Raw genomic sequence first — 72,089 nt, forward strand, 5'->3', positions numbered from 1 at the left:
GAGCTTCTCTATGCACGCATTTCTGGGTGAGGCAAAGGGTCTTGAACGTGATCCGATTTTTTACGGTTAGCCAATGTAAGCTCCTCAGTGAAGGAGAAATGGATTCCCAGGGTTTTTTTCCTGTTATCAGCCTTGCCGCCGTGTTTTGGATCAGTTGTAATCGCGCAAGTTGATATTGTGGTAATCCTATGTAAAGCAAGTTTGCGTAGTCCAGTCGTGAATTAATGATTGTTCCAACTACCACTGCTTTGTCATTCTTTGGGATAAAAGGGATGAGTCTGCGAAGCATGCGCAGCAGATGGTGAGATCGACTGACTACAGATCCTATTTGCGCATCCATTGACATTTGTGCGTCTAAAATAACCCCGAGACTCTTCGCTTTGGTCTTTGGGGAGATAGTCTGCCCAAAGACGGTTGGTGGAGACCAGGAGGTTTTGGTTGCGGGCTTATGATTTGGGTGTAAGATAAGAAGCTCTGTCTTTGATTGGTTCAGCTGGAGGGAGTTGGTGGTCATCCAGTCCTCTATTGATTTGAGGCAGTTTTCAAGTTGTTGTTGGTGATCTTTTTTTCCATTGATCCGGAAATAAAGTTGCGTGTCGTCAGCGTAAGAGTGGAAGCAGAGATCTGAGCATCTGATGATTTGAAGGAGTGGGCGAATGTAAATGTTGAAGAGAACGGGTGACAACGGAGAGCCTTGAGGGACTCCGCAGGTGACTGCCCGAGTTTCGGAGAGGAATTTTCCTAGTTTTACTGTCTGTGACCGATTTCCTAGGAAGGACGCGAACCATTGGAGATCTATGTATTGAACTCCGGCTACTTCTGTAAGGCGGACGAGTAGAGTATTGTGATCTACTGTATCAAATGCTGCACTTAGGTCTAGCAGTATGAGGAGACACGGCTCTCCGTCATCTGCTGCTTCGAGGGCGTCATCCCAAATCTTGAGGAGAGCTGTTTCTGTTCCATGACCCGGGCGGAAGCCTGATTGCAGCGGGTCCAGGAGTTTGTGAGTATCCAGGTGAAGTTGTAGCTGATGTACTACAGCTTTCTCTATGATCTTAGAAATGGTGTTGAGGCTTGTAATCGGCCTACGGTTGTTTGGATCCTGAGGGTCCAGGTTTGGTTTCTTGAGTAGAGGTTTGACGATGCCTTGTTTGAGGATGCTGGGAACAATCCCTTTGTGGAATGATCGGTTTATGAGGTGGGTTATTGTTGGAGCCACGATGTTGGAGCATTCTTTCAGTAGTTTTGTGGGGATGATGTCAATAGGTGAGGTACTGTCACGCAGTTTATTAATGATGTTTTTTGCGGTGTCTACGGTAATTGGGGATAGTGAAAATTTTGGCGGTTGTGGTATGTTGGTGCAGACATCCTCTTTATGTATTTGCTGGCTGAGGTTGGATGTTTTCTTCTGACAAATTGTTTCCCTGATGGTTTTGACTTTATCGATGAAAAAATCCGACAGTTTGTCACAGTAATCCTGGGATTCGCTTTCTGGGGGTTCTAGGCACACCGGATTCATTGATTGATTAACCAGTTTAAACAGTTCCCGTGGTTGGTTTGCGGCCGTTGAGATTGTATATGAGAAGTGGTCCTTTTTGGCTTTGAAGATTGCTTTCCGATAATTCTCTGTCAGACCTTTGTAGTTAAATAGGTTTTCCTCGGTGGGATTTCTTCTCCATGTTCTTTCTGCTCTTCTGCGTTCTTGCTTTAGTACGGAGAGGGAGCTATTAAACCATCCAGCATTTTTCTTCCTGATGAGTGCCCTGCATTTTGGTGCTACCGAGTCTGCTGACTGCAGTAATGCCTTGTTCAGGGAGTTGAGTGTTTCCTCCGTAGAGTGGTTTAAGGTTATTGTAGATATCTTTTTGGACAGAGTGGTTTTGAAGGCTTCGGAGTACAGTTTTTTATACGATCTGGTCCAGTGAGGTGAGAGCTGTGAAGGTGGGGGGGGGGATCTGAAGAGTTTAAGGGGGGTGGTAGTACAGAGGTGAGCACTGGGGGGAGGGGGGATTTTTGCAGGTGAGACCTATTAGAGGGGAAAGGAGAGGTTGTGCAGAGAAGCAGCTTAGAGTACTGGGGTGTTGTGTAGAGGTGACAGCTGTGGATGGGGGGAGGGGCAGGGGTGCAGAGTTATTATTTGGGCATACAAAGGATAGTTGTGGACAAGGGGGTGCTAAGGTAAACTATGGACAGGAGTACAGAGGTGAGCTGTGGACGGAGGAAGAAGAGGTGAGCTGTGGACGGAGGAAGAAGAGGTGAGCTGTGGACGGAGGAAGAAGAGGTGAGCTGTGGACGGAGGAAGAAGAGGTGAGCTGTGGACGGAGGAAGGAGAGGTGCGCTGTGGACGGAGGAAGGAGAGGTGCGTTGTGGACGGAGGAAGGAGAGGTGCGCTGTGGACGGAGGAAGGAGAGGTGCGCTGTGGACGGAGGAAGAAGAGGTGAGCTGTGGACGGAGGAAGGAGAGGTGCGCTGTGGACGGAGGAAGGAGAGGTGCGCTGTGGACGGAGGAAGGAGAGGTGCGCTGTGGACGGAGGAAGGAGAGGTGCGCTGTGGACGGAGGAAGAAGAGGTGCCCTGTGGACGGAGGAAGAAGAGGTGCCCTGTGGACGGAGGAAGGAGAGGTGCGCTGTGGACGGAGGAAGGAGAGGTGCGCTGTGGACGGAGGAAGGAGAGGTGCGCTGTGGACGGAGGAAGGAGAGGTGCACTGTGGACGGAGGAAGGAGAGGTGCGCTGTGGATGGAGGAAGAAGACGTGAGCTTGTGGATAGGGGGTACAGAGGTGAGCTTTGAATGGGAGGTGCAAAATTGTGCAATAGATGGTTACCTTGGGAAGGTATATTTATGTATTGTCACTTGTGCTAAATTGTTTCTGTGCCTTGTGTGATACGCACTCCAGAGCCCTGTGTTATTCACTCATGAGTGCGGTGCTCGGTGCCTCTTGCACCTTGTGCAAAGCGCAGGTCATTTGATGTTTCTTTACTTCTCTCCTAGAGGAACAGCATTGTTCAGGGCAGGAAGTTGGCTGGGAAGGGTGAGTTCCTGCATCTATTCTCTGAGAAAAAAAACCCTGTGTATGTGTGTTAGCTCCTTCCTAGTGTATGGTGCTCTTCCTTCATTAGCAAAGTCTACCCTACACCTCCCGACTCGACGGGTGGGCTTGCCCTGCCTAATTTCCAAGTGTAGTTTTTGGGCAGCAGTGTTGATCACAGTGTATTGGTGGATTGGGAATCTGCGTTGCAATGCTGCGGTCTGTATGGGAGCTGTCTCTCTGGAGTCCTTATTAGACCTTAGTAACCTGGCGTAAAGAGGGGAGAAAGTTTATGATGTCTTCTTGGGTCCTACTAGGGCGACTCTGAAGGTATGGCTGGCTGATAGATGTTGAGAGATGATCAGTGGTCGTCTGCCCATCCCCTGTGGGGTAACGGTAACTGGCCCTTACCTATATGAGAAATATAAAAGCGTAGAACGGGAATACGGTGGGAGGCCTCCCAGGAGGCGGAGCATTTTAGATTTTTTTTCGGGTCGTTGGCCGACTGAAGATGGATTGATGGATTTACATCGAGGGACACTATTTTTTATTTTTTAATAAAGGAATTGACAAAAACTTGTCTCTTGTGTTTATTACTTTTTGCCAATTTTGCTGGTGAATGGGTACTATGTACCACATGGGGGAATTGGGATTTGGGGGCCCCCTTTTTGAGGGGGGCTTCCAGATTCTGATAATCCCCCTGCCCGTAGACCCGTAAGTGCCCCCCCGACCCAAAGCAACCACCCTCTGATGTTAAGGACATTGGCCTGGTATGGTTCGGGGGGGCACTTGCTTGTCGCCCCCTTCCCTGACCTGCCAAACTGCATGCCCAGATAAGGGTCTGGTATAGATTTTTTTTTTGGGGGGGGCCCTATGCCATCTTAAAAAAATTGGGCAGTTTTTCCTTCTTTCTTTTTTTAAATAGCCGGGCCGGCAATTGCAACCGCGAGTCAATTTAAAGTGGAGTTCCATCCAAAAGTGGAACCTCCTCTTATATGTTTCCCCCTCCCCTGAAAAGCGTCCCTTCCTACTTCTGGGAGACAGCGTCACGGCACCGTACCTCAGTGATTCCGCACCCCTCCTCCTTCCTCCGCCGCCGGGCCAGTTGGAAAGCGCAGTGAGCTTCATGCATCCGCAATAGAGAACCAAAAGGCTTCACTGCCAGTTTCCCTTACCTTGAATGGTGGTGGTAGCACCTGAAAACCGATCTGAAAATCGGCTTTGGGTGCCTGCATCGCGGGAACCCTGGACAGGTAAGCGTCTTAATATTAAAAGTATTTACAGCTGTTCACTTTTCATTCTTTTGGGGGGTGGGGGGGGGACTCCTCTTTAAATGTGATTTGACTCATTTTTTTTCTTTACAAATGTAGTTTTTGCTGCAGCATGTTCTGTACATCCTACAGATGCAGCACTTTACAGGCAGACTAAGGGGACCCCGCAGGCACTATATTTAAAGGAATTTTTCATTTTTATTGTTTCACTTAAAGTGGGGTTCCCACTCTAATTGAAATAATAAAAATGAAAAATTCCTTTGAATATGAGTCAAATCGCATTTAAATTGACTCGCGGTTGCAAATTAAAATTCAATTTCTAAAGATAAAAAAATGCATGAAATGACATTTAAATTACTGGCAATACAATGCCATTGCTGGTAATAGAAAACTGTTAAAGAAAACATTTTTAACATTTATCTATTGCCGGCATTGTTTTCTTTTACATTCATCTGTCAGTGGGGAAGCCAGCTGACAGATGACTCATGGTTGTTAAGGATGTGGGCGGCCAACTTCCCGACCCGCTGCTTAACAACCAGTTATTTCTTCGCACAGAATTTGAATCGGACGATCGTTTTTCGACCGATCCAAATTCTAATTGTTCTGAAAAGTTAGAAAATCAATAAAGAAAATTTATTTTAACAAAAACGAAACAATTTTTTTGTGAAATCTAAACTAAACGAGTTCCGCAACAAAACGAGATTAGTAACATAGCGAATCTACCCGAAACGAAACCTATTTTTCCGTTCTGCCCATGTCTAATAGGCCTCTCCAGATCTTTTTAATCAGCTGTCTGCCTTATTACAGGACACTGCTCAGTACTAATTCTCTCACGCTTGAGCACCAGGTGGGATCTTTGGAAGCGTGATATTCCCTCTTTAGACAAGGAAGACTGGGAGGACTGTCTTGACCAATGCCCCAGACTGGTGATTTCCTCTAGAGACAAGCTCATCCAAACCAAATTTCCTGCACAGAGTATACCATACTCCTCTAAGACTCCATTCTCCATAGAATCTATCCTGCCTGTCACCCTCCGTGTCCCTATTGTCATATACACCCGGATTAATATTTGAACATGTTCTGGGCTTGCCCTAGGATTGATGTTTTCTGGTCAGATGTTTGATCCTAATAATCTCAAGCTTCAGTTGTCCATTCCTATGTCTCCGGATTTGGCACTACTGGGGAAACATGACGATAATCAGCGCCCTCACCATACACAATTATTGATCTGATATCTTTTATATTATGCCAAGAAAGAAACTCTTTGTAACTGGACTTCTATTGCCCCCCCTGCTGTCTCGTCTTAGGAAACCACAGTTGATGCTGCTTTGTCATTGTATACACTTACTTATATCAACCGTAGCTTCCATGGAAGTAAGATAAAGTAGTCTGGCGCCCCTGGATGTCCCAGTAGGAAGTACTACTGTGTGGGCCTTCTTGGTTCTTTGTGTGAGGAAGGGAGGCACCCCTTTTGTGTCACCTCTTGCCTGAATCCCACCAATCACCCCCCTCCCATCCTTTTCCTGTGTTCCCCTTTCATCTTCCTTTTTTTCTCCCAGATGTTATATTCACTTTGAGTTGAAAGGGTTCTTGATGCGCTAGACCTGTCATCTCCTAGTCCTGCATTGGATGTCTCTGTACACCTAGTAGTGTATAGGTTTGAGTTGCCATGACCTGTTGGACTGTAGTGTTCTTTTTTCTGAACATATCTATCTACTGTACCTTTTGTTTGCACTTACCATGTTGATTGCGTCTTGTACTACCATGTATTGTTTACTTCATTAAAGCAATCCTGTTTGTTAAAAAATATATACAGTGCCTTGCGAAAGTATGCGGCCCCCTTGAACTTTTCAACCTTTTGCCACATTTCAGGCTTCAAACATAAAGATATAAAATTTTAATTTTTTGTGAAGAATCACCAACAAGTGGGACACAATTGTGAAGTGTAACGAATCTATTGGATATTTTAAACTTTTTTAGCAAATAAAAAACTGAAAAGTGGTGCGTGCAAAATTATTCGGCCCCTTTACTTTCAGTGCAGCAAACTCACTCCAGAAGTTCAGCGAGGATCTCTGAATGATCCAATGTTGTCCTAAATGACTGATGGTGATAAATAGAATCCACCTGTGTGTAATCAAGTCTCTGTATAAATGCACCTGCTCTGTGATAGTCTCAGGGTTCTGTTGAAAGCGCAGAGAGCATCATGAAGACCAAGGAACACACCAGGCAGGTCCGTAATACTGTTGTGGAGAAGTTTAAAGCCGGATTTGGATACAAAAAGATTTCCCAAGCTTTAAACATCCCAAGGAGCACTGTGCAAGCGATCATTTTGAAATGGAAGGAGTATCCGACCACTGCAAATCTACCAAGACCTGGCCGCCCCTCTAAACTTTCAGCTCAGACAAGGAGAAGACTGATCAAAGATGCAGCCAAGAGGCCCATGATCACTCTGGATGAACTGCAGAGAACTACAGCTGAGGTGGGAGAGTCTGTCCATAGGACAACAATCAGTCGTACACTGCACAAATCTGGCCTTTATGGAAGAGTGGCAAGAAGAAAGCCATTTCTCAAAGATATCCATAAAAAGTCTCGTCTAAAGTTTGCCACAAGCCACCTGGGAGACACACCAAACATGTGGAAGAAGGTGCTCTGGTCAGATGAAACCAAAATCGAACTTTTTGCCCACAATGCAAAACGATATGTTTGGCGTAAAAGCAACACAGCTCATCACCCTCAACACACCATCCCCACTGTCAAACATGGTGGTGGCAGCATCATGGTTTGGGCCTGCTTTTCTTCAGCAGGGACAGGGAAGATGGTTAAAATTGAGGGGAAGATAGATGCAGCCAAATACAGGACCATTCTGGATGAAAACCTGTCTGCAAAAGACCTGAAACTGGGACGGAGATTTATCTTCCAACAAGACAATGATACCAAACATACAGCAAAATCTACAAAGGAATGGTTCACAAATAAACGTATCCAGGTGTTAGAATGGCCAAGTCAAAGTCCAGACCTGAATCCAATCGAGAATCTGTGGAAAGAGCTGAAAACTGCTGTTCACAAACGCTCTCCATCCAACCTCATTGAGCTCGAGGTGTTTTGCAAGGAAGAATGGGCAAGAATTTCAGTCTCTCAATGTGCAAAACTGATAGAGACATATCCCAAGCGACTTGCGGCTGTAATCACAGCAAAAGGTGGCTCTACAAAGTATTAACGCAAGGGGGCCGAATAATTTTGCACGCCCCACTTTTCATTTTTTTATCAGTTAAAAAAGTTTCAAAAATCCAATAGATTTCGTTCCACTTCACAATTGTGTACCACTTGTTGGTGATTCTTCACAAAAAATAAAAATTTTATATCTTTATGTTTGAAGCCTGAAATGTGGCAAAAGGTTGAAAAGTTCAAGGTGGGCGAATACTTTCGCAAGGCACTGTATATGCTGAACTCCAAGTTTAGTTACATTGGTCAAGCTTGGACCATATTAAGTATACATATTCTATACCTGTGGGACTGCTGTGAAAATGGAGAATCACTGCTAAAGTCACTGATACTACAATAATCTCTGCGGTCCTGTACTCAGACACCATTCACAGAATGCCTTGTAATTTTTCTCAGTAAATGCAAAGGGTTCTCTGATTGGACAATGTGGAGTAACTGGGGGTTACATTACCATCTACACCTCATCCAGTGAACTAATTACTCCAGCATTTCATTTTAGAATCTGTGAGTTCTCCTTTGTTTCTCGGTAGAAGGTAGGCTGCAGAGGGAAGAAATGTTGGTTGTTGGTGGGGGTTTTTCCTGATGTATTTTTTTATCTGTCAGTGATCCTTCTACACGTTGAAAAACAAATGAGTAGACATTCATCACCAGGTCTCAATGCTCATAGGATGCTTCATTTGCTCTTGTTCTCTAAGAAAGTAGGTTTTCATCAACCCTGTATGATTAAACCCATCAGATTTTTTTTTTTTGCCTTTTGTGTCCCACTTTTAACTTCTGGTCTTGTTGACACAGCAGGAAGTGAGAGGAAATCTCCAAAATGAGAGAAATACCCTTTTAGGCATGGTTCACACTAGAGCATGGAGCAGCTCACAGCAGGGGTCAGGTGCGTCTCCATTCAATGGTTCAGGTCCGATTTCAGCCCGAATTTGTGGCTGAATTCAGATCTGAAATGAACTGGAAGACGTACAGGACTCCTGTGTAATTCACACCGGAGATGTGTGAGCCGGTCACAGGCTCCTGACATGAGAATTGGATGCGGTGAAACCCGCATCTAATTCGCAATAGTGTGAACTCAGCCTCAGATAATTGCCACTGCTACATCTCTCCCCGATTGGAAGATTTCCCCTCCATGCTTGTTCCAGCAACGACTCAAAATGTATTTTCTTTTATTCTCTCCCCAGCTGGGGCACAGACAACAATAAAAACTTGTTAGAGTTGGTAACTACGGACCAAAACCACAAAAGACCTGACAACCCTATAACCTCTTTTGAAGGCTCTGGTGCCCTTATGGATTGTAATCTTTAAAACTGGCAGCAATATTTCCTATGAGTTGAAGTGGACTTTCTAACAGCCTGAGCATTCCCAATGATAAGGTAATGTGGATGTCTGGGGTGTGTGTATGCTGAGGGATGATATGGTCTCTTTTTACTAGATCTGTGGCTCCTCTTATTCTGGTGTGTACTATGCAGTGGAGGGGTTAATGAGACACTCCCCCCTAATTCTCTCCGCCATGTCTCTCTTCTGGCTGGTTGTCCTGCAGTTTCGGGTCTCCCTGGAGACGATCCCCGCAGGGGGCTTTTCACTTAGACTTAGGGGAATGCTTTAATTTCCCATCTTCCTGAAAATAGCTGCATATCCATCGACCTTCATAGGGCCAAACTGTAAATCGCCAAGTGTGAGAGACTTCAGTTGCTCAAGAGCAACTCAGATTTGTATTTCTCATGTATCAGTGCCTGTACAAGAGAGCTGTCTGTGCTGCCTCACAGGAACCAATCAAATTGGGGCTTTCGAAATTCTTAATTTTACAACAAAGGCTTGGCTGTGATTGTTACATGAAGCATTTGGTGTTTTTCCTGAAAAGAAAACTTCATTTGTAGGACAGTGCAGAACTGTATATTTTCCAACTGTATATTTCCCAACAAGAATTGTGCAGTTCCAGTTGTGCTGTATAAAGGTAATCAGTCACAGATGGGAATCTGAATACTCCATATGAAATTATTAGTTGTGAATCATTACTTATGAAATAAAAAAAAGTGAAACACAAAACCTGCACAGGGTGTACACATAGTCCTCCTCCAAAGAGAAAGGACCCTAGCCATGATCCCCCCGGGCGCTAGGCTCCAGACGGGGACTGGGATACTTTACATGGTCCATCTGGCCGAAACTAGACGAACCCCGTTCTCTGGGAGATCTGCTGAAACAGACCAACCCAATTAATAGATGGGGCTACGCTGAAGGCAGACCCAATGAGAGTGGGCAAACCAAGCTAGAAGGCCATGTCCACCCCCTGCCAAGATGTTCAGGGCAGCCCCGAGGACCTACATCCTACCAGTCAAACGGGAAAAAGTGTACATCAACAAAAAAGAGAAAGTGACACAACAAACACACAAATAAATAAAGTTGGGGGGAAGGAAGTACAGGAGAAGTGAAAGGTGCCATTGTGCATTACAATGGCCAGCCCTTCGCCCAGGAATAAAACATTCCTCTGGTCCTAGCCAAAAGGCTCGACCCTAGAGGCAGGTTTGAAAAAAGTGTGGAAGTGCAGTGACCTTGGTGCCATAACTCAAAGTGACCCTCACTCACAGTGAGATTACGGCACCCCTGGACTGCCACTCCAGGGGCACATGCACCATGGGCTTTTTTCGGGACCCAGCCTTTGGCCAGACCATTGCAGCACCCATCCCCACCAGAAGTACCCTTCCGGCTCGTTCGAACACTCCGGGTTCGGTTCACACCGGTACTACCTATCTAGGTACTATTACACCAGAGGATTGCATAGCCACCACCCCAACCTCCACCATACCATATTTGGGGGAAAGGAACACAGCACCTCCTCTTGGCCACTGATAAGAACAGAATGAGATAAGCCAAAAGGGTAGGATTAACATAGAACTTTGGCTGCTAATAACTCTGGATTGACTGATCATTTTGGTATACAGTTTTCTCTGAACACAATCATGGTGATGTGACATTTCATCATATGGTTAGTGAGAGCATGTTTGGATAGAATGGAGAGGGCCTGGAACCTTTTCTTGTTGCTTTATGTGACCCCACTGTGGGGATTTTTGATAACAGGGGTCACCTGATAGGAAAATACATACAGCAATCAAAAAGAAACAATGATCCTAGTCCTTCCCCCTTTACCAGAAACCCTAGGGGGTATTCACACATTTGCATGCAGTAAATTGGAAACAACATCCACAATATTTCAACAGTCTAAGGTCCCTCATTGGCACCGGTATCTTCTACCTGGCTTGTTCCAGGTTTGCATGTGATGCTCAGTGTATATTCTAAAGAAGACCGTGAACAGGTAGGTACATTTATTATTTATTGCGTGTCCCTTCTGTTTGCAGTTTTTTAACCACTTGCCGATCGCCTAACTGGGAATGTACAGTACATCATGATTTTGATGTGAAATACCGTTGTGATGGCAGCAGCTAGCTGCCGAAACCACAGTATTGTTGTTTCCCTTAGGCGGCCGGCTTTCAGATAAAAGTGGTCCAAGTGGCGGATTTGCAAGGAGATCACTTTTATAGGTGGTGGGAGAGGTGCCCCTCTCCTTCTCGGTAGTTTCAGAGCTTACCAGAGCCGTCGGTAAGCCTGGAGCTGATCCGATGCAGCCGATAGCTAGGCAAGAAGTCACATGAGGGCAAGATAGCCCCCTCTTGGCTCTATGCCCTTGGAGGACCGGAGCAACCTCCAACTTAATTTTCAGTTCTTGGGCGGATAGACAGGATTTTTTTTCCCTTAACCACTTTCAGACCGGACCATTTTGCTGGTCAATGACCAGAGGTCTTTTTACAATTTGGCACTGCGCTGCTTTAACTGGTAATTGCGCGGTCATGCAATGTTGTACCCAAACAAAATTTGCGTCCTTTTTTTCCCACAAATAGAGCTTTATTTTAAAGGTATTTGACTGACTCTGCGATTTTTATTTTTTGCGATATAAACATAAAAAGACCGCAAATTTTGAAAAAAAATGATATTTTCTACTTTTTGTTATTAGAAAAATCCAATAAACTCAATTTTAGTCATACATTTAGGCCAAAATGTATTCAGCCACATGTCTTTGGTAAAAAAAAAGTCAATAACTGTATATTTATTGGTTTGCGCAAAAGTTGTCACATCTACAAACTAAGGTACGTTTTCTGGAATTTACGCAGCTTTTAGTTTACGACTGCCTATCTCATTTCTTGAGGTGCTACAATGGCAGAGCAGTACAAAACCCCCCCAAATGACCCCATTTTGGAAAGTAGACCCCCTAAGGAAATTGATAAGAGGCATGTTGAGCCCATTGAATATTTTATTTTTTTGCCTCAAGCGATTGAATAATGACAAAAAAAAATTTTTTTTTTTTTTTTACACAAAGTTGTCACTAAATGATATATTGCTCACACATGCTATGGGCATATGTGAAATGGCACCCCAAAATAAATTCTGCTGCTTCTCCTGAGTACGGGGATACCACATATGTGGGACTTTTTGTGAGCCTAGCCGCGTACGGGGCCCCGAAAACCAAGCACCGCCTTCAGGCTTTCTAAGGGCGTAAATTTTTGATTTCACTTCTCACTACCTATTACAGTTTTGAAGGCCATAAAATGCCAAGATGGCACAAAACCCCCACAAATGACCCCATTTTAGAAAGTAGACACCCCAAGCTATGTGCTGAGAGGCATGTTGAGTCCATGGAATATTTTATATTTTGCCACAAGTTGCGGGAAAATTACAAACTTTTATTTATTTTTTTTTTTTTTCACAAAGTTGTCACTAAATGATATATTGCTCACACATGCCATGGGCATATGTGAAATGACACCCCAAAATAAATTCTGCTGCTTCTCCTGAGTACGGGGATACCACATATGTGGGACTTTTTAGGAGCCTAGCCGCGTACGGGGCCCTGAAAACCAAGCACCGCCTTCAGGCTTTCTAAGGGCGTAAATTTTTGATTTCACTTCTCACTACCTATTACAGTTTTGAAGGCCATAAAATGCCAAGATGGCACAAAACCCCCACAAATGACCCCATTTTAGAAAGTAGACACCCCAAGCTATTTGCTGAGAGGCATGTTGAGTCCATGGAATATTTTATATTTTGCCACAAGTTGCGGGAAAATTACAAACTTTTTTTTTTTTTTTCACAAAGTTGTCACTAAATGATATATTGCTCACGCATGCCATGGGCATATGTGAAATGACACCCCAAAATAAATTCTGCTGCTTCTCCTGAGTACGGGGAGCCTAGCCGTGTACGGGGCCCCGAAAACCAAGCACCGCCTTCAGGCTTTCTAAGGGCGTTACAGTTTTGAAGGCCATAAAATGCCAAGATGGCACAAACCCCCCCCCCCAAATGACCCCATTTTGGAAAGTAGACACCCCTAAATTTAGGGGTACACTAGTGAGACTAGGTAATAAATGGCGGGTGCCCTGAAACTATAAAAAAAATAACTAACCAACCAGCGTCACCTGTAACAGTTATATGGTGATCACTGGTGAAAGGGTTAACTAGGGGGCAATCAGGGGGCTTTATGCGGTAGTATATGGGGGTCCCTGGCGCTATAAAAAGCTGCGGCGAACCTAAATACCTACCTGCCTAACTAGCGTCACCTGTGACACTAATACAGCGATCAGAAAAACGATCGCTTATTAGAAACATTGTAAAGCGTCACCTCTGGAGATTTGTCACCATTCCACGAGCGTGCACAATTTTAAAGCATGACATATTAGGTATCTATTTACTCAGTGTAACATCATCTTTCATATTATACTAAAAAATTTGGCTAACTTTAGTGTTTTGTTTTATTTTTAATGAATTAGTGTATTTTTTCCTCAAAAAAAAAAAGCGTTTGAAAGACCACATGTATGTGGTCATACATATATGTATGTATGTGTGTATGTATGTGTATATATATATATTTGTGTGTGTGTATATATATATATATGTAAGAAAAAGGCCTCCTTAATTGTAGACTTTAGTTCCGCCTTAAAGCAGTGTTCTGCCCCCACACAACATTTTTTTTAAGTCAGCAGCTACATATGCCTGACTTAATAATAGGACACTTACCTGTCCTGGAACAATGTCGGCACCCCAGCCGATGTTTCCATCGGCTTTCGGGTGCTACCGCCGCCATAGCCGGTAAGGGAAACCGGCAGTGAAGCCTTGCGGCTTCACAGCCGGTTCCCTACTCTGCATCCACTCTCTTATTGGCGGGGGAAGGAGGAGGAGGGCCAGACTTCTAACATCAAAAACAAGTACCCGCTCCCCCCCGGAAGGTGCCAAATGTGGCACCGGGGGGGGGGGGGGGGGGATACAGATAAGCGGAGCTTCCACTGTTGGGTGGAACTTTGCTTTAAGACTTGTGTGTTACCACATATTTTTGTGCGCTGGCATGCGTTACATTACACGTCACCAGTGGAAAGAACATTTAACATATTGGGACCACGCAGGGTCCCCTCTGTAAGGCAGACAGTGACAGTTGACTTATTTTCACCAAATAGATTTCTGCTTGCTTCCTGTCCCATTCTCATGGGGACAGAATGGGTACACAGACATTAATATAATCTTGAAGGGTTCTAACTCTTTCTTGCTTCAACCAAAACATACACAAAAAAAAGCCATAAGGTTTGTATGGATTGGGGTTCTATTGAGCCCGGGCACTGCGTAGCTGTGACCCTCCCTATGGCATAGAAATGAGGGCTGTATTTGAACAAATATACACAGTAATTTTTGCAGATCATCATGCTTTTCAAGTTATTCATAATCAAACTTTTTTTTTTTTTTTTTTTTTTTTTAGAGCTGTACTAGTGAGCTGTAAACCACATAAGGTACATTCGATAGAGTGTACAGTGTGACAATGTAAGATAACAATGTGATCAGTGGGACCCAGTGACTGCATTAAATAAACAATTGTGTGAAAGAGTCCATGAAAGGTTACATGTGATTGGCTGATCTGGGCTGCGGCATTTAATTCTCATTACTGTTGCTCTTTGCACTGACTTTATCCTGAAAGATGTGACAGAATGAGATTTGGAGACATGAAAGGGCATAGAGGAGAGATAAGTAAGAGGCTGGATAAAGAAGTATTGTTGAAGAGGGAGGGGGCACTTTGATTGACTGCTCCCTGTAGGGAGGATTCTCTTACCTTGTCTCATGGTTCAGGGATTGGTTGTCTGGTGACATCTAGCTTCCCTCTCCTTGTCATGATCAGCAGGCAGGGTATAAAGTAGCCAAAACCTCCTGTCCCCCCCCCCAAATAGACACTCAGCAAGAGGACAAACCGAGCTTCTCATGGGATGCCCCCTACTTCTCCAGCAAGGTCTCCTGACTTTCCCAACGCACAGCGCTCTCCCCCCATGGGCAGGCTCCACATTCTGCACTTCCTGTGGTTTTTTGCTGCTGTCCCCGTCTTGGCTGGTTACCCTATTTGGTGGTAAGAGATCACCTACTACTTCTATTGATAAGCCTTCTGCAGGGGTCCTTATGACTCCTCAAGGGTCATTTTCCTTGCTGTAATACATTCACAATAACTGTTTTGTTTTTAACAAGTGTACATGAAAATGTGATTAGTTCTGTATTTTACACTAGGAAGAAATGTAGACATGATGTAAAAGCTCCCATTTGGTGCTTGTGTTCGCAGGCCCGTGGGGTGCCTTGGCAATAAATTTACACACTTTAAAAGGTGACACACACCAGTGGGTACTGGTAAACACCAAGGTATTGTATAAAAATGCTGAGATGTTTTATTACCTTTCTCCAATTTAAATATACCAGAGAGGCATTTTATGATTGCCTGGTGCACATCTTGGTTCCTTTTGTCATCAGTGTGTCCGTCCCATCATGCTATTGTGTTTTTTATTTCCTCTACATATAATTCAATCCACATCCTACATACCCACATATATGAGATCTGTAAGAACAGACTGTGACTGTCACTTCTCAGGTGTTTAGCGAATTGGCCATGGTTGTACAGAAAGCATCGTCCTTGAAACAGAAAACGTATTTTCATTTAAACATGCAATAGCAGTTCCCCAATACTGAGGAATTCTCTATGGCTGTTCCATAATTCATTTTGTGGTTTTGATTCTGCTTATTTATTGTGCACATTAAACATGCAAAATGGGAATAAAAAATACCCGCTGTACCACCTCCATTCCTGGCAGTGCCCTAGGCCCTGTCACTTTTGCTGGACAGCTTGGTCTGCATTTAAATGTAAAGAAAAAAAATGAAAGTACATTTTTTACAAAATAAAAAGGGGGAATTCATAAATGTAATACTATGATGACAAGTATTAATACATATCAGATTATAATATTTTGTATGTATTAATGTCTTTCAGCATGTATGCAGGGACACAGTGTTAATGTATGTTGGAGGGTTTCTATAGAACAAATGAGGAATATGTTAGCTTATTCTTACCCTCTGGATTGCTCTTTGATTGTAACTTCCCAGCTGGTACAGATTCTACATTCTGTTGGCAGCTTTAACAGTAACAGCACTGTCAAAAGATATTTATTGTTACTGTATGGCAGATATTTCATATAGTCAAATAATGTATTCCGAATTCTAGTATCTGTTCACAGGTGATTGCCTTCCTCTCTGTAGGCTCAATTCAAAGCTAACAAACCAGGATAAGTAACCTTATTTTGAAAAAATTATTTTCAGTTGAGTCCAATGAAATTTGAAAATTACAGTCACATGATTGAAAATATAATGCATTGAACTGACGTTTAAGGCTTTGTAAATTGAGCATTCTGTGTTTCATGGTCTGATGTAAATGTCTCAAAAAATAGTCAAACTGGAAGCAATAACTGTCAATTTTATTGTATTTTCTACCTTATTGATATGGATTTTTTTATTGGGAAATATCCCTCCCTAGGTAAGGGGTGCATAGATTTCACCAGCTGCACATTTAGTTGCAATGGAAAGAGCCAGCTATGCTTGGGAGGTATTTGACTCTAAACTGTAATATCTTTTTCCGTATTGGGATTCTGTCAGTAGAGATGAGTTTTTTTTTTCTGTCTGAGTATCAAATAAGCTCTGCCGATTCTTGTAGGCTGGACATTCTTGCATTGGAATTGGGATGGTGTGATTTACAAACCTTTGATCAGTATGAAAGATTTTATCTAGTAGCTTATGGTATTTCTCTCCTTACTTATAGATTGTTCTCCATGCGTGGTCTTGTACAAGACTATTCCAAAGTTTTGTGGCTTTGGTTATTTATTGTCAGACCACCCAAAGCTGATATTTCAGTGTTTGGTAGATGCTGGAGCGTTGAACCACCTGATAGTTAATTAAATCTCTTGGGGATTCTATTGGTGGGATGACTATGCTATAGTTACGGGGTCATCACTCCTGCTGTGGCCATTATGAGGGAGTCCCACTCTCCCTGTTGGGTGTTTTTATGTATTTTTTATTTTCTGGAGAATGCAATAGGAGGAGCTGAAACACAAAAAGGTGGAAGGGACCATCTACCACAGAATTCTCACAAGCTGCAGAGAGCTCACTACTCGATCACGTATAATATTCCCATTGCACACATTCCTGGAACCTGGCAAGAAGTAAATGTGTGCTGTAGTAACTACCAGCTGTAAATTGTCACTGTATATATCACCAGCACACCGTGGATCTTCAAAAAAGAAGCCCAAATGTTTAAAGTAATCACATCACAGCAGTAAAGGTGCAACATTTTAGGGGCCACCAGGACCCCTTTATCAGGCACTGTCTGGGTCCTTGCAAGACATAGGAAGATGATGGGTTGACTTAACATGGCTGCTTCCATTCAAAGCTGAAGTCTCCTTGTACAGATGGTCTCCCTGTAAATTGTCTCTGAAATGTAAATGAATTGTTGTGAATGTTCACATGTGTGCTGAAATTTAAATTTTTTTAGCTTTCTGCATGACCGTTCAGGAACATGTACAGCACAGTGCATACTTTAATTCTTTACCCACTTGCCTACCAGGCACTTTCACCCCCCCCCCCCCCCCTTCCTGCCCAGGCCAGTTTTCAGCGCTGTTGCACTTTGAATGACAATTGCGCAGTCATGCAACATTGTACCCAAACAAGATTTTTTTATAAATTTTGAGACCATTAGAGCTTTATTTTGGTGCTATTTAATCACCACTGGGTTTTTTATTTTTTGCTAAACAAATGAAAAAAGACTGAGAAAAACAAAAAACTTTTTCTTCTTCATCTCTGTTATAACATTTTGTAAATAATAAATTTTTCTCCTTCACTGATGTGCGCTGGTGATGCTACATTGAGGGACACTAATGGACTGCACTGATGAGGTGGCACTGACAGGCATTCCTGGTGGGCATCACTGATAGGGCTGCACTGATAAGCATTGCTCTAATTATCAGTGCAGATGTCCCCACTGAGGAAAGACGCTTATCAGCTCTTCTCTCATGCTGTCAGTGTGAGGAGAGGAATGCCGATAACTGGCACTTCCTATTTACACTGTGATCAGCTGTGATTGGACACAGCTGATCACATGGTAAAGAGCCTATATCATAGGCTCTTTTACTGCAATCAGTGATGCCAAGTGAAACACTTCCCCACCGATTGCCACGTTGCATGCCCCTGGGGGAAACGCACAAGCGGCTGTTCTGCAGGACGTCATATGCCGTCCTATCAGGATGATGAAACCCCCGCCGAGCCATCAATCTGCTATAGGCTGGGTGGGAACTGGTTAAGTGTAAGAGTATCCAAAACATTTTCTGGGAAAGGATTAGAATCCCTGACAGGTGTTTACTGTTATACCGGACTCCTTTGGAGAAATTCCCCCTCCCTGTCTGTGACAACAGAATGTAAGGGGTAATCTGCAAAAGTAACACAGACTGAAATAAAAAGCTCACAGGAATTGAGGGTAAAATCTTTCTGGGGTTTGAGGTAGAGATACCCTTTAAATGAAAAATCAAAAACCTTCTATGAGGGGTTGGTAATTATTCCCTCACCTATCTAACTTATGTATATCTACATAGTCTACTATAGAAACGGATATGTGTAGGCTTGCTTTAGAATGTCATCAGTGTTGGTAGGTATGTCATAAGTGCATAACCCAACAGAGCAAACACGGAATAGGAAAGTTGCCTAAAGTGTTAAAAACAAGAAAGCCATGAAGACCAATGGTAATCAGGATTTGGTTGCGATAGGTGATGTCTCCACTTTTCTATTTAGCACTGGTGAGTTCTGGAATGTTTCAGAAGTCAGAACAGATATTAATATCCCATGTAAAGATTTGATTGACTTATCATTGTTCTCTTTTGTAAAGAGTTCTTCCCATATGGATTAGGTATCCATGGTTGCTACATTGAAAAAAGGTTGTGATGTGTTTTGTTTTTTTCTCACTGATATATTGAATATCTGGTCAGTGTTTGAGTGGTTGTAGCACATTGGTCCATTTACATTTGTCTGCCCAAGGAGGATTACACTAGTACCCAGCTGGATGACCTGGAATAAGTTACCACTAGGTAATATCCGGGGCATCTTAATCTCTTGTATTGTTTGAGGATTAGGCTGTAGGATGAGCAGTATTGTCTGGTGTGGCTCTGTCTGGGTTAGCGATAAGGAGGATATGGGGGTCTTAAGTCTTTTGTAATGAGGTCTCCCCGAGGAACAGAAGAGGAGACTCACTAATGCATGGAGTGTGTCCGGTTCCTAGAGATGTTTTATGGAGGGCAAATGCAAATCCTCAAATGTATTTATTGCAAGGTTAGTCCTGGAACATCAATGGAAGAGTCTGGGGTGTAATTTAAAGAGGCATGAAAGACCAAGGACATCAGGAAACAGATCTGAATACAATAATATGAGAGCACTTGTTGGAGTTGATTATGGCCTAAGCACTGAGTGTGAAGACTAAAATGTGACTGACAACCCCTTTATGAGTTTGTCTTCGTCTGAGCAGACAGCGCCCGTATCCCCTATGGGCTCATAGCTGGGAAAGCTATTAAGGAAGTACTATAGGCCAGATAATTCAATGGTAAATTTACAAATTATCAGTTAAATCTCAAAAACTTCTATTTTTTGTGTCCTTGGTGGGGGGAGTTCCTTCACTTTCCCCTGTTATTTAAACTGGAAGGAAGGAAAATCACGCCAACAGACCCAAATAGTAATACAATTTTTATTTTAGTAGTTTAAAGAAAGAATTGACCCTCTTATGGATTTGTATTGCTGTCTACATTCTACTGGAGATATTACCTGCACTTCCTGTACACTTGATACTTTAGTAGGTTTTTATTGCTGTCTATGGTCCATTGAAAAAAGATCTACCCTCACTCATCAAGGTTTTGTCAGGTGTACCAATCACCTGACTTCCTTTCCCTATGGTACTGTGGTCACACAGACTGATTATAATCCTTCCTTGCTCTACAAACAAATGACCACTGCCCTCCCCTATAACTGGCCTTTACAGCAAGGAGCACATGGAAGGGCAACACATGCAAAACAAAACCAAAGAAATTCCCAGCTCAACTTACTGACCAGCCTGCAACCAACCAAATTATTCTGTCTAAAGGTATACGTTAAAAACGGGTTTTTAAAGTCCCCTCACCAGTATTTGAACAGTACAAACAAATGGCCATTGTCCCCACCTATAACTGGCCTTTGCAGCAAGGAGCACATGGAAGGCCAACTCATACAAAACAAAACCAGAGAAATTCCCTGCTCAGCTTCCTTGCTCTACCCAAATTAATTTATTTTCCCAGAAAATGAATGATCTGAAAACACAAAAAAATGTCTATGTAAGGTATTATTAATATGAATAGGGGCACGTATGAATAGCTGTTTGATATGTTTTTTATTGCTTTATGTTGTGTTTTTACAGGTCTTGGTTCAATGGTGTTGGAGCATTTGTATTAAACCAAAGATAACAGGGAACAGGTCTTAGATCAATGCTATTGCAGCACTTGTTGGTGGCCAGGGACAATGGGGAACAGGTCTTATTTCAATGTTACTGGAACACTTGTATGTGACCAGGAACAATGGAGAACAGATCTCAGTTCAATTGGAAGACTTGTATGAGACCAAGGACAATGGGGAGCAGGTCTCAGTTCAATGTTTTTGGAACACTTTTGGGAAACCAGGGACAATGGGGATCAGGTTTCCGTAAAATATTATTGGATCATTTGTATGAGTGGTTGTCAACTAAGATTTTAATAAATTGTTAAAAAGCAAAGAAAAAGTAATAAATGGAAATTTGTCATGAAAACCATCTTAAGGAAATCACTGCTGACCTCTCCTATTTGACTAGCTGTCAGGAGTTAATAACCTCACATAAGCATAAGGACATTCCTCATCTGTCACATGTAAAGTCATCATGACAGCCAGGAAAATAATATATTCAGAAAACGAGGTCAGCAATGCCTCAGCCGAAAGGATTGTGCTGATAGAGACTGCAGTGACCATTATCAATACCGACTGGTCAGTGAAGGTGTGCATACATCTTATATGCTGTCCTACTGACTCCTTACCTGTCTATTACTTTGTCTATGTAGGTCTTTGGCACTGGGGCAGCAGTACAGTTCCCTCAGCTCACAGCCCATTCTCTGTGGATCCATACCAGGACTGGTGCCCAAGCAAATGCGATTCTGTCGAAACTACATTGAGATCATGCCAAGTGTGGCCGAAGGGGTGAAGCTAGGAATACAGGAGTGCCAACATCAGTTCAGAGGCAGGCGCTGGAACTGTACCACGATCCATGACAGTCTTGCCATCTTTGGACCAGTACTAGATAAAGGTACGGCTTAGTGTTCTAACTAAAGCTGATTCTGCTTACCTTCACACTTGCCAGAACAGTAGAAAATGCAAATAGAAGTGTACTTGGGAGAGAAAAAAAAATATATATATATAAGACTGTATATATGAGAAGCTACATTTTGATACTAATGGGAAAACAATCTTTTAATTTGTATTAATAGTTTAAATACCTATTTCTGTGCATAGTGTGTGATTATATATGAGACAGAGCAGTCAAAACATGCATGCTGTGCTTTTTTTTTCGCCACCTTATGGGTGGGGTATCTGCTTATTCTTATGCCCCATACACACGGTCGGACATTCCGATCACAAAATACCTCCAATTTTTTCCGACGGATTTTGGGCCAAACTTGTCTTGCATACACACGGTTGCACAAAGTTGTCGGAAAATCCGATCGTTCGGAGCGAGGTGACGTCAAATACGTATTTCGGGAGTATAAATGGGCCAGTAGCCAATAACTTTTGTCTCTTAGTTTATTCTGAGCGTGCATGGGACTTTGTCCGTCGGTATTGTCTACACACAATCGGATTTTGTTGTCGGAAAATTTTAGATCCAGCTCTCAAACTTTGTGCGTCGGAAAATCCAACGGAAAAAGTCAGATAGAGCCCACAACACGATCGGATTCTGATAACATAATCCAATCGGACATTTCTGTCTGAATTTCCGACCGTGTGTATGGGGCATTAGAGTGCAATTTTCTCCATTTGATAATGAATATTCTATTTTTACTAATGAGTAATAAATAGAAAATTGTAGCTAATCATAGAAAATGCTGATTGATTTAGTAGGTCTGTTTTAACATGATCCAAATAAAGATGAGATTGCAGCACCTGTCCATAAACTTTATTTAAAACAGGAATATAGCATACTGAATGTATTTGTCTAAATGTAGGATATTTATGGTGTCTGTATGCTGGCTTGACATAGTGTGTATGTACAAAACTGCCAGCATTCTTTATGTACACTTTATTCACACTCTAAATACAGATTATCACTGGCTGCTTGTCCCTCATAATGTTGGGCTGTGCAGACTGCAGAAGAGCCATGCTACAGAATCATCTTGTCCGCCATTTTTTAATATATATTTGTTTGTGTGTTGGGGTTTTTCCCGTGTACGAAGCGCAGTCCCAGGCTGAGAGGCTAGCAGGTTCCCAGAGATGGCAGCATGTGGGTTTCGCTCTCAGGGAGGCTGGCAGCTCAGTAACACTGGCTGAATGAGTGAAATGGGCTTAGTGCAGAATGAAAGGAGTTTAAGCCTCCACCCCACTGAGAGGCTGAGAGGGGCTCTGGGCCCAGCAGGACTCCAGGACCATTCACACGCCCTTTCGCTGCTCCCCCTACAAGCAGGGGACAGCGAGCAGTCTGCGCAAAGTTGCCTGTTGCTACGGATCGGCAGAGAAATGGCAGTCTGGTCACAATCGGGTCCCAGGGACGTCCATCATTATGTCACTAATACACTGTGACACCAGAACACAAAAGGGGATTGAGCGTCCCAGCAGGTAACTGGCCACACTGGGAAAAGGAGGGAGATCTTTTTAATAAGAGGATTAATCCCTTTACGCCGTGATGCATAGATCTGCACTGTAATACTCTAACTGCTCTAGTCCAGCAACACAGCTCAGTGCAGTCTGCGCTCAGGGCATAGCAGGGCACATCTCTGAGCAAGGAGATGTGCTGGGACAGTTTTAAGTGGATATTAATGAAATTAAGAAAACTTGAGGTTATACTTTGCTTCAGTTGCCAAAAATTTCTTCTCAGCAAGTAATGTGCTGTTCTTCTCTCCTGCCTGCATGCACATTCTGCCTAGCTGGGAAAACATTGATTTAATTTTGTGTCGCCATGTAATGCTTTGTGTTCTGTTTGAGAAGATTAGTGCAGGAGGGGATCTCTACTGAACCAAGGGAAGCAGGTTTTGAATGAATCAAGGGGGATCCATATAGAGCCAATGAGAGGGAAGTTTTGGATTGTGCAGGAGTCCAGAGCCAAAAAGAAGCAGGTTTGGGATGGTGCAGGAGGGGGTACATATATAGACCCTTTGGGAAGGAAATTTTGGATGGTGCAGGAGGGGGTTTGTGCAGAGCCAATAGGAAGAAAATAAGGGATGGTGGGTCTGTACAGAGTCAATGGGAAGGACATTTTGGATGGTGCAAAATGGGATACATGGAGTCCAGAGCCAAAGAGAAGCAGGTTTGAGATTGTGCAGGAGGGGGATCGTACAGAGCCATTGGAAAGGAAATTTTAGATGGTGCAGGAGGGGGTTTGTACAATCAATGAGAAGGAAATTTTGGATGTTGCAGGAGGGGGCCCCTACAGAGCTAATGATAAGAACACTTTGAGTGGGGCAGGACTGGGTTCCTACAGAGCCAATGGGAGGAACATTTTGGGTGGTACAAAGCCAGTGAAGGACGTTTTGGGTGGTGCAGGAGGGGGGGGGTCTGTACAGAGCCCTATGGGAAGGAAGTTCTGGATTGTGCAGGAGGGGGTCTGTACAGAGCCAATGGGAGGAACATTTTGGGTGGTGCAGGAGGGGTTCTGTACAGAGCCCTATGGGAAGGAAATTCTGGATGGTGCAGGAGGGGGTTTTGTACAGAACCAATGGGAAGGAAATTCTGGATGGTGCAGGAGGGGGTCTGTACAGAGCCAATGGGAGGAACATTTTGGGTGGTGCAGGAGAGGGTCTGTACAGGGAAGAACATTTTGGGTGGTGCAGGAGGGGGTCTGTACAGAGCCCTATGGGAAGGAAATTCTGGATGGTGCAGGAGGGGGTCTGTACAGAGCCAATGGGAAGAACATTTTGGATGATGCAGGAGAGAATTTGCATAGAAGCAGGTTGGAGTTGGATTGTGGAGGAAGGGATTAGTGCAGAGCCAAAGAGAATCGCACATTTTTTATTTTATTTTTATCCCTGCACAGGGTTAATGTTATAAAATAAATGATTGCTGATTGGACCAGGTTTACGAACATTAGGTTGTGTTGTAATGACCAGTCAGGTACTTAAAAAAAGAAAAGAAAAAAGTGCTGAGGGATTTAATAAATCATATTTTCATTAAAGCCACATTACAACCAGAAGCTTTTTATTTTTCTGTATATAGAGGAGGATAAGCCCAATAAAGTGCGTATTGCTGTCTGTGTCCACATTGTAGAGATCCCAACCTTCCCCAGTGAGGCTGTACATAGTGATTTCAGCAGCTGCCCATTATTATAATAATGTCCTGCTTTTCCTTGTGTCTCTGATGTAATAGTGATGTAACAGCAATATAAATATGGTGTAACAGAGTGTGCCTTCTATTTGTCTCTTGAAGCCACGCGGGAGTCGGCCTTTGTTCATGCCATCGCTTCAGCTGGAGTGGCCTTTGCTGTGACCCGGTCCTGTGCAGAGGGCAGCTCCACCATCTGCGGCTGTGACTCCCACCACAAAGGCTCATCGGGGGATGGCTGGAAGTGGGGCGGCTGCAGTGAAGATGCAGACTTTGGGGTCCTGGTTTCCAGAGAATTTGCTGATGCCAGGGAGAACAGACCAGATGCCAGATCGGCCATGAATAGGCACAATAATGAGGCAGGAAGGGCGGTAAGAGAAATGCACTGTTATACACAATCTGGGTAATGTGGGACACTCGGCTAATTCTAAATAGCAGCAGACCTAATATACAGGTTATCTTTATATTAAAGAACAAATGAAAGGTAACCTGTTCTAAAAGTATTAAAGTGTACAATCCATATTTGTAATACATGCACCTTTCCCTGTGTTTTGTCTCTTTACAAACTGCAAGTGCAGAAAAATCTCTCCGTCTGCCAAAAATCCAATGATCTCTTCAGCTTTACCTGTATTGCCCTGTGTGCTGCAAAAGGCTGATATACAGATGGGATTTGTTTTACCTTCCCTCACTGCCTTACCTGTATACAGGGAAGGAATAAAGTATCTGATCCCCAACTGACAAAGAAATGATCAGTCTAGAATTTTAATGGTTGGTTTATTTTAACAGTGAGAGACGAAAAAAAATCCAGAAAAATGCATTTAAAAAAAGTTATAAAGTGGTTTGCATTTTAATGAGTGAAAGAAGTATTTGACCCCTTCCCAAAACATGACTTGGTGGCAAAACCCTTGTTGGTAATCACAGAGGTCAGACGTTCTTTGTAGTTGGCCACCAGCTTTGCACACATATCAGGAGGGATTTTGTCCCTCTCCTCTTTGCAGATCCTCTCCAAGTCATTAAGGTTTTCGAGGCTGACGTTTCGTAACTCAAACCTTCAGCTCCCCCCACATATTTTCTATGGTATTAAGGTCTGGAGACAGGCTAGCCAAATCCAGGACCTTAATGTGCTTCTTCTTGAGCCACTCCTTTGTTGCCTTGGCCGTGTGTTTTGGGTCATTGTCATGCTGGAATACCCATCTACTACCCATTTTCAATGCCTTGGCATGCATCTCAGGAGGGATTTTGTCCTACTCCTCTTTGCAGATCCCTTTCAAGTCTCCAACTCAAACCTTCAGCTCCCTCCACGTATTTTCTATGGGATTAAAGAGGAAGTAAACCCTGATGAGTTTACTTCCTCTTTCATTCCCTGCAAAGGTAAATGCATCGCATAGTAATCCATTATGTGTCACTTACCTGACACAGGAGCCAGCGATGTCACCGCTATCCCCTGTAGTCCGGCGCATCCATCTTCTCAGTGGGTCTCGCTACTCCGCCGCTGTCATCCGGCGAAGCCGTCACTCCCGCGCATGCGCATGGGAGCCGCCACGCGCGGCATATCGCCGTTGACGGGTGCCGCGCTCAGTGCGCCTGCACGGCACATGTGCCATAGACAGCGGTGCCTGTCTTTTGGCAAATATCTCCTAAACCGTGTCTTGGACCTACAGGTAAGCCGTAATCTAGGCTTACCTGTAGGTCAAAGTGTGTTGTAAGGGTTTACAACCACTTTAAGGTCTGAAGACTGGCTAGGCCACTCCAGAATTTTAACCACTTAAGGACCGAGCCACTTTCTGAGATTTGTTGTTTACAAGTTAAAGCGGGAGTCCACCGGGACTCCGCGTTTTTTTTTTTAAAAGCCAGCAGCTACAAATACTGCAGCTGCTGACTTTTAAAATAGTGACACTTACCTGTCCAGCGCGCCCGCGATGTCGGCACCTGAAGCCGATCTCTCGATCGTCTGTAAGGTGCTGCCGCCGCCATCTTGGGTATGGGAATCAGGAAATGGAGCCTTTCGGCTTCATTTCCCGGTTCCCTACTGCGCATGCGCGAATCTTGCTGCGCAATAAGGACGGTCCCCGCTGCCTCTGGGATCTGTGTGTTTCCCAGCAGGCAGCGGGGCACTTGCGGAAAGGGGCGGGCACTTGCGGAAAGGGGCGTAATCTACGCCCCTTTCCACAGAGAGCTATCCCGGAAGTGGGTGCAGAATACCTGTACTGTACAGGTATCTGCACCCCCCTCCCCCCTGAAAGGTGCCAATTGTGGCGCCGGAGGGGGGGAGGGTTCCGAAGAGCGGAGGTCCACTTTAGGGTGGACCTCCACTTTAAAACTATTTTTTTTTTTGTTAGAAAATTACTTAGAACCCCCAAACATTATACATTTTTTTTCTAACGCCCTAGAGAATAAAATGGCGGTCGTTGCAATACTTTCTGTCACATCGTATTTGCGCAGCGGTCTTACAAGCACACTTTTTTTTGAAGAAAATTAAAAAATAAGACACCAGTAAAGTTAGCCCAATTTTTGATGTTATGCCGAGTAAATTGATACCCAACATGTCACGCTTCAAAATTGCGCCCCCGCTTGTGGAATGGCGACAAACCTTTAACCTTAAAAATCTAAAAAAAATCTACAGGTTGTATGTTTTAAAGTGGTGTTGCCACCAAAAATATAACCTAACTTGTATGTGCAGCAAAGGGTCTTAATAAAATTAATTGGATAATGAAAAAATTTCTACTTACCTATTTCTTGCGGTTGCTAGGTGGTCCCACGAAATCTGCCTCTTCCATTGCCCGGGCTAAAAACGTCACTTCCCTCGGCAGCCCGGCTCGCTAAGGCTCCTGGGAGAAGTATGTCACCATTTCCCAGGATGCCTTGGGCATCACCGAGGGTGTAGTGTCATATTTTGCTGCCTATCACAGGATGCTGCGGAAGTGACGTTGCCGCCAGAAATTGCGTACTGCGCATGCGTGATGCGTTCCAAACACTCGCGCCGTGCGTTCCAACAGGCAGCAAAATATGACACTACAACGGCGCTCAATATAGCGCTGACTGCGCATGCGCGAGATCTAATCGAACGGGTGGTGCATGCTGGTCTTTTATCAGCGCACTCTCCCGGAAGAGGATGCCTGTGGGCTTCACATGCCCACAGGCAAAATGACAACCGTCAGGAGACGGTTTTATAAAATCTTTTTTAATGACAAAACAGCATGCTGCTGGATGGAAAAAACGAAAAAGTAAGTGTTAGATTTAATTATAATAATGATTGTCAGTATGCAAAAAAAAAAAAAACGATCAAGACAGTGGAATCCCACTTTAAGTTACCAGAGCAAGTCTAGGGCTAGCAGTATTGCTCTCACTCTACCGATCGTGGTGATACCTCACATGTGGTGCGGGCGATACTCGCATATGTGTTCGCTTCTGCTCGCGAGCTCGTCGGGACGGGACACGTTTAACCACTTCAGCCCCGGACTATTTGGCTGGCCAAAGACCAGAGCACTTTTTGCGATTCGGCACTGCATCGCTTTAACTGACAATTGCATGGTCATGCGACGTGGCTCCCAAACAAAATCAACGTCCTTTTTTCCCCACAATTAGAGCTTTCTTTTGGTGGCATTTCATCAACTCTGCAGTTCTTTTTTTTTTGCGCTGTAAACAAAAAATTAGCGGCAATTTTGAAACGCATATTTATTTTTTGCCATATCCCCAAAAAATATATATAAAAAAAATGTTTTCCTCAGTTTAGGCCGATACGTATTCTTCTATGTATTGAGAGAAAATCACAATAAGCGTATATTGATTGGTTTGCGCAAAAGTTATAGCGTCTACAAAATAGGGGATAGCTTTATGGCATTTGTATTAATTTTTTTTTCTACTAGTAATGGCGGCGTTTAGCGATTTTTATCGTGACTGTGACAGACACGTCAGACAATTTTGACACATTTTTGGGACCACTTGCATTAACCACTTCAGCTCCGGACCAATAAACACCTTAAGGACCAGAGGTCTTTTTCCAATTTCGCACTGCGCTGCTTTAACTGGTAATTGCGCGGTCATGCAATATTGCACCCAAACGAAATTTGCGTCCTTTTCTTCCCACAAATAGAGCTTTCTTTTGATGGTATTTGATTGCCTCTGCGATTTTTTTTTTGCGATATAAATGGAAAAAGAGCGAAAATTTTGAAAAAAAAAGATATTTTCTTCTTTTTGTTATAAGAAAAATCAAATAAACTAAATTTTAGTCATACATTGAGGGCAAAATTTATTCAGCCACATGTCTTTAGTAAAAAAAATGTCAATAAGCGTATATTTTTTGGTTTTCGCAAAAGTTATAGCGTCTACAAACTAGAGTACATTTTCTGGAATTTACACAGCTTTTAATTTATGACTGCCTATCTCATTTCTTGAGGTGCTAAAATGGCAGGGCAGTACAAACCCCCCCCAAATGACCCCATTTTGGAAAGTAGACACCCCAAGGAAATTGCTGATGGGTATGTTGAGCCCATTGAATATTTTTTTTTTTTGTCCTAAGGGATTGAATAATGACAAAAAAAAAAAATTTTACAAAAAGTTGTCACTAAATGATATATTGCTCACACATGCCATGGTTATATGTGGAATTGCACCCCAAAATATATTCCGCTACTTCTCCCGAGTACGGGGATACCACATGTGTGGGACTTTTTGGGAGTCTAGTCGTGCACGGCACCCCGAAAACCAATCACCACCTTCAGGATTTCTAAGGGTGCAAATTTTTGATTTAACTCCTCACTACCTATCACAGTTTCGAAGGCCATAAAATGCCAAAATAGCACAAAACCCCCCAAAATGACCCCATTTTGGAAAGAAGACACCCCAAGCTATTTACTGAGAGGCATGTTGAGTCCATGGAATATTTTATATTTTGCCACAAGTTGCGGGAATATTACAAACTTTTTTTTTTTTTGCACAAAGTTGTCACTAAATGATATATTGCTCACACATGCTATGGGCATATGTGAAATGACACCCCAAAATACATTCTGCTGCTTCTCCTGAGTACGGGGATACCACATGTGTGGGACTTTTTGGGAGCCTAGCCGCGTACGGGACCCCGAAATCCAAGCACCGCCTTCAGGATTTCTAAGGGCATACATTTTTTATTTTACTCCTCACTACCTATCACTACCTACCACAGTTTTGAAGGCCATAAAATGCCAAGATGGCACAAAACCCCCCCAAATGACCCCATTTTGGAAAGTAGACACCCCAAGCTATTTGCTGAGGGCCATGTTGAGACCATTGAATATTTTTTTTTTGTCCCAAGGGATTGAATAATGACAAAAAATAAATTTTTTTTTTTTTTTTACAAAAAGTTGTCACTAAATGATATATTGCTCACACATGCCATGGTTATATGTGGAATTGCACCCCAAAATATATTCCGCTACTTCTCCTGAGTATGGGGATACCACATATGTGGGACTTTTTGGGAGTCTAGTCGCGCACGGCACCTCGAAAACCAATCACCACCTTCAGGATTTCTAAGGGTGCAAATTTTTGATTTAACTCCTCACTACCTATCACAGTTTCGAAGGCCATAAAATGCCAAAATAGCACAAAACCCCCCAAAATGACCCCATTTTGGAAAGTAGACACCCCAAGCTATTTACTGAGAGGCATGTTGAGTCCATGGAATATTTTATATTTTGCCACAAGTTGCGGGAATATTACAAACTTTTTTTTTTTTTGCACAAAGTTGTCACTAAATGATATATTGCTCACACATGCTATGGGCATATGTGAAATGACACCCCAAAATACATTCTGCTGCTTCTCCTGAGTACGGGGATACCACATGTGTGGGACTTTTTGGGAGCCTAGCCGCGTACGGGACCCCGAAATCCAAGCACCGCCTTCAGGATTTCTAAGGGCATACATTTTTTATTTTACTCCTCACTACCTATCACTACCTACCACAGTTTCGAAGGCCATAAAATGCCAAAATAGCACAAAACCCCCCAAAATGACCCCATTTTGGAAAGTAGACACCCCAAGCTATTTACTGAGAGGCATGTTGAGTCCATGGAATATTTTATATTTTGCCAAAAGTTGCGGGAATATTACAAACTTTTTTTTTTCAGCACAAAGTTGTCACTAAATGATATATTGCTCACACATGCTATGGGCAGAAGTCAAATTACACCCCAAAATAAATTCTGCTGCTTCTCCCGAGTACGGGGATACCACATGTGGGGGACTTTTTGGGAGCCTAGCCACGTACGGGCCCCCGAAAACCAAGCACTGCCTTCCGGATTTAAATATAAAATGCTACCAAAAAAACTGTTAGCGATCGCAGGGATCAGGCCTGACTCTGCGATCGCTGCAGTTATGTGTTTAGTGTTTTGTAAGTGACAGTGAATGATCGATACTGCACTTGGGTGGGCTGGGCAGAGGGGCAAAACGCAGGTGCTAGCAGGTATCTGGGCTGATCCCGCTAACAATGCGTTTTTTTGGAACCCTGAACTGCTGGGGATGCTAGTATAGATCTGATCAGATCAGATATTGATCTGTTCAGATTCTATACCACTACGGGAGGTGTATGCTTTGCGCGTGGGTGTTAGTGGTACTGGCACTAACCAAGCGCTGCCTGGGGCGACGCAGACCCTGACCCTAAAACCTAATTGATATCACCCGCCGGGTGATCAGGGGGTTAAACCTTTATTGGGTAATAAATGGTGGGTGCCCTGATGCTATAAAAAGCAAACTAACCAGAGTCACCCGTAACACTTATACGGTGATCAGTGGTGAAAGAGTTAACTAGGGGCAATCAGGGGGTTCAAATTTTTATTAGGTAGTATATGGGGGTCCCTGGCGCTATATAAAAACCTGACGGGGAACCTAAATAACTAACTGGCTAACCAGCGTCACCAGTGACACTTATACTGTGATCGCTGGTGAAAGGGTTAACTAGGGGCAATCAGGGGGTTAAAACCATTATTGGGTAGTATATCGGGGTACCTAGCGCTATAAAAACCTGGCGGTGAACCTAAAAAAATAACTAGCTACCTAGCGACAGTAGCGACACTAATGCAGCGATCAGAAAAATGATCGCTTAGTGACACTGGCAAAAGGGGGTGAAAGGGTTAACTAGGGGCAATCAGGATGTTAAAACCATTATTGGGTAGTATATCGGGGTACCTAGCGATATAAAAACCTGGCGGTGAACCTAAAAAAATAACTAGCTACCTAGCGACAGTAGCGACACTAATGCAGCGATCAGAAAAATGATCGCTTAGTGACAGTGGCAAAAGGGGGTGAAAGGGTTAACTAGGGGCAATCAGAATGTTAAAACCATTATTGGGTAGTATATCAGGGTACCTAGCGCTATAAAAACCTGGCGGTGAACCTAAAAAAATAACTAGCTACCTAGCGACACTGATGCAGCGATCAGAAAAATTATCGCTTAGTGACACTGGCAAAAGGGGGTGAAAGGGTTAACTATAGGGGCAATCAGGGGGTTAAATCTTTATTGGGGGGTGATAGGGGGCTACCCTGGACCTAACACTAACTGCCCTGACAGTTTTTACTTTTACAACTGACACTGACTGCATTGATCAGTAAAGAAATGATCAATGCAATCAGTGACACTGTGACTGGGGGGGGGGGGGGCGCAGGGGGGGGTTTGTGTACCTATGTGTCAGTGTAGTGTTTTGGTGCACTTACTTTTAGTCTTCTCCTTGTAGTCCGGTCAAAAAGACCGCCCCGAGGAGAATGACATCACTTCCTCCTTCCTGTGTAAACAATACACAGTGGGAGGAAGTTCGTCATTGGCCAGGAGCGATCGAGAGGGGGTGGCCAGAAACCAACGGCCATCCCCTCCTCATGGATCGCTCCCGGAGGCAAACGGACCGCCGTATCCAGCGGGAGGGGGTCCGATCGGACCCCCCACCCGCTGGAAGGCAGGCACGTACATCTACGTGCTTGTGCCTGCCTGTGCCATTCTGATTACGTATAATGGCAATACGGCGGTCCTTAACCACTTCAATACAGGGCACTTTCACCCCCTTCCTTCCCAGCCCAATTTTCAGCTTTCAGCGCTCTAGCTCTTTCAGTGACAATTGCGCGGTCATGCTACACTGTACCCAAATGAAATTGTTATCATTTTGTTCGCACAAATAGAGCTTTATTTTGGTGTTATTTATTCACGACTCCGTTTTTTTTTTTTTGCGATATAAGCGCAAAAAAAGCGGAAATTTGGGAAAAAAACAATATTTTCTTTTTTCTATTTGAAAAGAAATCCAATAAAATCAAATTTTGTCATAAATTTAAGCCAAAATGTATTCTGCTACATGTTTTTGGTAAAAAAAATTCCGTTAAGTGTATAATAATTGGTTTGTGTGATCACGGACATATGTACGCAAATGATCATGTACATATGTGTGCAGGTGATCACGTACATATGTGTGCAGATAATCATTGGGACATGTGATTTTAGTGGGACATATGTGGGGGACATGTTTTTATTATTAGGGACATGTGTTTTTATTATTTGGGGACATGTATGTTTTAGGGACATGTGTGTTTTGGGGACATATGTGGGGACTGTGTTTTCACTGTGTGGTGTGTTGTGTGTTTACACTACACTGATGATCAGTGAGTAAAAAGCTGTGAAAAGCAGCCCATACTCACTGATCATCAGCCGGCTGCAGCGTTCTGCTCTCCTCTTCTCAGCGGTGACTTCCGTGTGAGGAGAGGAGAGCCGATTGCCTAGCAACCGGCTGTTTGTTTACATCACATGACGGCCGTGATTGGACACGGCCGTCATGTGATCAGGAGGGCCAATCACAGAGCCCTCCTGCCGATCTGAGATGTGCCGTGTCCGGGTGACACGAGCACATCGGGATCGCGCCGCTGCGCGGGCGCGATCCCGCTGCTCCTGAATGACGTTCCTGAACGTCCTATCAGGAGCAGGCGGCTCCCACCCAGCCGTATATATACATTGGCCGGGTGGGAAGTGGTTAAGTGGTTAATACAGCGATCAGTGCGATTAAAAATGCATTAATTACTGTAAAAATGTCACTGGCAGTGAAGGGGTTAAGTGTGTCCTAGTTTGTGTTCTAACTGAAGGGGGGACATGGACTGTGTAGGGAAACTAACACATCCTCTGCTCATACCTCAGAGAACCGGAAACTGTGTGTTTACACACACAGTTCCGGATTCTCTGTGTGCCCCGAGCGATGTTGCCGCAGTATAACTGCAGCTGCTGGTCGGCATGTGGTTAAAGCATTTTTTTTCTTATTTTTACACTGTTTTTTAAAAGAAAAACAAATTGTCACTTTTAGTGCTATTACAAGGAATGTAAAAAAAAACATCCCTTGTCATAGAAAAAAAAGCATGACAGGACCTCTTAAATATGAGATCTGGGGTCAAAAAGACCTCAAATCTCATATTTACACTAAAATGCAATAAAAAAAAAAGAAAAGAAATGTTGGCATTTAAAAAAATGGCCCTTTAAGAGCTATGGGCGGAAGTGACCTTTTGACGTCGCTTCCGCCCTGCAATGATATCGAGACGGGTGGGGGCCATCTTCCCCTCACTCGTCTCCATGTCAGGCCACAAGAAGGATCCGATCGCCTCCGCCGCTGCTGGTGGCTCCGGTAAGCCGCGGAGGGCACTGTGTGGGGGCCCCTCTCCTTCCGCCGATAAAAGGGATCTTGCGGTGAATCCGACGCTCACTGAAGAAGAGCATACCAGGGTTATGGCAGCTAGCTGCTGCCATAACGATGATATTCCTCTTCAAACAGCCGACCTATAACGATGGGCGGTCGGGAAGTGGTTAATGTGCTTCTTCTTAAGCCACTCCTTTGTTGCCTTAGCCATGTGTTTTGGGTCATTGTGATGCTGAAATACCCATCCATTACCCATTTTCAATGCCCTGGCGGAGGAAAGGAGGTTCTCACCCAAGATTTGACAGTGCATGACCCTGTCCATGGTCCCTTTTGATGTGAAGTTGCCCTGTCCTCTTCGCAGGAAAACACCTCCATGTTTGACGGTGGGGATGGTGTTGTTGGGGTCAGCATTCCTCCTCCATACATGGCAAGTTGAGTCCATGCCAAAGAGCTTGATTTTTGTCTCATCTGAGCACAACACTTTCACCCAGTTCTCTGAATTATTCAGATGTTCATTAGCAAACTTCAGGCTGTACATGTGTTTTCTTGAGCAGGGGGACCTTGCGGGCACTGCAAGATTTCAGTCCTTCACAATGTTGTGTGTTACCAATTGTTTTCTTGGTGACTATACTCCCAGCTGCCTTGAGATCATTGACAAGATTCTCCTGTGTAGTCCTGAGCTGATTCCTCACCATTCTTGTGATTATTGAAACGCCACAAGGTGAGATCTTGCATGGAGCCCCAGTCCGAGGGAGATTGACAGTTATTTTGTGTTTCTTTCATTTACGAATAATCGCATTGTTGTCACCCTCTCACCAAGCTGCTTGGCGATGGTCTTTTAGCTCATTCCAGCCTTGTGTGAGTCTACAATCTTGTCCCCGACATCCTTGGACATTAAGAGAAATCTTGCCGATTGATAGGGGATCAAATACTTATTTCACTAATTAAATTATTATATTGTACAGCAACATCCGTCCCTGTCCTCAAGGAGCTTATACTCTAAGGTCCCTAACTCACATTCATATACTCAGGCCAATTTAGACAGGAGCCACGCAGGCACAGGGATGTTAATTTATATTTCAAAGTGTGCCAAGCAGCGCCCTTATGAAATGTTATTTAACATTTTAGGTTTACAGGCATAAGTAGCTTCATTCCACCAATCTGTATGTACAGGAGAATTGATATAGTGTATATACAAAGCTATACAACATGCCTGTAGAGTGGAAGGGGCTGCCTATAGTGAAAGCATGAAAGGGAGAGCTTAGCACTTTGACAGTTATGAAGAATGATTCCTTCTACAGTCTGAGGAATTATTAAACAAGATTTGCTTTTTGTTTTGTTTTTTTATCTTGTAACCTCACTTTCCTGTGCCTTTACCTTTCTTTTTCACAGACCATCCTGGACCACATGCACCTGAAATGCAAGTGCCATGGTCTATCTGGAAGCTGCGAGGTAAAGACCTGCTGGTGGTCCCAGCCAGACTTTCGAGCTATCGGTGACCACTTGAAGGATAAGTATGACAGTGCCTCTGAAATGGCCGTGGAGAAACATCGAGAGGCACGAGGATGGGTGGAAACTCTGCGGGCCAAATACTCCTTGTTCAAACCTCCCACCGAGAGGGACCTTGTGTACTATGAGACCTCTCCAAACTTCTGTGACCCGAACCCAGAGACTGGCTCCTTCGGGACACGGGGGCGTTCCTGCAACGTGACATCTCACGGGATAGACGGCTGTGATCTGCTGTGCTGTGGAAGAGGTCACAATACCCGGACTGAGAAACGCAAAGAGAAATGCCACTGCATCTTCCACTGGTGCTGCTATGTGAGCTGCCAGGAATGTGTTCGCATCTACGACGTGCACACCTGCAAGTGACACAGGTATGTGTGAAAGTCATCCACATATTGCTGGAACTCCATTATGTTTTGGTGTCAATTGTCCTATAGCCATTTTGTTGTCTTCCTATGGGGCCTAAGAGGTTGGGTAAGCTAATTTTCTGTTTGCAAATTAAAGAACACCAGGCACTGTAAGGTGGCAGTATAACATATGCCCATGTTTTTGGTTGTGAGCTCCAGTGCTATTTCATTGAAGGTTATCAGGACGGCTCATCGCAAGTGAGGTTCAGCTCCCAATTGTTGTGAAAGGGAGGTTAGTGCAGGTTTAACCACCATTGTTTGTAAAGGCCAGTTTGTTGTCCAGTACACCCAGGAAGTAATCAGTGTCAGGCTTCATTTCCTATTTACAGGTTCAAAAATGAATGGCATTGCTCCTTTCAAATGGTGCAGTTACATTGTGTGTATGTATCTATGTATGTGTATATGAGAGAGAGACATACATACAGCCATAATGTGTTTGTCTGAAGATTAGATTTTTAAAGGCTGAAGGAAAACTGCCATTGCTAATTAAAAAAAAAAAAAAGCCAACCTTTCATTGCTTTATGAATCACTGAACAAGACCTATTACACAGTTCAGAGTTCTGCCTTCTTCAAGCCAGACACAGCCTAGCAACTGAAAGAAGTGGCTTGGCATTGAGATTCCCTTTGAGTCAGGACCGTTTTCCTTAAAGGGAAATTCTGAAAGTTTATTATCACTGAAGACCCTAGAGGAGACTACACACCGATATTGGCTGCAGGGTGCATATTGGTTTCAGAGCTGTAAGACTGGGTGCATTAGGTTTTATTGTGCGCAATATCAGATTTCCTTTGTGTTTGCACATTTATTATATATTCACATGGTCAGAAATACAATTTGGATCAAAATACATCCAGAATTATTCTTGTGCAGTCTGCTTAGCTTATCTGATCAGCGTTGACCATTAACAAGTCTATATATGCCTATGTCCAGGAGTATTTACCAACTACAGCCAATGTTTATTTGGATTTTCTGTTGTCCACAGGCATAGAACATAGTGGTGGCTCTGCAAGCACAGATGAGAACAGCATCCCAGATAACGGCTTTGTCAAGTTTTTCAGGACACTGGAATGTATTCTGCATCTGAGGTGACCCACAAAAATGTCAAAATTTTGTATAAGAACGCCTGTAGTGAAGCAGTAAACACTTGCTGGGATAGGAGAGAAAGATAATATTATTTCCTCCATTATTGGTCAGTGACTAAGCTCACTGTGATGGGTCAAGTAGTCGAGTGCCTATGGCCATCTTTCAAATTTGACAGCATCTATAGGAATTTGTATGAGTGCTGCAATTTTAGGGGCGATTAGGTCACCCTACGTTTTATTCCTATCACCAGTTTCTTAACAGTCAAGAAACAGATTGGTTAACGGTAATGTATGGTTTCATGCTATTTGTCTCTTACCATGGCAGTGAGGTAACCATTTATCTTCTAGTCCACCAATGTGTGCTCAATGCGGCAAAGGGCTAGCTCAGTTCTATGTATCCAGCACTGACAAGAGCTCATTGATCCAGATGGTTTATTGGGCAGGTTCCTTTATTAAGGCTGATCTCCAACATCCTTGTGTATTACAGTGTTGTCAGTACATTACCATGCAGTTCTCCTTTTTGAAAAAAAAAAATATTTTTTTTTCCTCAGCTGCTCAATTCACTCCCCATCTGTCCTGCATATGAAGGCCAGAGACAGGAGAGCAATGAAATTAGTAGTAAAAAATTTTTATAAAAAGAAAAACTTCATGTTACTGTATTGAGGACAATGTAATGCATAGGGAAGTTTGTAGAAACAGTCAGTAAAGGTGGACTAACCCTTTAAATAGTTTGTTGGGCTGGTACACTTATTGGGCATGTTGTATTAACTGGGTGCAACCTCGGCTATGTACAGTATTACAGGGCTGTGTTCCAGCAGTGGGATGGGGACTTCTGATCCCACTCCTAGAACAAAATCAAGTTAGGTGGAGTAAAAAAAAAACTTCCTCTAATCGGAGAAGATGAAGTCATCCACCTGCCTCAGCCAATCAGACAAAGCTTTGTATTCATTCATAGACTATAAAGCTTCCCATGAATGGATGAGTTACGCTCAGCCTGAATATTTTATTCTGCGAGTAAGGCGAGACGTTTTATCTCACTACTGGACACTGTATGTACCTGAGGCTACTTACAGTTCATACAGCACACCTGTTAGAGCAGTAAATAGTTTGTTATTAACTATATAAAAGACATTACACGTAGAGATCAGCTTTAAGGCTCAGTCATCATTTAGCTTGATGCCTTTGGCTCAGCATTTAATGAGCTCATAAAAAAGGAAACCTAGCCTATGTATTTTACTTAATAATCTGAACATGTTAAAATAGGAGGAGCTTGTATAGTGTAGTAGGCAGGGTTTGGCTAGAGACCCCCCCAGAGTGAATAACCTTTTGGTTTGCTAAAGCACTGTGTGGATCAACCATTATTAATTTTTAATGTTTTTTTGCCCTCCCTTACAAATGACATGCAGCCATCACTGGAGCGCATGTAGGCAGGCAATGGCTGTTGAATATTTAGAATGCTGGAATAAATAATAATAAAATGAAAAACAAGAATTGTATTTTAGTGCCATGGTAATAGGTAAATAGCATAAAACATATGGACTAAAGAGTAGACATTCTGAGGAACCCGTTCTTTTTCTAAGTGTTAATGGTTTGGTGAGCCTGTGTCAGTCACAGCTGACACAAGTATAATGTTGCCTTTTATCAGAAGGAAGGAAAAATTGAACTTTACATAAAACACACAAGAATGGAAGATTGTCTTCTTGACTCAAAGAGATGGATCGTATATTCATTCCAGTGAGTGCAAAGTAGTGGGGGAAGGGCTTAATATCTTCTAGTAAAACCACAATTGCCCTTTAAGCCCAACTTCAGCCCCAATTTTCGCAAAGTTCTGGGTAGTCCAGAGGAGTCTGGTTAAAAAAAAAACACTTTTCCCTTGTCTCATTGCTGTGTTTGCATTAGGGAGATTGCCCCTCATATGCTGTCCTGGTGCTGGAATATCACGGGGTGGGTGGGAAATCTCGTAAGTTCAGACAAAAGCAACAAGAAACATGTATTTCCAGCAGAGTGGCAAAAGGCTGGAAGTTCTCTCTTCTCTGTGTTGCGGTTTGTCTCATCCAGTCCCTGTGACACATGCCAATTCCTTTGTGTGACAAGGACAGGAAATTAGATCACAGCAAAGAAAACTAGATAGCGCTATCCTTTTCCCACTCTATAAGAAAAAAAATAGGCTGCAGTATGACTAAAACAATACCCGACTGAATCACATTAACCACTTCTTTAAGAGCCCGTTCATGCCCGCAGCGCACATTATTGTGTAGCTGCATTGTGCCGTTTACCTTTTCTAGTAACTTTATTGAATGGTCACAAAAAGTCCAGTTTAGCGCACACCAGTGCAGTGGTAATAACTGAACTAATCTAATAGGACAGTGATGGTGAACCTTGGCACCCCAGATGTTTTGGAACTACATTTCCCATGATGCTCAACTATACTGCAGAGTGCATGGGAAATGTAGTTCCAAAACATCTGGAGTGCCAAGGTTCGCCATCACTGTAATAGGACTTATGGCAAAATTGCCTTTTGGCCAGCACGTCTGGTGTGACTGTGCCCTTAGGGTTCACACCAGAATGCAGTGCAAAAAACATGCGCTGTTCCAACTGTGATCAAAATGCACTGGGTGTGCAATTTGCTGCAGGTGTCAGTGTATTCTTTCTAATGATATTGCAAACGCAGTGTATTTGCCTGCACTGGATTGCATGGGACCATGCATTCTAGTTGCAGTGCATGCACTACTTTTAATGCAATCCAGTGCAATTTCAGCCTATTCATATAACTAGGCTGAAAAATTGCACAGAAATGTGAACCACCTTCCTATGTGTTTTCATTGTGAACTGCCCCTTAAAGTAGAATCAAAGCAAAACTTTTTTTTCCCCCCCATTTTTGATAGAGTACGGGAGAGTTATAACCTCTGTCGGGGTTCCATTTGGACAATTTCCTTTCACTTCCTGTTCCATGGCCGAACCATGAAGTGAGGAAATCCCTCCAAAGTAAAAGAAATACCTGGTCATCACTGAAAGATTTCTCCTCTATTCCCGTTCACAACCCAAATAAGAGGATTTCTTTCACTTTCCCTCTTGAGAACAGTAAACAGGACAAACAGAGAGTGAATCTCCCTAATGGGGGCACAGACAGCAATAAACCCTTATAGGGATCTCTCCACTCCAAAATCAAAGAAATGGCTTTAGTTATACTTTTAAACACGGACCTGACTGCATCTTGCAAACTTGTTTCTTCGTGGTAAAACATGGCTGGTACTTGTAGTTGTAGGTTCCCACAAACATAAATGTGATCAATTGTTACGGGTTCAGTTAGTAAAATGTCACCTCTATATACAATCTGACATTCTCCCAGTCTGTTTAGTGGCCAGTCAGTTACACTGAGAAACCATCACTTTTGTGTCTGCAGTCAGATTTATAACCGATCCGAAATTCATCCAGCTCAGATGAGAAAAATAATCCCCAAATCCTGCTGAGGAGAGTAAAAGCTCTGAGCACAGCACAATTCTGTACTGCAATGCAGCAAAACATGACACTGTATAGACTCCGAACATCCCATACACAGCAAGGGCCAGATTTTATATACAGAATGCTTTTATATTTGTTATTTATTATACATTGTGTATATATCCTATATGAGTTAACTGAAATTATATATAATATATTATAAATATATATTTGGAAGAAAAAAAAAGTGTACTTTCTTTATTCTGATATTACAGTAAATGTTTACATATTTGTTGTTTTTGACCTCTGTTGCAACAGTCCTTGTTATACATGTTCTTGGTATTATGTTTTCACTTTGCTACATACAGTAGAGGGATTCTCTGCAATTGTACTACTTAATTTGTAGCAGAGCACCCCTCAGGCCCGGGTCACACTGCCGTGACTTTAAAGTCAACATCCCAGCACGACTTGCACACAACTTCTTTAACGGAAGACAATGCAGGTCGTGCTGAAGTTGGACCAAAAGTAGTGCAGGAAACTTTTTCTAAGTCGGAGCAACTCAAATTATTATTAGAATGGTTTCACTGCACTTAATGGGGTGCGATATGTTCTCTCAGAGTCGGCGCATGTTGCACCAGTGTGAACCGGGCCTTACTCTCTTTTGCCTGTGTGTAAGCTTTGCAATAAAATGTAAGTCAACAACTTGCTGCATGAGTTGAAGGATCCATATGTGTGCTGCAGTTCTCACCCCCATCATGGATTCTTGTGATCAGAGGAGCATAGAACGCTCCCTCCTCCATGCACTACTGTGAAGAGTTAGGAATTATTTGCTGTCGCAAAGGACTGAGAATGTTGTAACAAAGCACTTAGAACCCTTCCACATTGCAAGTGCCGGCTGATAGCGCTAAATTTCCACTCGTTTTAGCGGTGCCTTTAACCCCAAAAAGGGGTTAAAAATGACACAGTTTTGTGGCGCATTCAAAGTGCGGCCCATTCATTCTAATGGGCAGGGCTTTTTGGGGACGCTAAATATAGCGCTCCCAACCCGCCCCAAAGATGCTACTTGCAGGACTTTTCGGAACGTTCCGCAAGCACACCGCCCGAGTGTGAAAAGTCACACTGGAACGAATGGGAGGCGGTTTTCAGGCACTTGAGGCTATTTCTAGCGCTAAAGCTCCTGAAAACCACCCCGGTGTCAAGGGGTCTTAAAGTTGTCTTTTTAGGGTGCATTCACACAATTGGGGCATAATGCGGATTCTTGTGTATGAACAACTGTGCCCAGGAAATCTGAATAAATGACAGGCTAAATGTATGCATATAGTGATGATTATCTACGGTCAGGTACAGAATATTGGCCGGCACACAGTCTGTTTGCATCCAGAGCCAATCATCTGTCCCCAACTACAGATAATCGTTTCATGGACAATGACATGCGGGCAGCTGCTGTCAGCCTGTCCTTCATTTGTATGGGCTTCTTAGCTGCAGCTTTCCACATGTACCGGCGATTCCAGCCGCAAGACTCTGCTGTATACCCTAAACATGTGTGTGAAAATAACCTTATGGTTGGGGCTTTCCCTAAGCCAGCCACACAGGCTTTAGCAGTAGTAATGGGAAATCTTACCCGATTGGAATATAATGAACTGAACGGTTTCTTAGGGTAGGCTCTTGGAACACATTACTTACTGAGAACAGTAAAAGGAAACTATCCAATAAAACTACCATATGTGGCAAGCATTAGGGGGGCACATACATATACACACAGGCACTTCCATGGCAGTTTGGTTATTATGGGATGCAGTAGAAATTGAAGTTGCATGCTGCAAACCAAAACATGTTCTCTCATTTTAAAACATGAAAAGTACATTTACAAGCATTAAATATTCCTTGTGTAATCAAACCATCAGTACACACAGTGCACCAAGGCAGATTCTCAGCACTCTCTATGCCTTTTAATTAAAATGACAAATTACTGCTGAGCTGATGATTTCTACAATTACCTCTGTGTGAAAGTTGTCGAGTAGTTCTGATTCTGGGAGAAGATCCCTTCAATGATAACGGCCCCCCTGAGAGTTGTCAGAAAGCTAAAAACAGCAATCATTAGATTGGTGGCTGCATTTGTTTTCCTGCAGGCTTTTTTTCCTCCTGGTGATCTGGACAGTAACACACCCACTCTAGATAACACAGGGGCACATCTGGACAACAGCATTGTCAGTTTTCGGGGGGGAAGAGAGTGGTATACTAACAAATTGAAGATGAACCCCAGCTAATACATTATGATGCGACTGTATAATAATATGTAAAGCGCTGTGTAAATTTGATGGTGAAGTACCATTAATAAAATAAGCAGGTTTTTTTTTCATTTTGGGATAAAGGTTGTACATAAGGGGTGCTTAGAATGATCAGCATTTATCGGTATTGAATGGTTTGTCTTATCCCTGTAATTGCTACATCTGCAAGACAAACAGTGGCCAGATCACCGGATGTAAATAAAAGGAATTGAATGTAGCCGTCACAGCCAAGAATTCGTAAGCTGCTATATAATGAAATGTATATTTTTTTACATACAGGGGAAATCAACCACCCATAAAATGTAATGTGTATTCAGTGGGGGAAATCTCTGGATAGACCTGAGACTGAAGTCCAGAAATCTCCCTACTGAGATAGGATGCAGGGGGGACTCTCAGCCTACCAATGTTTACCCAAAACTGAGTGATCAGAATTCAGTGGAGGATTATTCATTCTGACTGGATTTTAGAATACAAATGTATGGGTGCTGCCAATGTTGACTGGAATGGCTTTTATGCTTGTCGAGGCTTTGACCTAAAAGAAATTCAGGCACTCCTATACACAGCCAGACACAGTCAGTCAATCAATTAGCCTTTTGAAAAGACTATTTAGTGGATGTCCCACTACTTACTCTCTCTCATGAAAGAGTCCCTTTGCCTTGCAACACTCAATACATAAAGCTCCCACTTTTGCACCATAAATATGACTTCCATCATCACACTGCAGAAAGGAAGATCCGATAAATAGTTTCTTTATTGCAATGATTGTTCAGCAGTAATAACCCACAGAATATTTATTTCCATTTTAAATCCACAATAAAATATACACATACTGTGGGACGGAGGATAAAACATGTGTCTGTAAAGCAGAAAAGAGGGGGAAACAGCCACAGCGTCACATCACAGGACACCAGACGGAGGGGAGACACGGATGGGACAGGGAAGGTGGACTCAGCTATGATAGTGTGGATCTGAGCAGTCTAAAGGGGATAAAGCAACCCGGCACAGCATATTTACACCCACTTGAGCATATTCAGTCCATAGAGACATGCAACTCCCCCAACACCTTTAAGTATGCTTAAACCTGATTCCTGGCAATAATTTAAAAAGTGTACCCATCATCCTTATGTAGTAGGGCAGCCATACTGTTCACTAAGCCTGTCTTTAGACACCGGCTCCCATAACGGCTATTTCAAATCACAGCATATACTGGCTGCCTATGTGATGATGGGCACACTAACACAAATTCTTTAACAAAGACAACACCATATGAGAAAGTAATACCCTTTATCTGTACAAACCGTTTTCAGAGCTGTACAGGTGATCACAGCCATATCCACAGCAGCAGGAACCACAGACAATGATATGCAATTGCTTTGGACATTTTTAAATAAATATTCACAACCAGTGCCACAGATCAACACACCATTCAAGTTTAGAAGCTGTACAATCTGGCCACTTGTTTAGCGATTAAATTGTGTGTGGATAACAACGAGGTAATTCAAAATCAGGGTAATGCCACTGCAGTGACTTTTGGACAGGTTAAGGAACACACATTCCAATACGGCTGCTGCAGCAGGGTCTGTTCTCTGCCATATCAATGATCTGACTGCTACAAGATTAAAGTACAGAACTTCAATTTAACTATGAGAATGGTACAAAATGACTTTACCACCAAAGGCCACCTTGTCCATCTGTCCCACCATATTACACTAAAGAATACAGAGAACGTACCATGGAGAGCTCTGACAAGAGGCTGCTACAACATGGCCGCCTTGTGCATTCATATAACTTAGGAGCAGAATGGATGTACAAAGCTGAGGTGGTGTAAGATTTTGACAAAGTGTTGTCAGATAACATGCATGTCCTGTGTGACACAGTACTAAGGGGACCTGTGGTGTGCTTCAAGGATCCAACCTTCCCAGGAACAGACGGTAAGGGGTGGAATGTTACTGGTTCTGAAGGAAACATCCTCTAGGGCTCGTGCCCACACCAATGAGATGTCCAGTTAAGCGTAGTCACGACGGGGTGGTTCTCTGAAATAACCAAAAACAGTGATTAGAGAGGCCTCTACAAATACAGCCACTGCTAACCCCATCACATGGGGTACGACTGTCAGAATTTCTGATATGCAGATCAGGTTAGTGACTTTGTTAAACCCAGAGGCAGGTGTCATACTGATCCAATGGCTTTAATAGTCTAAAGTCGCTAACCTGATCAGCAGGTCAAGCTGTCAGTTGCATTACATTTGCTGTATACTGATTTCTGGTCTGACTCTGAAAGCACTGAACATTTTTAGGGAGAGTACAGCAATAGCAGACTCCAACATTTTCTCACTACACGTTTCCTTTAAAGAGAATGTCACCTTAAAACACCCCCCGACTTATATAACTCGCCAGTGCTCCCTGTCCACTCCTTCCTCCATTTCAGCCAGTGACCACACCATGCACATTTATGTATTGGGAAGCATGTGACCTCCTCCCCTGTGACACAGCTCAGCGTCTAGCAGCCAATCACTAGACCTGGGTTCTGTCACATGACTTCGGGAGTAGCGTCGGCGTTGCCCTTGGTTGCTGATGCCGTTTAATTTAGTACCAGCTGCAATGAAGGAAGAAGAGAGTGGGGGCGGGTGGCCCTCTGCAGAGACACTGTCACTTTTCCCTACATAGAGAATGGTGGCCGTGCCTGAAGAAAATAGAGAAGGTAAGACACCACAATTCACGGATTCTCTTACCATCCATACAAATAAGATGAATCAAAACAGCAAGTGGAAAAAAAAAAAAAAAAAGTGGTCAGCCAGCTCAGGCTGCAGAGGAAGCTTGGTGTATTATGTACTCAGGTGCTGAATATTTCCACCTTAAACTGGGTAGAGGAAAGTAAAATCCCTCCATGTTTCTGTAGATGCAGTCAGACCCTCTGGACTGTGTCATGATTCCAGCACGGGACATTGCTGCATTCAGCTCCATGACCCTAGAACCAGCATGTGCTACACTCCCCTTTAAATTTGGATAGGAGGTTTGAGATTCTACAGCCGGTCTCTGGCAAGGGGCACTCAGTGGAACTAAATGCACTCTGGAGACCACAGTAAACATCTTCAGTGTTGTGACACATAAGAGCATTTACAGATTCATGCAGGGCTTTAAATAAAACATACAAAACCTCTGATTTTCCATTACTGTCTACTCAGCACTAACTGTGAATGTTAATAAAAAACCAAATGCCTCAACGCTGTGACCAGAGAAAGTTGTGTATGCTGTGCTGTCTGCAGGCCAGCTTCCTCCTCCCTGCACTGAGGGAAAGAGCGCACACATTCTGACACAGACTAAAGTGCAATTATAATTTCACAATGCCCTGTATTTCCATTCACATATCCCATCATGCATACTTACGAAGCTTCTTCTTTTAAGAGGGTAAGAAATTTGCTAACACGATACTCTGGGTCCATCTAAGAAGAACAGACATTATATATTAGAAATAATCTACATTTACTCTAAAAACATTGGCCACTAGATGGCAGTGTCTCATTAACTATGGACAATTGAAACTAACTGCTTTGATGGTAACATTGTGCTGCTCCCTACACCCCCCCCCCCCCCCCCCCCCATATTCCCCCATTCTCACCTGCAAGGACATTTCAATTAACATTAGCAGCTTCTTGATTCCAAGGTAAACTGGTCGTCCCTTCACATGTTGTGCAATGATGGAGCGTTCGTTGTCCTTGAAGCTACCCAGGAGCTGAAATGACCAAAGATAATGATAGATAAAACACCAGCTAATGAAATGAAGAAAAAGCGAGTAGTATAAACAGACAGAAATGTCCCACAGCATTTCTTTCTCTCCACGAGATGCCCTCAGTCTTTTAGATTGAATATCAGTCAGCATTTATTCATCCAACTTCCTCTGAGTCCAGGCAGTCTAGTCTATCATCTTGTAATCTGGGCTCAGAAGATACCTGCATGGTGCTTACATTCCATAGTGTGGTCACCATTCTGTGCAGCTGTAAGGCCCTGGCGTGCGCCCCCGTCTGATACTAGATCCGATATCATATCGCTATAGAAGTCTAATATACAAACATGTAGAAAAGAGCATTTAATTCCTACATTAAACCTGCCTAACCTGCAGCAGAAAGTGACAGCTCCAATCTGCCAGGTTATGTGCAAAACGTGCATTGCTCTGCTATCCAAGCTGGATCAATATGTACCAAATAAAACAGCTCTATGCAAAAGGTGGGACCAATTATCATGGACAATAACGATTGAGCAATAAAGTCTGAGTGGTTACTGAGTGGCTGCTTTACAGTGCTGGGGTCCTGCCACCACAAAAATAAGGCCGTGGTTCCCAACCTGTCAGGACATTCAAAATTCAGTGATAATGGTAGGCTAGGCACCCGGGCCACACAGCTTCATTGTGCAGGCTGGCCAGCTGCCAGCACCCCAATAACCAATTACACCATGAGGCCAGGCCTGGCCTACCACCATTACCGATGTTTTTTTATTTATTTTCATTCCTCTAAATGTCCTGACAGGTTAGCAACCTCTGCCTTATACAAATCTGTCCAGTTGTGTTTTACATATAGCAGACTCCACTGGATATACTGACCTCAAGAGCTTCCATAAGCTGCTCTCCTGTTCTGATATTTGGAACTTGGACGGTTGTACTGAAAGCATCCAACATCTCCATCTCTTGAAGAACATCCTTGCGGCTGGTGGTGCCAATGATTAGTAGTTTACGACCCTGAAGGCAAGAAGATGGTTAGCTCAGCTGTGGCTTGAAGTGAAACAAAGACAATATTACAAGGTAATCATTCCTAAAGTATACTCATACGTGAGGAGGGGCTTTCTTCAAGAGCACAAGCAGAGCCTGCAGCACCAGATTGGAGAAACGGGGACCAATCGGCACATAATCTACAATAAAGGAGCAGTGAATTCAAAAGCTTTCCCTGACATAGCCATTATAAAAAAGAAAGACTTTCAAAATGCTTACCTAGTAGCCTCTCTATATCATCTACAACAACGCAGCTCAGTTGAGACTTGTAAGCATCATCAAATATCTAGGAGGAAAATATCAAAGCACAACAATGAATAGCATGGATAATAGGGAAGTGAAGGAAGGATGATAGATATTAATGGGATATTAACCACTTCCATACTGGCCAAATTCTGGCACTTCGCTCCTACATTTAAAAATCCTTTTTTTTTGCTAGAAGATTACTCAGAACCTCCAAACATTATATATGTTTTTTTTTTTTTTTTTTTTAAACAACGAGTTTATTGGTAGTGAGAATAACAAAGCATTCAAAGTACAATATACATAGGCCATCAAAACAGAGGATGAAGGTCACATTAAAAATACAGTATACTCAATTTGTTTACATTACTGTTTATCATACAGTGTGCAAGCCTACCCGTCATCCCCCCGTTCCTGCACCCAGTGCATCCACCAGAGGGGCAGATGAGGACAACCACACCCAGGGGCTACGCTCTGTACATGTAGGAATCCTTATGTGCTCAATCTATGCAACCTGCCCCCCCCCCCCACCCCGCCATCCAAGCAAGCATCTCTCCCAAGCACCCGGCAGAGTACAACCCAAGGTGATCCTGTGACAGCAGCTGCGCCAAGCGTTATAGTGTGAATTTAGTCTATGCAGGTATCCGGACTGTTGACCCACCGGTCCCAGATCTTGTTGTAGTTGTTAGGGCACCCCCTATGTGCATAGACAACCTTCTTTAAGGGTAATGGTAAATTCACCTCAGTTATCCATGCCCTGACTGTGAGAGGTACAGAGCGCAACCACAACTTGGCAATTAGCTTCCTAGCACTAAACAGGGTCTTTTGTGTAAAGACAGTATGGGATTGATCAGTCGGTGTTTCTGTCAAAAAACCCAACAGACACGTCTTAGGGTCTAATTGTAAGCGGGAGCCCATATGGTCATGTAGGAACTGTATGACACTTAGCCAAAATGCCTGAACATCCGGGCAGGACCAAATTAAGTGGTAAAATGTACATGGGTGACCACCCCACCGCGGGTCCTGAGAGGCTTTATATTTACGGATTCTTGCCGGCGTGAGGTATGATTTGTGTAGAATGTATAATTGAGTTAACCGATCTGATAGCCTAGGAGACATTCATTTAACCTTTGTAAGGACCTCCTCCCAATCCTCAGTCTCCAGCGGGCCTATCTCCTCCTCTCACCTATGCTTTGCTACCTTGGCAATCCTGGTTACTGATCGTGCCCTGAGGAGGTTATATATGGTGGATATCAGTTTAGTGGGATCCTCCCCTAGTATAACGCCTACCAGGGACAATTCTTGGGGGCTTGGTAACCTCCCCGCATACTGAGCCCGAAGGGCATGGACGAGTTGCATATAACGGAAAACCATATGCGAGGGGATCCCAAATTCCCCCTGTAGCATCTGAAAGCTGCGTACACCTAAGGGGGCGATAACCTGATGCAAGTATACTACGCCCCTGGAGGCCCAAAGGCCTATACCTGGTAGCGATTGAAGTTCCCCCAGTTGGGGATTATGCCATAATGGGGTATGTGAGTGCACCCAATCTGCCCCGGTCATTCTCTGTGCAATGTCCCATATGCGCCTGTGTTTGTCAAGTAAAAGGTTGCTGTCCTTCCCTTTCCTACTGTTCTCTCTTCCCCGAAATAGAACCTGAAGGGGGGAGTGAGCATAGCTAGTAGGCCTCCCACAGGTCAATGCTTGATACCTGGGTCCGTCTGACTTATGTAGGTGGTAGAAGTGGGAAAGCTGGGCTGCGATATAGTATGAGTGGAAGTCTGGGAGCGCAGCGCAGCCCCCCCCCCCCCCCCCCCATCGGTAAGATTTTTAAGGGTATTCCAAGCCAATTTGTGCCTTCCCGAGCTAAAAGTATTGAGGATAGTGTCCAGTGTTTTACATTTTTTTAGGGGAATAAGAATTGGTGAGTGCCAAAACTTGTAAAGGAATTTGGGTAATAAAATCGATGCGATTGCCGCCTCGACCTCCTCCCTAGTAATAGGAAGTTCCAACTCTGCAGCCTGGGCCGTGGATAGCTGCAGAAATGGTACATCCTGTAGAAATGCCCGAGTCTCCTGCACAGTAACCTCCACCCGGGAGGTATACAGATCCCCATAGTAGTGCCGAAACATCTCTGCAACGGCTACCGGGTCTGAGATGAGGACATTGTTCTCGTCTAACAGGTATACCACAACTGGCGGCCTGGCATCCTGATGAGCCAGGTACGCCAAGAGCTTGCCCGCCCTCTCTCCCTGTTCAAAGATACGCGGTTTCTAAAAAAGTGTTTGCGCCTGGCTTGCTCAAAGTGCAATTGATCTAGTATGCGTGTTTGGAGTTTAAGCGCCGAGGCGTTAGCCTGCGTGGGGTCTGAAACGAAAGCACACGTTAGCGATTCAAGCTTTTCCGACGCCTGCTGGGCCAGTACTTTAGAGGACCCCTTCAGTCTATTAATCCGCCTAATTAAAGTAGAGCGTGCATGCAATTTGAACGCCTCCCATATTGCCCCCTCCATTGCCGTACCCCTATTAGTGTCAAAGAAGTAGCGCCATTCCCCCATTAGGTCGTCCTGCTCCCCCAGTGCCACCAACCAGAAAGGGTTGGGGTGCCAGGAGCAGGGCCCCATCTGTGGGGCGAGTTGGAGTGTGGCCCAGCAGGGAGCATGATCCGACAAAGATCGAGCATGGTACCCCGCATCCACCAACCGGGGGAGCAGGACGTCCGACACCAAGACATAGTCAATTCGGGACATGGTGGAATGTGTTGCTGAAAAACATGAGAAGGCCAGGGCGTTGGGAAACTTATATCGCCACACGTCAGTTAGGGAGAATTCCTTTAAAGTGCGACCCAGTCTGGATATAGCCGGGATCGTCGGGTCGGGGCCATGGTGCAGTCTGTCCCTACTCGGGTTCAGGGTCATGTTAAAATTCCCGAGCCAGATGGCTGGGGTATTGGGTTGCTGCGCCATGTATGACAGTCTCTCTGTTATCAAGCTAGCGGAATATGGGGGAGGTACATACAGGGCCAAGATAAGATATTGCCTACCATATATAGTACAGTGCATAAAAATGAATCGACCCTGGGGATCCGTCCGCATGGAAACCAAGCTGAAATGCAACATCTCAGCCACAAAGACAGACACGCCCCGAGAATAAGGAGAGTGAGTCGCATGGTATGCCCAGCCAACCCAGGGACGCCGTAGAGCGAGCTGGAGCTGGCCGGTAACATGCGTCTCAGTCAACACTATAATATCCACCCTATAGGATTTAAGGCAGTCAAATATTAGCGTACGTTTGAGTTTGTCCCTAATCCCACAGACGTTCCAGGTCAGAAATTTGTTCCATTATCCAGGGCAAGCGGACCGACCCTCAGGGTACGACCCCCCCCCTCAATCCCCAGATGCATATGTAAGACCCGTCAAGGGATGGTGCAAGCTTTCCATCCCGTGTACCAAAAACTCAAACATATAACCATAAACAAAAACTCTTAACCAACCCCCAACAAACCCCCCCCCCCTCCCCCCACCCAGCCCTCAGCTCACCCAACTTTGCTGGAGCATTCAACCACAAACTTCCAGACAGTCGTTTACTCACCACGCACAGGCGGAGGTTCAACCCCTGTGCAAGCGGTAAACAAGCGGCTGTCCTAGCAAAAGGCGACCACTCGTTGTATTGGTCACAGTGATAGGTCCATTGAGCTTATATGAGTAATAGGGCCCATGACCCCCGCTCTCGGTATACAATAAGAATACTTAGTAAGCGTTCAGTTATAAAACCTAAGGAGGTGGGATCCCCCACTTCAACAGTCCCCCTAAGCCTCGTGGTTTGTGTGTGCAACCAGTTCCACTGGGTAGTAGAGTAGTCAGTGCGGCAAGCCAATGGTCTCAGTTTTTTCCCAGCGGCCCCGTCCAAGTGTGTCCCAAGAGAGCACAGTACATGTGTCCCAAGTAGTATGGGCTCCGGGCCATATAAGTCTGCATGCCAGTTAGTAGTACAGCCCCCAAAGCATCCAGTGGACATGGTCCCAGTAAAGGCCTATACCCTGGATGTCCCAACAGTGGAGGCCCCATCCACAGGAACTGGCTGGTAGATAGAAAGGGGACCTCTCCACCCGGGCAAAAGACAGGATTGTTGCTTACCCCCTTATAGTGCCGGTTTAGTCCTTCTTTAGGCCTGGCAGTTTCTGTCAGTTTTCCTCTGATCCAGCCACGCCGCCGCTTGCACCGCATCTTCAAAAAAGTGTGCTCGATCCTCTCCCATGATACGGAGCCGTGCAGGATATAGCATGGCATACTTCAAGTGATGAACTCTCAGCCGCCGTTTAACCTCCACGAAGCGGGCTCTTTGCTTTTGGACCTCCGCCGAGAAATCCAGAAATACCATCAGACGGCCAGCCTGGAAGGGAATATTCCCCTTCTCCCTATTCAGGCACAGGATGGCGTCTCGGTCCCGAAAGTTCAGCAGCTTGGCAATGAACGTGAGTGGCGGCGCCCCCTCCGACGGGCGCTTGGCGGGCATATATATATATATATGTTTGAATCAACAGGGTCTCGAGGAAGGTAGGTGGATCAGGGCCCCCGGCACCCTCCTGAAGGCCTATGAACCGGAGGTTCGACCTGCGAGCTCTATTTTCCAGGTCCTCCTGCTTTTGGGACAAGACTTGTAGTTGGCGCTGTACCTCCTCGTGGGAGTGCTGGAGCGGGTGGAGCACGTCCTCCGCCTGCCCGATCCTGTCCTCTGCCTCCTTGACGCGGTCCCGGAGTTTGGTAATATCTTGCCTTATAAGGGAGGTGTCCACCATTATCTCCTTGATTTTTGTGGTCAAGGAGGTCTGGCACGATGAAATAGCCTCTAGCACCTTAGCGGTATCACTTGCGGCCTGCTTCCCTGGCTGCTGTGAGGAGGCGCCATCTTGGTCTCCGTCCTTATCCAGCCTCCAGTACTTGTCCAAGGCAGACGGACCTGCAATGTCGACTGAGACATTGCAGGTCCGTGGCCGGGGGTCTGTCACCGACAAGACTGGGTGGTTTACAGGCTCACAGGATAGCTGGCAGGATAAACCGAGAGCGGAGCTCAGCTCACATGCGACCTACACCATTGCCGTCCAGGCCACGCCCCATATATGTTATTTTTTTTAGCAGAGACCCTATAGAACAAAATGGCGATCTTTGCAAGTTTTTAGTTCACACGGTATTTGCGCAGGAATTTTTCAAACACGTTTTGTTTGGGGGGAAAAAACTGTTTCATGAATTTAAAAAAAAAAACAACAGTAAAGTTAGCCCAATTTTTTTGTATAATGTGAAAGATGTTATGCCTAGTTATGCCTAGTAAATAGATACCTAACATGTCAAGCTTTAAAATTGCGCATGCTCGTGGAAGTGTGCCAAACTTTGGTACTTAAAAATCTCCATAGGTGACGTTTAAAACTTTTTTTTCAGGTTACCAGTTCCAAGTTACAGAGGAGGTCTTGGGCTAGAATTGTTACTCTTACTCCAATGCACATGGCGATACCTCACATGTGTGATTTGAACATAGTTTACATATGTGGGTGCAACTTGCGTATGCTTCTGTGCACAAGAGATATATATATATATATATATATATATATATATATATATTTATATATTTATTTATTATTATTATTATTATTATTATTTATATTATATTTATATATATTATTATTATTATATTATTTATTATTTATTTTTTTATTATTGTTTATTTTTACACTTTAAATGATTTGATCCCCCCCAGGTCCTCTTTATGGAGAGATGTGGGTTCTCCAAGATCCTCATCTCTCCTCCAGGCTGGAAAGACCAAGATAAAAAATAAAATAAAAAAATAAATGAACTGTCTCGGCTGGAAAGCCAGCCGAGTCCCCGGCATTGTTTACATCCCAAATTATAACGTCAGACCCAGGCCTCCGATGGTCATAGAGATGACTGGAGACCATCTGGTTCACCAGAAATCCCTATGATCAATGTCCGGCAGCAAATTGTTCTCCAGCTCGCCGATCGCACGAGAGAGCACATTCAGATATCCCCACTCAAAGTCAATGACGTCCTTGGGCTGGAAGTGGTTAAAAGGTATTTTTTTTTAGGTTTAAAAAAAATAACAAACATGTCATACTTACCTGCTCTGTCCAATGGGTTTTCACTGTGCAGCCCCCGATCCTCCTCTACTCAGGCCCAGAAACCCCCCCCGGCACCCCTGAGTGCCATAGATTCTTCAGGAATCCATGCCGATTACTGCTAATGATACCGTTTTCAAAACGAAAATCTTGTATATAGTCCATTATCATCCCCTCCAAGAGCTTACATACTATTGATGTTAGAAGAACTGGTCTGTAATTCCCAGGGAGGTATTTTGGCCCTTTTTTAAATATTGGTGCTACATTGGCTTTTCTCCAATCAGCTGGTACCATTCCAGTCAGTAGACTGTCAGTATAAATTAGAAACAATGGTCTGGAAATTACTTGACTGAGTTCTCTAAGGACCCTCGGGTGCAAGCCATCTGGTTCCGGTGACTTAATCATGTTAAATTTTCCAAGTCTAGTTTTAATTCTGTCCTCTGTTAGCCATGAGGGTGCTTCCTGTGATGTGCCATGAGGATAAACACTGCAGTTTTGGTTACTGAAGCCCCCCCCCCCCCCCCGATTCCCTCGTGAAGGCTGAGAAGAATAAATTCAATACCTTCGCCATCTCCCCATCCTTTGTAACCATATGTCCTCCCTCTTGTACTGTTTATATACTTAAAGAAATTCTTGGGATTTTTTTTAGCTCTCCTCCACCATGTATGTGTGTCTTTTGTGTTTTACCCAATTGCACCCTTACATTTCTTACTGCATTCTTTGTAATGTCTGAATGCTGATGATGATCTTTCAGCCTTTTTTTGAAGGCCTTCTCCTTTGCTTTTATATGCATTTTTACATTGGGAGTTAAGCCACCCAGGACTTTTATTAGCTATTTTAAATTTATTTCCCCAATGGGATGCACTGGCTAATGCCCTTATTGCAAACCCATTTTTCCTCCGTGTTCCTAAGATTTTATCCCAATGAATATCTTCTAGGAAGGTTCATCGTTTAGGGAAGTTTGCTCTTTTGAAATTCAAATGTCTTTGTTTTCCCCTTATGTTTCCTATTAGTGTGATTTATACTGAAGCTAATTGACCTGTGATCTCTGTTTCCTAAATTGCCTCTTATTTCCACTATAAAAGGTCTGTATTGTTGGTAATCAGTAGGTCTAGTAACGCTTTGTTTCTAGTTGGTGCGTCTACCATCTGACCCATGAAATTGTCCTGCAAGACATTTACGAACTGGCAAACCTTAGGCGAATACGCGGTTCCTTCCACCCAGTCTATGTCTGGATCATTAAAATCTCCCAATATCATGACACTTCCCATCCTTGCTGCTAATCCAAATTGTGATAGGAGGTCCGCCTCACCCTCCTCCCTCAGGTTAGGGGGCCTATAGCATACTCCCAGTATTTTCCTTTTAGTTTAATCCCTTTTGAGCTCTACCCATAAGGATTCCACCTCCTCCCTAGCTTCCTCAGTGATGTCTTCTCTCACATTCACTTTTACATTATTCTTGATATACAGGCATACTGTTGCAGAGTACATTAATGGTGACTTAGCATACTGTTAGTGGTCTGAGATAGTGAATAAACACCGGTTATTTTTACGATATTTAAAGTGGTTCTAAAAAAGGTAAAACATTTTTTTACCTGCCGCTGTGAGCAGGACTGAGCCCCCTGCTGTGCGTCAACTGACACATAGCACAGCTAGGGATTTAGCCTGCCTGTCTTCTGCCATAGCAAGCACTTAATGAGGGCAGACACAGAGGAGGAGGAGACAAGATCGCCAGTGGGGGACCCCAGAAGAGAAGGCTGAAGGTTGCTCTGTGCAGTAACCATTGCTCAGAGCAGCTTCCGGACCGCCCCATGCACATATACTACGACAGGGTGACCCTTCAGCATGAAATCACATACCTGTATGTCTTTTTGGTTTCTCGGTCTGGGACACGCATTCACGAGTCCGGCAACCAGCTCCCTCTGTGATTGGACACAGCAGGAGCAAACCAGCGGACCCGATGTTCTCTGGTACCCGGCAATCGTTCCTGAGAGAGGCACAACAGCGGTCTGCTTATGTAAACAAAGCAGATCGCTGTTCTGTCGGAGGGGAAGATGGAGATCCTAGGTTTCTGCTAAGCAGGAACACAAATCTGTCTTCCCCGTCAAAGACCCCCCCACACAGTTAGCAAACACTTCCAGGAAACACATTTAACCCTTTGATCGCCCCTGGTTTTAACCCCTTCCCTGCCAGCATCACTAGTACAGCAACAATGCATTTTGTTTTGTTTTTTTTAGCACCGATCACTGTATTGGTGTCACTGGCCCCCAAAAAGTGTCACCTAGTGTCAGATTTCTCTGCCGTAATGTCGCAGTCCCACAAAAAAGAGAAAAAAAAAGAAAATGCTGATCGCCGCTATTACTAGTAAAAATAAAATAAAAATCCATAAATCTTTCCCATCGTTTTTTGATGCTATAGCTTTTGCGCAAACCAATCAATATACGCTTATTGGGATTTTTTTTTTTTTTACCAAAAATATGTAGCAGAATACATATTGGCCTAAATGGATGAAGAAATTCGATTTTTTTTATTTTTTTATTATTTGGTATGTTTTATAGCAACTAAAAAAAAGGATTTTTTTTTTTCAAAATTGTCGGTCTATATTTGTTAAAAGTGCAAAAAATTCAATTGCCAGAGGTGATCAAATACCACCAAAAGAAAGCTCTATTTGTTGGAAAAAAAACGACATCAATTTTATTTGGGTACGTCGTCGCACGATTGCACAGTTGTTAGTTAAAGCAACGCAGTGCCATATCGCAAAAAAAATGGCCTGGTCATGAAGGGAGGTAAATATTCGGGAGCTGAAGGGGCTAATTTAAAAAAAAAATGCCTTTACAAACATTTTAAAATGTATTTGTACTTCAATGTTCCCCTCGAAGTGTAAGTATAATTTCACTGATGCTCATTCAAATAAACCACAATTGAGGGACCCCAGAATGTAAATTGCTGGACTTGATTATATAGCTGTAAGATAGAAAAGGGAAAACAACAGCCAGGTAAAAGCAACACAGACACACTGCCAGGGAAAGCAGATTCCCACTACATTTTCCTAATGTGGGCTAGCAAAGACAAAGGAACATCTGATTGACTAAGGGCAATGCATTTTTCCCCCTTTTCACTGGTTATTATTCATGAGCCAGATAGAACAGGGCGGATACCTTTTTAATAGCTTGGCACTTAGCGGTCTCAGAGAAGCCAATCATCTTCTCTGGTGAGCAGATCTTGATAAATGGGAAATTGGATTCCTCAGAGATCTTGGCAGCCAGTGCCGTCTTGCCGCTGTGTGGTGGACCTGTCAAGGGACAAACAAGAGTCAGAATAACATTGATTGACATTTCCATACGAGATCATAAACCGCACAGCCAAACGGATTTCAATATACCTACCTTCAAGAAGAACACTAACAAGGGGTGTTCGGTCACTGTTCTTCGTCTGCTGGACAAGCAGTTCCCCATCCTCCAAGACACGGGTCACCGGGTCTCCCCACTTAATGATGCCATTCATAATGTAGCTTGCATAGTCTTCTTGGTTAGTTCCAAAGGCCTAAAAAATTTAAAAAAATAAAAAAGGGTGAGATGCAACAAACTGTGTTACCTGACATATAATAAGAAGAGCAGTATGGAACATCAAGCCAAGAAGGATTAAATTATCTTTAAGACGATCATAGTGGAGGCCCAGTATCTGTGGTAAAAAGAAAACTACTTACAGGCTTTATATCATTCTCCAGAGATGTTAAGAAGTCTACCCTTGTTACTTGCAGGCGTTCTGCCTTCTCCATGTCAACCTCAACTTTGGTGGTGGCCTAAGAAGAGAGGGGACATCTTTAATGAAGTTAGTATCCAAAAAGGTACAAACCGGCTACCTGAGGTCCTTTTCATTACATATGACCACCTGATGGATCAAGTTAATGGGTATTTGTGGTTTCCTTCTGACATCAGCCTGTGAAGAACTTCTGACAGGGATGGAACGCGATGTTGGAATCTAAACAGGTTCTCATTAAGCAATGCACAATTAAACTGACCTCACAATTTTAAATGCTCCTGCACATTAACAGTTAGTTATATTCATAGTAATGTAATAAAAAAGTAAATATGTAATAGTTTAAAAGCATGCAACATAAGCAAGAAGGTAAACAAAAATATACCGTGCGAACAGATGCAGCTTTGGTGAAGGACTTGCATGTCTAAAGGAATGCTAGGGGTGCAACACTTCATATTTGCAACACTAGAACCGATCGTGTGACTACAGATAAAGCAAAAACTGCCACCTAGCAATTATTTTGAATGGTTTCAACAAGTGAACTGGAATGGCCTATTTTGACACCGACAAAACAGGAGCAGGTTAGGATCTACAATCCTTGCACTGTGCTGCATATAACTGATCTATATTCCTATTCTTTCTGTACATGAGAGACTACAACAGGCTGTGGTTAATATCTGGAACAGAGGAGACACAGACAGACCCCTTTTGCCAGCTATTAAAGGTCAAACGAGTGTTTAGACATTCCGGGTGGTGGTTTGATATTGTCAGGTGTTGAAATATTAAGAAGATTATGAGTTTGCAAGAGGCTGGGGCAGCTATCGCCAAACCTTTCCATCCTGGAAGCCCTTTCTAAATGGTAGCATTCAATTCAATCTTACTTGTATAATCACACAAATGTGCAATATGTAAAAAAAAAAAAAAAAATGAAGGAAAAAAAGTATTAGATCCCCTGCTGATTTTATACGATTGCCCACTGACAAAGAAATGATCAGTCTATAATTTTAATAGAAGGGTTATTTTAACAGTGAGAGACAAAACAACAACAAAAATATCCAGAAAAAATGCATTTCAAATAAGTTATAAATTGATTTGCTTTTTAATGAGTGAAATAATTGACCCGTTTGCAAAACATGACTTAGTACTTGGTGGAAAAACACTTGTTGACAATCACAGGAGGTCAGACGTTTCTTGTAGATTGCCACCAGGTTTTGCACACATCTCAGGAGGGATTTTGGTCCCACTCCTCTTTGAAGATCCTCTCCAAGTCATTAAGGTTTCGAGGCTGACGTTTCGTAACTCAAACCTTCAGCTCCCTCTACTTATGTTCTATGGCATTAAGGTCTGGGAACTGGCTAGGCCACTCCAGGACCTTAATGTGCTTCTTCTTGAGCCACTCCTTTGTTGCCTTGGCAGTGTGTTTTGGGTCATTGCCATGCTGGAATACTCATCCACAAACCATTTTCAATACCCTGGCGGAGGAAAGTAGGTCCTCACCCAAGAATTGACGATACATGGCCCTGTCCCTTTGATGCGGTTAGGTTGTCCTGTCCTTTTAGCAGAAAAATGCCCCCAAAGCATAATGTTTCCACCTCCATGTTTGGCAGTGGGGATGGTGTTCTTAGGGTCATTGGCAGCATTCCTCTTTCTCCAAACACGGCGAGTTGAGTGGATGTCAAAGAGGTTGATTATGGTCTTATCTGACCACAACACTTTCATCCAGTTCTCCTTTGAATCATTCATATGTTCATTAATAAACTTCAGACGGGGCCTGTACATGTGCTTTCTTGAGCAGGGGGACATTGAGGGTGCTGCAGGAGTTCAGTTCTTCACGGCGTAGTGTGTTACCAATTGTTTTCTTGTTGACTATGGTCCCAGCTGCCTTGAGATCATAGACATGATTCTTCAATGTAGTTCTGGGCTGATTCCTCACCATTTTCATAATCATTGAAACTCCATGAGGCGAGTCCTTGCATGGAGTCCCAGACCGAGGGAGATCGACAGTTATTTTGTGTTTCTTCCAGTTGTGAATAATCGCACCAACTGTTGTCACCCTCTCACCAAGCTGCTTGGCGATGGTCCGATAGCCCATTTCAGCCTCGTGTAGTTCTACAATCTTTTCTCTGACATCCTTGGACAACTCTTTGGTCTTGGCCATGGTGGAGAGATTGGAATTTGATTGATTGCTTCTGTGGGCAGATATCTTATACAGGTAACAAGCTGCAATTAGGAGCACTCCCTTTGGCTCCTGCAGACTCTTTCTACAGCTCACTACCCATACTTTTGTATGGGTTTTCTGTTGGAGAATAGCAGGAAGTGTCAGTGGAGTACAAGTGTACCAATTACCACACTCATAATAAATTAAGAGCAAATCCATCTGCAACCATGGCAGATGGACTGTGAAAGAAAGATGCAGCTGTGTGGGCGGAGCCCTCCGAACTGCTGAACCAATTTTTAATGCGACAGCGGCTGCAGGGAAGAACAACCTCCATGCTGCGCACTGTCACATGGAAAGGGCTCTGGAACATGGAACATGTCTCTATAGCTGAACCCAGCTAAAACTTTGCATGATTTAGTAAATCTTCCCCCCCCCCCCCCCAACTTTGCACTGGGGGGATATTTACCAAAACCGTAAAGTACAAAATCTGGTGCAGCTCTGCATAGAAACCAATCAGCTTCCAGGTTTTTTTGTGAACGTTTAATTGAACAAGTTGAAGTTAGAAGCGGATTAGCTAACATGTACAGCTGCGCCAGATTCTGAGTGCTCCATGTTTTTTTTACGTTGAAACTAATTTTTATTGAACAATAATAAAATATACATATATAAAACATTTGTGACAAATGTCTAGCATGTTATACAGTATCATAGTCAATTATCACGCAAAGACATCCCTTGATGTTACAGACATACACGAGACAGTTTTTGCCACTTTGTTATGTCAGGTTATACAACTGTCAAGGTGTATTATGTTTTATGGGCTCTTCTCTCAGTTTCACCACATGAAGCTAGTGGAGACACTGGAGGTTCATAATGTATTACAGGGATATGCAATTAGTGGACCTCCAGCTGTTTCAAAACTACTAGTCCCATCATGCCTCTGGGTGTCATGCTTGTGGCTGTCAGAGTCTTGCTATGCCTCATGGGACTTATAGTTCTGCAACAGCTGGAGGTCCGCTAATTGCATATCCCTGGTGTATTGGCTCCCTGTTCAACGCAGGTTTTGGGGTCTGTAGCCACCTATGCCAGATCTTATTGTACTTTGAGGGACATCCTCTATTGGGAGTATATGAGTTTCTTATAGGGCAGATTATTATTGACTTCTACTATCCAGTTAGTGAGCTCCGGTGGGCCTCATCCATAGCCTGGATATGACTTTTCTTGCAGAAAAGAATGTTTAGTTTAAGAAGATTTGAGTGAATTTATCCAAATCTGGTTCTGGGAAAATGCCCAAAAGGCACGGCTTGGGGTGTAGTGTTAGGGGGGAACCCATGGTGTCATGTAGGAACTGCACTACTTGTGTCCAGAATTCCTGAATCTTTGGGCAATGCCATAGTAGGCAATAGAATGTGCCCGTGTCTTGATGGCACATTGGGAAATTAGTGGATTGACCTTGTTTAAATCGAGAAATTCTTAGTGGTGTAAGATATGATCGACCCAGTATAAAGATCTGAGTCAAGCGATCAGAGAGTCTGGGTGAAACTAGTTTGCAGGTATCTAAGGCTTGGCTTCACTCCACTCCATACTCTGTGGGTTCCACCTTCCCTTCCCATATATTCTTCAATGTATAGGCTGATGTGGATGATGTGGGGGAGTGACAACATATTATAAAAGTGAGAGATCAGTTTTTTGGGGTCAGGGCTTTTTATTGCTTCCATTAAGGGGTTATTGTCTAGAGAGAAATTGTCCGAAGGGAATTGTGTTGAATAGCATGGCAAATTTGTAGGTATCTGAAAAACATTTGATTTGGTAGCATAAACTCGAATTTCAACCTGTCAAAAGTCTTTAATTCCCCATTTTGTGTAATGTGAGACAAATAGAATATTTCCCTGGAGCTTCACAGTTCGGGGTCTGGGATCAAGTAGAATTCTGGGAGGGCTGTATTATGCCACTGGAAGTGAAGTCATGGACTTGTGGTAGTTTGAGCTTGTCTGATACAATATCCCATACCCGTCCGTATTGGTATAGCAGGGATTTGCGGTCACCCGCCCTCTCGGCCCCTTTTGTTCCTCCCGTTAATGCAACAAAGGGATCCAGGGTTAAACGTGACCACTTAGGACACAAGGAGATTGGAAACCTATGTCTGTCAACCTTGTCTATGTGGAATAGTTGCGACATTTAAGTGGCTAGATAGTATGTGTTAAAGTCCGGTAAGGCCGTTCCAGCAAGGTCTGTAGGATTTTGGTGAGTGCCATATCATATATAATATTTTGGGCAATAGTACCATTTTCACAAGATTTATTTCGGCCCATCACTCCCAGTGGGAGCTGGGTCCATATTTGAGTTTTCTGCTTAGGTATTTCAAAGAGTGGCATTATATTAAGACGTAGTCAGCCAGGTTTCGAGTGGTCTGTATTCCTAAGTTCGGTGATGGAAAGCTGTCTAAAGGGAGTATCTGAGATTTATCCCAGTTAATCCGGAGACCGGAGAAGGTACCAAAACATTATATCAAGGCCAGGGCTGTTGGCAGGGTATTATCTCTAGTCATCTAGGTAGAGCAGGGTGTCATCTGCATAGGTGCTGATCTTTTTTGTAACCGGCCCCTTACCGAGTCCTACTATGTCAGGGTGTGCACGTATGGCAAACGACAGTGGCTCTGCTGCCAGTGCGTATAGCAATGGCGATAGAGGTGTACTTCTCAGAGGACCACCGGTTGGCCAGTACCCTAGCAACTGGAAAGTGATACAGCAGTTGAACCCATTTTATAAATCTAGGGCCTAGTCCAAATTTTCCCAGGCAGGTCCATAGATACCACTCTAAGTGTCTGGCAAACTGTGCCTAAATGCCTGTTACCATTTTACTCTTGTGAGCATTCATTTCCATTTGTGAAATTAAACTTGCTGTCATACTGCACTTAGAGTGGCGCCTGTGTTTTATTCTCAGCTGTTCCAGAAGACCCTTCTTATCTTCCGCTGGGCTGCCTTCAAGTTGCTTTTATATGGACTTTATGGACTTTTATACAAGTCCATTTTTTAAGAATTCATCTCAACTATTCCCTTCCCCTATGAGCAATTAGGTTGGTGGGTCCACATTGAGTTTGGTGCAAGTGCAACTTATTTCCTATGTAGGTCCATATATACCGCCTCTTGACCGAGTGGAACGCGCAATCACCCTGGACCCGGGGTTGTCATGAGAAGTCCAAAGATTTATAAACAATCTTCTAAGATTGAAAGAAGTATTCCTGCCTGGCATAAAGCCCGACTGATCTTTGTGCACCAGTGATAAAATGACATTAAGGCAGATGGCAAGGACTTTTGCAGGAATCTTGACATCCACCTGGAGTAAAGAATTAGGGCGATATGATTCTGAGAGGCTCGGATCCTTGCCAGGCTTGGGGATTAATACAATTAATGCTTCCCTCATCGAGGTGGGTACATTTGAGTCTTCATATATGGAGTTGTATAGCGAGAGAAGTTTTAAAACAAGAACGTGTATGTGAAGTAGAATTCTACAGGTAAGCCATTTGATCTCTGTGCCTTTGATCTGCTATGGCTCCAGCGATCTCTTTCGTCGTCAATGGTGCCTTCAATTCCCCAACTTGTTCCTCGGTTAGTTGATGAATTTGTAGCTCAGAAAGGAATGATTCCATTGTGGAGGTGTCATTCAAAACTGAGGTTGTGTATAGTGTTGCGAAGTAGTCCCTAAACATTGTCGTCACCTGGCTAGGTTCTTTTACCAGTTAATTCCCAGGAGAGAGGAGTGAGGGGTGGTCTTGAGTGCTATAGTTTTAGTAAATCTCCCCCATTGTTTAATGTGATTATAATCTACTTTGCAGATTATTTTTGTTGAAGCCATGATGCATGCCTATGAGGGTTCACATTTATCTGGTCATGATATAGATAAAAGCAGAAGCCACCTGGACATGAAATGTCTTCACCAGTACAGAAAGTGACTAACTACCCAGTGGATGCAAGTCCTAATTATGATTAAGCACTCAAAGATGACACCAATGACCTTTACGAAAACCACTTTTGTGCTTCCCTCTGATCTTGGCTTAGTAAGCGCTTGAGTTTAGGGCTAAGCCCTGCTAGCAAAGCATAGGCACACCATTCCCCCCCCATTTAATGAGAGCTTTAATTGGCTACTGATGCACTTGTCAGTCAGGGAGTTGGGCTATGTATGGCTAAGCTACAAGATGAAGCTGTTGAGACCAAACAGTCACACCAGGATACCCAGAACACAGAGGGTAGGGCTTTGTGGCTAACAAAGGTACACCTTATCATAAAGTAAAACATTTTCATGAGAAGGCTCTGTATAAAGCAGCTACTGTCCAATTCACAGACCACATAACTCAGGGAACAGGCAGCTGGCAGCGGTATTTGAACTCAGTTTGTACAAAGTTAGGCAACCCCTCAAAATAACTGCTTTCATTATTCATGGACCAAGAGCTACATTAGATTGGTAGGTATGGCTAAATACACACATCTTTAAAAAAAGCCAAAGAGCAGGTCTCACCTTGATATGTCGGTTCATGGCTGTGGACTGTGCTGCCCTCACCAGTCCCTCCAGCTCAGCTCCACTGAAGTTTTTGGTCTCCGTGGCCAACTCGGGAATTTCCACATCACTAGCTAGTAGTTTGTGTTCTCTCATGCGAGCAGTGTGGATATGGAGGATCTGGAGGCGACCTTTCTCATCAGGCAAGCCTTGAGAAGCCCAGATAACACAGACATGTCAAAGGGAGGAACAGAGGAGTGATGCAGTCCCTAATAAAAAAAAAAGTCACACTCACCAATCTCCATTTTGACCTCCAATCTGCCAGGTCTCAGAAGAGCATCATCTATCAGGTCTGGCCTGTTGGTCATTCCTGTACAAGACACACAGAGGAAGGAGGACAGTGATAAGACCCCAGCACCCACGCAGTGAGAAGCCACCTTCTACCAGCTAAAGTCTTACCTATAACTAGGATGTTATTAAGTTGCTCCACACCATCTATCTTAGACAGCAACTGGTTGACCACAGTGTCATGGACACCAGTGCTGCCCGCCATGCTGCCTCTCTGCTTACATATGGCATCTATTTCATCAAAGATGATAATGTGCAGCCCACTGTTGGCACCAAGCTGTAGGCAAAACAATTATGTTTATTAATGACGTAGGGTGCAATCCATGATTTAGTCAAGAGTAAGGTTAACAAGCGTCACCTCTAGAGCAAATTGCCATTATATGTTATGCTGCAATTCAGTTGCTGGTTTTAATCCTGCTTAAAGAGTCAGTCCATTTGAAATGGATATTTCAGCATTTGTAAAAGGAGTACTGGAGAGTTAAACCACCTGGCAGTATCTTCCAACTCAAGGATTCTACTAGTGAGATCTCTGTACTGATTTCCGGAATCTTCACCCTTGCTATGCCCATTATGAGGGCCACCCACTTTACCTACTGGATTGTTTAATTCATGTTAAAGGGGAAGAGATGGAGCTGGAACACACAAAGTGAATGGTGTGGGGTGGGGGTGGTACACACCTAAAGCACCCATCTGGACACGAATGGAGTCGTAACTTATGAAGTAAAGTCTTGCTTTTGAAGTGTTCAAGACACATAAGCCAGGGCCCGTTCAACCTATAAAACTCTTTAGCGTGAGGGAGATATGTCATTACAGCCAATCAAAATAGCCGAACCTGGAAGACCTGGTGAAGATGGCAGCTGTGCATACATTCACTCACATTATAAAAAGGAGCAAATAAGAGAAGTTCATTGTAGGACTATTTCATTTTAATGAGCATTGGCCAATGAGAAATGCACTCACCCTCCGCTGTTCCTCCTCGGCGTCAGCAAACAGCTTACGAATGTTAGCTTCAGATTCCCCAACGTACTTGTTTAGAATTTCAGGACCGTTGACTACTTTAGGCTCACGGGCGTTTAGCATTTTACCAATTTGTCGAGCCATGAGGGTCTTACCACAACCAGGAGGACCAAAGAGAAGGATGCCTTTCACATGCTTGCACCCTGCAGGACAAAGCATAAAACCAGACTACATTAAACACAAATGGAAAACAGTCTTCAGTTAGGTTTTATTGTACTCGTTATCCTCATTGGAGAAGCATTTGCCTCATTTCCTGTCCCGACAACACCAAGACAATAAATTGTGCCACAAATGTGTGGTGCAGGTGCCACTAGGACAGGACTCAATAGCCATTCTAATCCTCTCCCTGCCATTAAGACAGGAAGAAACCTCCTTAATGGGGACAAGCAAAATGTTGCTAGTGTTCTTTTAAATCAATAATAAAAAAAATATAATAATTCAATATTTAAAAGCATTATTATGGAATTATTATTACGGGTTATACCAGTGTTTCTCAACTCCAGTCCTCAAGGCGCCCCAACAGGTCATGTTTTCAGGATTTCCCTCAGATGAAACGGCTGTAGTAATTACTAAGGCAGTTAAACTGATCAAATCACCTGTGAAAAATAATGGAAAGCCTGAAAACACGACCTGTTGGAGCGCCTTGAGGACTGGAGTTGAGAAACACTGGGTTATACTCACCTGCTCTGTGCAGTGGTGTTGCACAGAGCTGCCCTGAACCTCCTCTGCTGGGGTCCCATACCGATTCTCAGGATTTGATTGACAATTACTCCTGATACTACCTCTTAGTCATGTGAGGAGAAAAGTGATGCTGCTCTTGGGCATATCGCTGAATTTAAAGCGGAACAAAGTATTGGGGGGGGGGGGGGGGGGTTAGAATGCATTAAGGTAAAAGAAAAGCCTTAAAGTAGAACTATAGGCAAAATGTCCCCTCCCCCCCCCCATTTTAGATACAGCAAAGGGGGCATTATTGCATCAAATCGTCATCTGTGTGTGCAGATTTCCCTTCACTTTGTGCACCATCACCACTAAAAAATTAAGGGAATTCCTTGGGGACCCCCAGGTCACCAGAAGTAGTGTTCCCATTGGAAGAGTTCCTCTCTATTACTTTTCTGGGACAACCCAAAATGTGGGATTTTCTTTTACTTTCACTTTTAATGATAATAGTAAACAGAACAAATAGAGAGGGTGAATCTCCCTAATGGGGCCACAGACCACAATAAAAACTGACAGGGGCTCTAATCCCTCTGCACTCAAAAAAAAATAAAAAAGGTTTTGCCTTTAGTTACACTTTAAGCTGTTAAAACCACCTTAAAAGTGGGGTGGTGGTGCTATAAAAAAAATTTAAAAGCCAGTACCACTCCCATTAACTACACCTACAACTTTAATTTTGTTATAAAAATCTACTAAACCCATGGCGAAAGGCCAGGTACGACTCTGCCTTCTCTCTGGTCTGTCAGTGGGTGGGCCTTGGTGATGTGTGGCTGCATTTTTGCGTACGACATTGCAAACACAGCTGTGCTGAGAGCATGCTCCCGGCACAGTTACTAAGGGAAAGCTCACAATCACTGCTTGCTCTATGGATGGAAATTCGTGTGTGTGTGTGTGTGTGTGTGTGTGTGTGTGTGTGTGTGTGTGTGTGTGTGTGTGTGTGTGTGTGTGTGTGTGTGTGTGTGTGTGTGTGTGTGTGTGTGTGTGTGTGTGTACCTCCACTGCGACTACTACCATGGTAGGGTCAGGAAATTAATAGGGTGTTGCAAAAGTGGGTGCGGCACTGCCTATAACAGTACACGCCTCATGGAAAAACTGTGAAAAGAGAAACAAATGTTTTAAACCTATGCAAAAATTTGACATTAATGCAAACAGTGCAGCTTGATAAATAATCAGGGACTTCAAATAAATGTATGAATAATTACTGAAAATAGCATATAAAGTGACCAGTGCTACAGATTATAAGGCCCTTTGTGATTATATATAAAAAAGTGTCAAAAGGTTCTCGGTCCTTAATATAGTGCTCCAAAAGACAAGTCAAAATATAGTATAGCGCTGCTGTGAAACACATATTGGTGTTGCAACAAGAAATCCAGGAAAGACCATACGATGTGACTGGTGTTGCCACACGTGCTCCCCCTCTTATTGCTCCACCCAAAGGGGTAGCCAGCACTCACAGCACCACCTAGCTGTATATGGATATCCAGGACCAACAAAAAGCGGTCACTCCTTATCCTTTTTTTCCACTGCCCAAGCAGTCTCATACCATCAACTTTGCTTTGTTGAGCAGTCCAATCCTTTCAGAGGGGTGCTTTGCCGATTTTTTTTCAGCTGTGTTTTTATTCTTAAACTGCAGGGCAATGTCATAATGTGCTAGTTTGCATTACATACTAACACATTATGATAGACTTACCCGAGAACGAAACCCTCCAGTGCCATGATTGTCACCACTGAGACATCTGATATCTTCTCCCGGTCTTTCTTCTGGGTCCACGGCCTCTGGTTACATGAGTGGCCAGAGATGCAATGACTTCACTCTGTTAATGTCATTGGCTGCATGCACTCTAAATATCTCCTAAACTGTGCAAGTTTAAGAGATATTCACTGTCCCTACAGGCAAGCCTTATTATAGGCTTACCTGTAGGTACAAGTGGTAGTACAGTGTTTACTATCAATTTAAAAAGCGGTTTTGCATTGCAGATGTTATCTATTCCTTTTTTGCCTTTTCTTTTATGAATGATTTGGGTTCCTGGCGCTGTCAGTATTGCTGGCTGATTGATGCTTTTGCCTACACAGCTGCTCTGTACAAACAGGAAGTGTTTTTGTCTTTTGGATAAGTCCAGTCTAAAATCGTTACCAAGCGTTAAAATCTATGGACACCAGGGATCTAACACTAACCTATCAGTATACATTCCTTTTCTGAAGCTGCTCTGACCCGATTCCACGCTGAGCTGACGCTTCGTTGTGGAGACAGGCGCAGAGGAGGCAGCAGACAACGGAAGCCCCATGATAAATCTATGGCTGATGTAACTTCCCATTCATTTTACAGCCGTTGTCAGCTGTGTCCTCTGCAGAGCTTCAGCCGCTGAAGACCGGATTGGAGCGGCTTCAAAAAAGGTATATATACCGATTTCTTCTTTACAGGGCTAGATAGGTTATTCTTAGATTGTGGATGTCTGTAGATTTAGCGATTTTAATGTTAGTGTGAACTTCCACTTTAACCACTTGACCACTGGGCACTTAAACACCCTTAATAACAGACCAATTTTCAGCTTTCGGTGCTCTCACATTTTGAATGACAATTACTCAGTCATGCAACACTGGACCTATATGAAATTTTTATCCTTTTTTTCACACAAATGGAGCTTTCTTTTGGTGGTATTTAATCACCGCTGGGTTTTTTATTTTTTTGTGCTATAAAAGAAAAAATACAGAAAATTCTGTAAAAAAATGAATTTTTCTAAATTTCTGTTATAAAATTTAGCAGATTAGTCATTTTTTCTTCATATATTTTGGCCAAAATTTATACCACTACATATCTTTGGTAAAAATAAGTACAAATTGGTGGATATTATTTGGTCTTTGTGAAAGCTATGGTGCCAATATCTGAAAATTGATCACACCTGAAGTACTGACGGCCTATTTCAATTCTTGAGACCCTAACATGCCAGAAAAGTTCAAATACCCCCCAAATGACCCCTTTTTGGAAAGAAGACATTCCAAGGTATTTAGTAAGAGGCATGATGAGTTTTTTGAAGTTGTCATTTTTTCCCACAATTCTTTGCAAAATCAAGATTTTTTTTACTTTTTTTTTTTTTTCAAAAATTGTCATATTATCAGTTTATTTCTCACACAGCATATGCATACCACAAATTACACCCCAAAACACATTCTGCTATTACTCCCGTGTACGGCGATACCACATGTGTGAGACTTTTACACAGTGCAGCCACATACAGAGGCCCAACATGCAGGGAGCGCCATCAGGCGTTCCGGAGCACCCAGGACAATTCTGACATTTCTCTCCTACATGTAAAAATCATCATTTATTTGCTAGAAAATTACATCGAATCCCAAAACATTATATATGTTTTTTTAGCAAACACCCTGGAGAATACAATGGTGGTCATTGCAACTTTTTATCTCGCACGGTATTTGCGCAGCAATTTTTCGAATGCTTTTTTTTGGAAAAAAAACAGTTTTGTGCTTAAAAAAAAAACACAGTAGTTAGCCCAATTTTTGCATAATGTGAAAGATGAAGTTACACCGAGTAAATCGATACCTAACATGTCACTCTTCAAAATTGTACAGGCTTGTGGAATGGCGCCAAACGTCGCTACTTAAAAATCCCCATAGGCGACGATTTTTTTTTTTTTTACTGGTTATATGTTTTGAGTTACAGAGGAGGTCTAGGGCTAGAATTATTGCTCTCGCTCCAACGTACGCAGCGATACCTCACATGTGTGGTTTGAACACCGTTTTCATATGTGGGCGGGACTTACGTATGCGTTCGCTTCTGCATGCGAGCACATGGGGACAGGGGCGCTTTAAAAAAAAAAAAAAAAATTTTATTGTTCATTTTACTTTATTTATTTTAGTTTGACATTTTTTTCCCCAAAAATAAATTTTTTGATCACTTTTATTCCTATTACAAGGAATGTAAACATCCCTTGTAATAGGAATATGGCATGACAGGTCCTCTTTACAGTGAGATGTGGGGTCAATAAGACCCCGCATCTCACCTCTAAGCTGGGAAGCCTGAAAAAAAATAAAAATAAAAAAAAGATTCTGGATTTGATAGTATTGGCGAGTCGGTAGAAGCACCGGAGGGCGGCGGGAGGGGGGGGGGTGTCTATGGCTGGGTATTGCAGGGTATCACCGACTATGGCTGGGTATATCAGAGTATGGCTGGGTATCTCAGAGTATGGCGTTGCAGAGTATTGCGTTGCAGAGCATTGCAGGATATTGGAGGGTGTTGCAGAGCATTGCAGAGTGTTGCACGGTATTGGCGGGTGTTGCAGAGCATTGCAGAGTGTTGCAGGGTATTGGCGGGTGTTGCAGAGCGTTGCAGGGTATTGCAGAGTATTGCAGGGTATTGCAGGGTATTGCAGAGTAATGCAGAGTAATGCAGAGTAATGCAGACTATTGCAGGGTATTGCAGGGTATTGCAGAGTAATGCAGAGTAATGCAGAGTAATGCAGGGTAATGCAGAGTAATGCAGGGTATTGCAGGGTATTGCAGGGTATTGCAGGGTATTGCAGAGTAATGCAGAGTATTTGCAGGGAATTGAGGGGTTAATTTTCGGTGAGCAGCGATGTGGGCACTGCAGATGCAGCCCACATCGCTGCTGACACCGATCTCCTCCCCCTCCGCTGTTCCGATCGGTACAGAGAGGGGGAGGGAGGAACCGGCGTCATAACATGACGCCGGTTTGTTTACAAGTGATCACTCCGTCATTTGACGGAGCGATCACGTGGTAAACGGCCGCGACGAGCGGCCGTTTACCGTGATCCGTGATGCAGGACCCGGCGGTCACGGATGCTCTCGAGTGCACGCCCCAGGGGGGGCGCGAGAGCGGAATTCTGGGAGGACGTCATATGACGGCCTCCCACAGTTAAGAAACCGCCCTAAAGCCGTCATTCGGCTATAGGGTGGTTATTAAGTGGTTAAAGGGGTTGTAAACCCTCGTGGTTTTTCACCTATACGCATTGAGCTGAAAATCCTCTTGTAGTGCACCAGCACTGAGCCCGATTGTTCCTGGCCCACAGACGAGCACACCAGCTCCAGCCGGTGTTTCCGTCCCGATTGGATAGATTGATAACAGCGCAGCCATTGGCACCCGCTGCTGTCAATCAAATCCAAGTCCTGCTCTCTGTCGAATGCAGCAGCAGGATACAGGAGCGCGCCCGCACGGGTGCACTGAGGGAGAGGGCTTCTCCGACGGGACACTCGAGAAGAGGAGGAGCCAGGAGCCTGAGGGACCCAAGGAGGAGGAGGTTTGGGGCCACTCTGAAAAACCAACTGCACAGAGCGTTTGTTTAAAAAAAATTTAAAAAAAAATAATAATAAAAAAAAAAGAAAAAAAGAAAAAAAGAAAGAAAGAAAGAAAGAAAGAAAAAAAAAGGAACAATTGCATATCCTTTAAGGACGGATAACCTTTGTTACTTTTATTTATAACCACGAAAGGATTTATAATCTGTAGCACTGGTCAGTTTATATGCTATTTGCACAAATTATTCATACATTTCTTTGAAGTCACTGTTTATATGCTACACTGTTTGCATTCATATATGTCATTTTTGCATAGGTTTAAAACATTGGTTTCTCTTTACACAATTTTTCCATGAAGCACATACTGTTATAGG

General features: G+C 43.5%; 2 protein-coding genes across 2 annotated transcripts in view; one reads left to right on the forward strand and one right to left on the reverse strand.

The window, feature by feature from the left end:
* Nucleotides 1-14,722: 14,722 nt before the first annotated feature.
* WNT3 (Wnt family member 3) lies at nt 14,723-40,770 on the forward strand. The gene is made up of 5 exons (XM_077460153.1): nt 14,723-14,947; nt 21,009-21,250; nt 24,574-24,839; nt 35,499-35,983; nt 37,000-40,770. Exons 1-4 carry the CDS (start codon nt 14,811-14,813, stop codon nt 35,976-35,978), a joined length of 1,125 nt encoding a protein of 374 aa, XP_077316279.1. The 5' UTR covers nt 14,723-14,810; the 3' UTR covers nt 35,979-35,983; nt 37,000-40,770.
* A 2,791-nt stretch (nt 40,771-43,561) lies between these two features.
* NSF (N-ethylmaleimide sensitive factor, vesicle fusing ATPase) overlaps nt 43,562-72,089 on the reverse strand; it is a 132,580-nt gene continuing 104,052 nt past the window's right edge. The window contains exons 9-21 of the mRNA XM_077460152.1: nt 65,677-65,876; nt 64,828-64,993; nt 64,664-64,738; nt 64,390-64,577; nt 57,664-57,759; nt 57,344-57,500; nt 57,116-57,249; nt 47,809-47,875; nt 47,650-47,729; nt 47,425-47,559; nt 46,447-46,560; nt 46,215-46,270; nt 43,562-44,861 (exon numbers count right to left, since the gene is read on the reverse strand). Coding sequence (XP_077316278.1) covers nt 44,834-44,861; nt 46,215-46,270; nt 46,447-46,560; nt 47,425-47,559; nt 47,650-47,729; nt 47,809-47,875; nt 57,116-57,249; nt 57,344-57,500; nt 57,664-57,759; nt 64,390-64,577; nt 64,664-64,738; nt 64,828-64,993; nt 65,677-65,876 — 1,496 coding nt within the window. The 3' untranslated portion in view covers nt 43,562-44,833. The remainder of the gene's footprint in view (nt 44,862-46,214; nt 46,271-46,446; nt 46,561-47,424; nt 47,560-47,649; nt 47,730-47,808; nt 47,876-57,115; nt 57,250-57,343; nt 57,501-57,663; nt 57,760-64,389; nt 64,578-64,663; nt 64,739-64,827; nt 64,994-65,676; nt 65,877-72,089) is intronic.

Source organism: Lithobates pipiens, unplaced genomic scaffold, assembly GCF_037356315.1.
Source record: "Lithobates pipiens isolate NorthernLeopardFrog02 unplaced genomic scaffold, aLitPip1_a1.2 Scaffold_28, whole genome shotgun sequence".
NCBI lineage: Eukaryota > Metazoa > Chordata > Amphibia > Anura > Ranidae > Lithobates > Lithobates pipiens.

Coding starts and splice junctions, on each gene's coding strand:
- WNT3 (XM_077460153.1), top strand. CDS start 14,811: ATGCCCCCTACTTCTCCAGCAAGGTCTCCTGACTTTCCCAACGCACAG. Junction 14,948..21,008: donor GCTGGTTACCCTATTTGGTG/GTAAGAGATCAC, acceptor TTGTCTATGTAG/GTCTTTGGCACTGGGGCAGC. Junction 21,251..24,573: donor TGGACCAGTACTAGATAAAG/GTACGGCTTAGT, acceptor TGTCTCTTGAAG/CCACGCGGGAGTCGGCCTTT.